General features: G+C 36.8%; 2 protein-coding genes and 2 long non-coding RNA genes across 4 annotated transcripts; 1 reads left to right on the forward strand and 3 right to left on the reverse strand.

Annotated features, from left to right (window-relative positions):
• Positions 1-4,796: 4,796 nt before the first annotated feature.
• On the reverse strand, positions 4,797-54,585 carry LOC133519383 (uncharacterized). Its single transcript, XR_009799626.1, has 2 exons — positions 54,248-54,585; positions 4,797-5,632 (listed from the first exon to the last, which is right to left on the reverse strand). It is a non-coding gene; the product is annotated as an uncharacterized LOC133519383 (long non-coding RNA).
• On the reverse strand, positions 16,324-18,160 carry LOC133519381 (uncharacterized). The gene is made up of 2 exons (XR_009799624.1): positions 17,507-18,160; positions 16,324-16,636 (listed from the first exon to the last, which is right to left on the reverse strand). It is a non-coding gene; the product is annotated as an uncharacterized LOC133519381 (long non-coding RNA).
• On the forward strand, positions 23,746-26,604 carry LOC133519360 (uncharacterized). Its single transcript, XM_061853402.1, has one exon. It carries the CDS (start codon positions 23,973-23,975, stop codon positions 26,346-26,348), a length of 2,376 nt encoding a protein of 791 aa, XP_061709386.1. The 5' UTR covers positions 23,746-23,972; the 3' UTR covers positions 26,349-26,604.
• On the reverse strand, positions 47,469-51,916 carry LOC133518572 (uncharacterized). The gene is made up of 3 exons (XM_061852234.1): positions 51,137-51,916; positions 49,275-51,025; positions 47,469-47,803 (listed from the first exon to the last, which is right to left on the reverse strand). The coding sequence occupies exons 1-3, from the start codon at positions 51,307-51,309 to the stop codon at positions 47,469-47,471; spliced, it is 2,259 nt and encodes a 752-aa protein (XP_061708218.1). The 5' UTR covers positions 51,310-51,916.
• Positions 54,586-72,089: the final 17,504 nt, after the last annotated feature.

Genomic DNA, 72,089 nt, shown 5'->3' on the forward strand with positions numbered 1-72,089 from the left:
AGCTTTGGCTTGAGCACAACAGCTTTGGCTACAAATGTTTGGCACGATAGTGAATATTTTGATAAGTTAACTTGAAAAGACTAAAACTAATAAATAAATAAACAAAAGTTATTTGTGCTCTCTTGTTGAGAGGGAAGTTAGTTTTTCTTGCGAGTGTTGATTTATTTCAATAGTTTTAGTTTATTTATCTCCCAATACAATGTTCAAAGTCAATGCAAAAGGATACATAAGCAATTACTTATCGTATAGTGATCGTCGCATACAATGTGAAATTTAATATTATTACAATACAATATAATGTTATAGATGTAGTTATATACAATGGTATATAAATCTATCATATAATATTTGCCATATCAAAATATCAAAAATAATTAATAGGAGTAAAAAACTGAAATTGTACCATGATACTACAGAGTACCTATCAATGAATAAGTTAAATATGATATTCAAACAATGATGTCAAGTATAAAATAAAATAAAGAATGTCAACTGAAAATAAAAAATCTTAAAATAAATAACAATATATACATTAGAAATTACAATCTACAAGTAGTTGGTCAGAGTCAAACTATTTTGAAGGATATTCCTTAACTGAGTAGAGGGACTTCTTTAGTAAAAAAAATCTTAGTTTGCGCCTGAATGTTGCATCACATGTCTCATTTTTTATATGATTAGGCAGGTGCTCGTAGAAAGTCGGACTTATTACTCGCGGGTTTTTCGTATGCAATACTGTGCGACGCGGAACAGTCCGAAGTTTTCCCGTGCTCCGGAGGCATTTGCCCACGACCTCCACTCGCTTAAATTGAGACAGGCGTCTCCATTTTTAGCTCCTTGCACTACCTTTTGACTTTTGTATTAGTTCTACATTTCCTGCTACCTAAAGGTTGTCTGGAAGAGATCGCTTTTTAGCTATAAGACCGCCTGTTGTTACCTGGTTCTATTTTTCTTTAAAATTTATTTCTAGTTTTACAATTTTTACATGTATGTAAAATGTATAATTGTTGGTGCAATAAAGAATATTTACTTACTAAGCCTATCAATTTCCTTTGAGAATACGTCACTTAGTTTTAAGATATGTCTTATCTTCTAGCGACAATAGAAACGCTAAACTAAAACAATGCCTTAGTCCGTTTAATACTAAACTTGCGGTTTCTTTCACTCGATTGTTAAGGGATTAGAGAGTGAGGAAGACAAATTTAGTGGTTCTCACTGGCCAGGGCGATAAGGAGATTGAATATTAATGCTGGTGCTGGACTATTCACTTTGTTGCGAGCTTCGGGCTCAAGAGACAAGTGAAATAATATAGTTACGAAATTGAATACATAGAAAGGCAGACTTTTTTCTGTAGTTTTTACCGTCAGGTGTAAATTTATATTTTATATGAAAAAAATGTTAGAAATTAATGATGGTCGTATTTAAATCGGGTTGTTTATAATTAAACTGCCACAATGGTACAGTAATGTAATGCTTGTTAATTAGTAATAACTACGAAAAACGCATACCTAAGGTACAGTCGACGATATGTTTACACTTTTACACCTTACTCCTTTGCAAAATGGCGAAAAATGTTAACATACCTTTGACTTCGACTGTACGAAATTGTGTATTAAAGTACCCTTAGCACAATTTTTTTCATAATTTTTGCCTGTTCAAATATAAAACAATCTAAGAAAGAAACGTGTGTATACCATAATGCTTGCTAACATAAGTTTTTTTCCAAGGTCTTAAATAGTTTTTTTTTCTAAGGTCAACCTATTACTGGTTATCTCGGCCACGAAGCGTTGTCTGATACCTAGTAATGCAAGTACTCCAAGTTCTCAAACAGAGTGCACTTGGGATGTGTGTGCAGCCTCAGCAGGTGATGTGTGCACATCTATTAGAGGGTCAGAAAGGCCGTGTGAAGTAGATTGTGAGCAACTTTAGCGTGGCATTTTAACATGAATCCCACCAAGAATGAACAGCTGAAACAGACACTTCTCTTGCAAGTAAATAACGAACTGGCGCGGTAAATATTACGCGGCTTGTCTGTTCTCCTTTATTATCAGCTGTACTTAGCACATAAGTTCGCATGAAGTACGCATCCGAGTTTGAGGGCAAGTTTAATGAACGTCGTAATCTGCCCGACAATTGAATATCATTCCTAGAGCCCAGGGACGGGAAATCCCCATTTATTTATTTAATCTTTATTACACATAAGAAAACAGACTGTACAATAGGCGAAATTAATTCCATAAAGCATGCTCTACCAGTCTACCTATTAAGGCTGCCTATGCGATAATTTATTCTGTGCTAGAAATACGCGTCCAAAAAGCCATGAGACAGGTTGTTGTTAGCACTTAAGCTCACACAAATCAAGTTTGCGACCCAGTTTGAGACCATGAACATCCGATCCTACATGACTACCAAATATTCTTAGAGCTCATGGTTTGTCCCTATCATTCCTGTTAATGCTAAAGGATTACTTAATGTTTTCTGTGGTAGTAATTCTGTCATACACACCATTAACACTTCATAACAGCTGTTCTTACCACAAACACATAACTGAAGTGCGCATCGGAGTTTGCAACCAAGTCTAATAAACTTGCAGCGGCAGACGCTCTTCAACAGAAACTCGAACTGCATATTAATTTAGTTTTGACAGCCAAACCTTAGTTGTGTGACATATCATTAAGTGTATTTATCATAGCGTAAAATGAGAAATATAAAGTAAACGTGTAGGTAAGTGCTCGACATGTTAATGCCTAATGGATCCGTGGAGGATTTAAGAACTGGAGACTTAATTGTCTTATGTGTAATTTTCTCTACAAAACAGTCTGCCGATTATTCATACACCGTGTTTTTATTGAATTTCGTTAACTTCGGGGTATGGGTCAGTACGTTTAAGGAAACTAAATGGAATAGTTCATTTAAAAAAAAAAAATGTTTTTTTTACTTTTTTATTTTTATAAAAAGTAACTAAATGTTGCATATAGCGTTGTTGTAACACGGGCATTACATTTAACTCAACCAAACAATTGAAAACTGTGACATATCAATGTCCTTTCGAACGTCGATCGTCCGAGATAGTACTTACGTCTAGTAGCAAATGTATGAACTCGCACTAAACACTAATCAATAAGTAAACAGGCTCTAAGGCAAGTGTACACGCTCGTAAGGGCCTTATAAGATAAAAATTAATGATTGATTATCTCCGAAATGGAGTTAATTAGAATATCGGTGTCTTTTAGAAAGTTACTTAATTTAAGCTCAGGAATTGGCTGAGGTTTTCAACAGGGGGGTAAGCTTTTAAAGGCGACACCGGTTGTTAAATCCTCTAAGAAAAGATCACATCCTGCCGTCACCTCTATTACCAGTGACGTATCTTTAAAGATGATGATATGTATTGGGCCAATGATAATTATTATTCTTAGATCTGTACCCCTAGTGTAAATATTTTCGACAGCGAAACGTGACGTACGCGTTTGCGTTAAGTGTCATTTTGTATGAGATTTTTGACTTTCCAAAACGTCCCGCTTGGCGCGCTGTTCAAAAACCCATACAAAATGAGACTTAACGCAAACGCGTACGTCACGTTTCGCTATCGACTAAATTTACACTAGGGGTACTGACCGAAGGATTGTCCCTAATGTCCCTGTCAAACGCTTTGCACTTACTTAAACTGTAGTAGTCATTCTGTCATACATATCACCAACACTTCATAACAGGGTGCTTAGCGAACGCTCCGTAGCGAACGAAACGCTGTAGAGCGTTAACGATTGGCGCGCTGGCTAGGCACCCAGATGTTCTTAGCACATGAAGTGAGATTCCGAGTTTGGACCAAGTGTAATGAACTTGCAGCGGACGAGACAACTCTTGAACACCAACTCGACATGCATATTAATTTAGTTTTGACTCTTTTGCCTTCGTTCTATGTCATATCATTGTCTTTTACATTAGTATAATAATAAGTTTTTGGCAAAAATTTCATTTTTGTTACAGGCTTTTATCGCTGACTGTACTTTTCTTTTCACAAGTAACTAATACCCATCGAGACAATTCTAAAAACCCCAAACACAATTAGGTTTCGTTATTTTATCACAGAGTTCCTATGGCCACCTCCTGTCTCAATCATCAGATCATCTCGATGGTACCATAATATTGCATTGTCACCCGACTTACATATGTATGCAAATTTTCAGCTTCATCGGAAACCGGGAAGTGGGTCAAATTTAACTTGCAAGATTTGATTACAAACCGACAACGGTCAGGTGAAAGTAAATAAAAGCTTGTAAAATAGCTAATTCGCAAGTGTATTATGATTACATTTTTAAACAATTTTATAATTACATAGATCAAAAGTAAGTGAGAACGTAAATAAAACTTCGTATCTGTGATTGATAACATTAAAACGTGTATGGCCGTATTTTAGGTAAAATAATCCTATCCACAAAACTCTGCCATTAAAATTAGTAGAAGTAGGTAGTAAAACACTTTATTGTACAAAAAGAAACATAAAACCGGAAAGAACACATAATATCATTGAATGAAAATCATTATTAATATTTTTTACAACACAAGCCTTCTTGAGCTTACTGCGGGGCTTGGTCAATTTGAGTAAGAATGTCCAATATTTATTTTTTAATATTTATTTATATATTCTAATACATTTTTATTTGTTTCATTACAGGTAAAACATTGAAACTCTGCAGTGATAGCAGGTATAAAATTGGTAAGATCTCTTCATTGAATTAGTTTTTGAACGCTCCATTCCATAACATTGGATTGAGTTGTAATTTTAAAAAAACTCTCATCCGATTGTATCGTGGTGGACAGACCGTCAGCTGGTCGCATTAACATGTAAAACTACGTGCCTGACCATTTTATGTCCGCAAAGTATGTGTATTCCGTAAAGTGTTTATTGAAACACCTTACAAAATGCTACGTGCAAAGTTTCATGATTTTGATATTACTATTATAAAAAGTTATGGCGCAAATTGTTACCAGTAATAATAATCAATCGCATTGACCATCCTCGGTAAATATTTCAACGTGCTTTTTATAATAGGTAAGCTTTTTATAGATAAATATTTTTTAAGATCTTATTTGCTAAAATACACGGCAAAGATCGTAAAATAACTTTTCGTGCTTTCACTCAATTTAAATTAGCAAAATATCACGTACAGGCGGTGGATTCATCGATTTTGTGCAGTCATAATTCTGTACTAAATAAATCTTGTTGAAGTTTTATAATGTGTAGCTGATATGATTCGTTACTTGGTAAATAAAAAACTTAGCATGGCCTACACTTTGAAATTAGCTAATGTTATGTTCGACGACCTGCCTCGCCTAGTGGGTAGTGATCCTGCCTACATGAAGCCGATAGGCGCGGGTTCAAATCCTTTATTTGTGTGATGTGCACGCATATTTGTTTCTGAGAGTCATGGCTGTTTTGGGTCATGTAAGTATTTTTATATTATATATATTGACTAAAAAGCGGTAGTGGCCGAGCGAATATGACGTCCGACTTTCAATCGGGAGGTCACGGGTTCAAATCCTGGCTCGTACCAATGAGTTTTTCGGAACTTATGTACGAAATATCATTTGATATTTACCACTAGCTTTTCGGTGAAGGAAAACATCGTGAGGAAACCTGCATACATCTGCAAAGAAATTCAAAGGTGTATGTGAAGTCCCCAATCCGCATTGGGTTAGCGTGGGGACTATAGCCCGAGCCCTCTCGCACATGAGAGGAGGTCTGTGCCCAGCAGTGGGACGTATATAGGCTGAATTATTATATTATATATTGACTAAGTACCCACAACACAAGCCTTATTGAGCTTAGTGTGGGACTTAGTAAATTTGTGTAATAATGTCCTATTATATTTATTTATTTAAACTTCAGAGGCTAAACTAACTTTAAGATGACCCTAATATTTAATTTGGCAGCACATCATTTAAAGTGAAGCCAACTCCAATAACGATGGAACCTGAAAGATAGTTGCGAACAGACATTAATCTTGCTCTAAAGTGCTTCGCGTTATTACGATGCTTGTGAAATTGTATGAATATTTTCAACAAAATCCTGAACAGAAGAAGTAGATAAATGGGGTAAAATAACCCTTATTGTAATGTATTTTGGGTATTTATAACAAAAACAAAAGTCAACAGACAAGGTGAAATGAATTTTAACTAAAACACTTTGGATAGTCGAGAACAAACATTAATCGTGCACAAAAGTATTTTGGAGCGTTTTGATAATATGAATAAGTTAAAATAGTATTTAATAGATTATTCATAAAATATGAAAATATTGTCGCAGGTAGTTTAGTATTTTGGCATATTTTTCACAATGCAGACAAGGGAAAACGGTTTTTTAACTAAAACAGTGTTATAAGTAACACTAAAGCTAAGGCGTTTAGAAATAACGGCATGTAATTGGTACTCGAAGATTTATTTAAGGTGTCCTTCTAATTTTACTTTAGACAGTGATAATATCGTTTTACGGCCCGATTCGAACTTTAAGATACTTCAAATATTAGGTTTAGATACGATATGGATATGTCAGTGTCAAAAGTGACGTTTCTTTAAACAAAAACTATATATATATATATATCGTATCTAGACCTAATATTTGACATATCTTAAAGTTCGAATCGGACGGGCCTTCATAAACTTTGTTCACAGGTAGAGTAACATCCGAATGGCATCTGTGGCTGCAAAAAACAAAAATCTATTTTTACCGGTCTGAATATACTTACCAGAGTAATAGAGGCCAAGTCGAAATGTTAAACAAAAAAAAGGTTGTATTTTGTTTAACATCCGGCCATGTTTATAGATTTATGAAAAAATCATTATTTTCCAACTTTTGCACTAGACCAAATTTCATCAAACCTTTTTCTCATTTTCAATTTGCCATACTGGCATATACGTAATTCGAAAACACGAAGTCCATTTCTTTTTGAAAATCAGCTCATCAAACGCATCATTCCTGGCAAAAACTTTTTGAAATTCGTGCAAACCCCAAAAATTAATTTAGTACGGTAATTACGTGCCAGTCCAAAAATTAACTTAACTTTTGGCAACCAAAGTCAATACACACAAATGTATGTCTACATTTAGAAACTTCGTTCAAAGACTCAACGGGAAATTCAATTCTGAAGTTAGATTACGAGGTCAATATTTCGTAAAAAGTTATTTAAACGATTAACGGCTCCCTTTGCGGGGTCCTTGTTTGACACAGAAACAAGTTAATGTCATTTGAAATTGTTTTCAATTTAGTTTTTGAAAGACTGAGGTGGTTTAGAATTCAATTAATTATTATATTAAATATAATATTGACATTTCCGAATTTTTTTAACAACATTTCAAAGAGTGCGCCTCGATATTTATTTTATTTTCTTTTAACTTAACTAAATAGCGACTCTTAAAATACACCTTCGTTATTAATATCATTAAAATGTGTACATATCTGTTATAGGTTCTGAGTAATATGGCTGTGACATACGGACAGCCGGATGGACGGCCATGACGAAACTTTTGGCTACGGAACCCTAAACATACACAGTAGTATTGTCACCTTATTTTTTTCAAAGCTTTTTCCTATTTTATTTGGATGAAATGGAATGAATCACTTGCGATGTAGTAATTATAGTATGAAACTGATACTACTTTTATCGATAATTTTTAGCTTGCTGTCAGACAGGGTATTTAAAGATGGTTCTAATTATATCTCATTAGCGGTCCTCATTGCTAAAATTGTCTTACGTTACTTTATCTTCTTTTTTTAGTTGATTTCCAATACTAGTTAATTAAAACATACCATTTATTTATTTATTTAAACTTTATTGCACAATATAACAAATAAAGTACAAATGGCGAACTTAATGCCTAAAGGCATTCTCTACCAGTCAACCATCAGGCTAAACAGAAACAGTAGTACGTGCAGGCATTAAACAAAAAAAAAACAGAATCAGTATTAAATATACATACATATATATTAATTTATGTACCCAGCAGTGCAAAAAATACTATGACTACGAAGGACAATTAACCAGAGAGCTTGTCGAAAAAGTGCTTGCGTAACATACGCTTAAACGAGAGCTTGGTTTGAGCCTGTCTGATGTTGAGTGGGAGATTCCAAAGCCGGATCGCCTGAACGGTAAAGGAGTTAGAGACAAAACCAGAACTATGACAAAGAACTGTAAGCTTGAGACTACGGGACTCGCGAAGGGTGCAACCTGTTCGGGCAGTTATAAAATGAAATTTGGATCTGAGATAGTCGTGTGCTGTTGGATCGAATAAAACAGTATAAAATAAATAAATAAATAAATAAAATAAAATATTTTTATTTCAGAACTACTAGAATTCCATAAAAAAATTGTTAGTACCATCGTTATAGCTAGGGGTTAGTAAGTACATTAAAATCAAATCATATCCAAACATAACGAACAGGGAGCCAGTTAAAATTAAGCCGACGGCGATATGCAGATATGTGGTCATATTTACGGAGTCCGAAAATAAATCTGATGCTACTATTAAGAAGCCGATCCTTTTCTGCCTCCATAACTTTTAGTTTTTCGTTTTTAAAACTTAAACAGAATTTTAGATCTGAGGCTGGTGCCGCCATTTATATATGTTTTAATTAGCCTAATTTAGTGTCCCACTGTTGAGCAAAGTCCTCCCCTCGCTTCTTCCACTCAACCCTATCACTTGTACATTCCCGCTAACCCGGATAAAATGCGTATTTATAATTCATGAACGTAAAAATGCGATAGCTAATATAATATAAAATTGCTATCAGAAATTATGAACTCGCTATGGCCGTTACGTCTTGGCTTAGGCCAAAGAGAAAAGACATTCGCCTGTGAATCAGTCACTCAAAGCTCGTCCTTTCATAAATAAGAATAAAAGTAAGTAACATTAATGATGATGATGATGATACTCCTGACCGATTTTGGCCACAGTGACTGTGTGCTCTGGAGTAGCCATTTTTAATTACTGTTAATAGAGTGTAGCTGTTCCACTCTAACTTATGTATATCTACCTACTTATCTATCTATATCTATCTTCTTCTTGATCTTCTTGGTCCTCGCCTTATCCCGTTACACGGGGTCGGCTTTCTTGATTTTGAGGCGCCATCTATTCCGCTGTTTTGCATCGTCGACAGACAGGCCACATTCTTTCATGTCCTTCTGGACGTTAGTCATCCACGTGGTCTGTGGCTTGCCCTTCCCTCTCTTTTGTGTAGTCATGGAAAGGCACTTTTTAACAATATGGTCATCGTGTCTACGCTGCACATGCCCAAACCATCTCAGTCTAGTCTCAGTTATTTTCTCTATATCTATGAATGACATAAATTGACAACAGACTTTTAGCTTTTTTTAAAATCATAGACAATTGGTGATACAACATGGAAATATCTGTCAACAATATTTGGCTAGCCAGACTCTAGCTACAAGTAAATATGTAAAATATATAAAAGCATTGAACTCATCATCGCTATATGACGAGCTATTTAATAAAATTTAAATATATACTTAAATCGATCGGCATATGGACCGTGATAACCTTTTTTATTGTTTTCGAGCTCCCAACCTACACAACTTCGACAAATCGACACCCACCCGGCTATCTCCAGTTACCTGTTAACAAGATGCATGTAACTTCGTCGAAATATCGGTACCTCGAAAACAATACAAAAGGTAATCAAATCTCGGTCCATATCCCGGTCGATTTAAGTCTAGTGAAACTAACCGTGAATCATTCAAAATTGTTACATTTAAATATATGTTTGTATTTTAGATTTTTGCGTATTACTACTCATTTTATAGTTTCAACTTAACAAATCGAGTTTAGGTAATTAAATAAACTTATAAGCAATTTAAATATACCCTATAAGCCATTCACGCATCTGAGACGAATCTAACTTCTCAGCACCTCATACATCTTAATCCATCTGACGGTGCAGGTCGTGAAAGATCAATCATAATACATTACTTAGATACATTCATACATGCCTTCTAAAAACAATCCTCCTTCAGTCCTACCGACTGCGCCATTTCAGGGTGTATAGAAAAGACCATTACTGATCATAGACTGCTTTATTAATCAATCGCTTAGCCTACCCACATTATTGTTATTATCAAGCTACGAGGACCTACAGCAGTGGTGTAAAAGCGTAAAATTGTACTTGATAGACCACTACTGTTTCAAAACTACAACATACACATAACATACAACAACAACTACAACAACATACATAATAATAAAAGAGGCTTTTAACAATGAAATTAAAGTACAAAATCCTCTGAGAGGTAACCTCACTATAATTCATTTTTTTACATTTAAAAGAAGGTAAGCAATCCTGACGTGTCTTTATATTAAATTCATTTGCTTTCATAAGTAATATAATTTTTTAAAAGCGTTTCTCGATAATTTTCAATAAAAAGACACATCAAGATTGTTTGCTTTTTTTCTAATGCAAAAAAAGGCACTATAGCTGGCCTTTTTGAAAATAAAGCGAATCCATTCAAAACTGGTAAAACGGATGAAAACCGACTTTACTGTAATTTTATTATCAGTATCTTTAAAGCATCTCTTTTTCCACTCAATTTACATTATTGTTACATGTATAATGGTACACAAAACAAGTTCAATATCCTTACACTTCGCATAATCCAAAAGACATCCAAAAGCTATTTGCGGATAACGACCCAAAAACTCCTCTAACTTACAGATATACGCTTGTCTTGGCAATTCTTTCCGTACTTACAAAAAATGAGAGTTTTATTAACAACTTTTACCTCGGAATGTATTCTTAGTGGAGTGTGTATAAAGTAGTCTTGGTAGGAACTCAAGTTTTTTGAGTCTAAATTGAAGAACTCGACTTGTTTTTACGAGTCTTTTAAGTCCCGAGTCGAGTCCTTTATTGAGTCTTTTTAAGCGCGACTCAAAAGGACTCGAGTCTCCGAATAAAGACTCAGTCAACAATTTTATAGGTTTTACTTAAACAATAGTAAAGGAAATAGGCGTTATTGTATGATTTATGTTATGTTATCCATGAATTTTACATAAAGACAACGCATTTCGAAGTTATTTGTATTAAAATTACAAGTTCCCCGAAAAGGACTCAAGTCTCTACTAAAAACTCGGGTCTCTAATAAGTTGAAAAGAACTCGAGTTTCGTCTTAACTATAAGAGTCTGAAAATCTGAGTCGAGTCTTAAAGCAGAGGACTCAAATGACTCGAGTCTTAACCAACACTAGTATAAAGAAGAAATGGCAAAACATGCTACAATTTCCCCTACACTCAAAGTACCAAATTAGATCGGCTCTTTTAGGGTAAAAAAGAAAGGCATTGCGTAAAGGCCTAATTAAATTCGTTCGGAAATAAATACAGTGAGTCGGAATTTTAACATTCGGCTTAATTCATTATTAGAATTATATAATCCAAGCCAAGCATGGAGTCCAACAGGGAAAGCCGCTTAGTAAAAGTTGTTCAGTATGACCTACCTATTCTATTATTTTGTTGGTAAATAAATGATTTTATTTATTTATTCACAAGGCTCGGAACCGGATTTTATTTACCGGATTATAACGGTTTATTTCCGAAATTTTATAAGAACGCGAACGTTTTAAGAATTTTATTGTAACCTAAAAAAGCGGTTTATCCGACGAACGTCTCAACAGCCGGTCGGCCTGGTTGTGTGCCACGTAAACATCAACACTGACATAGGAAAAAACCGGTTTTATTGTTCTAAACCGGTTACTTTAACAAGAACTGTTCTTATAAAAATCGGTTTAAAATAATAGTTTTTCGAGCGAAACCCAAATTAAAAAGGAAATTTAACCGGTTCCCGAGGCAAGGGCCTATTCAACCCTCAGAGTATGGTCAGATAATAAAACTACTCTGTATAAGTAATCACAATGTGGTCCAGCTGTCAAGAGTTCATAAACTAGGGTCCAGTAAAACACGGACACGGGCAGGTGCCAGCCGCACTCGGGAACTAGTTACCGATACTACTGACCCAAATCTGTTTTTGTGTGGCCGCCATATTGCTTTAATGCTATTGGTTTTTGCGCAAAGTTTGCCGGATATATTGTTTTAGGACTTTTTCATTAATTATATATGTTAACGGCACCAATCATGGAACATTAAAGAGAAAATTTGGAGTGTTTTTGATATTTCACCGACACCTGTAAAATTTCTACCGTTTTACTCTTTAAAAGTTGAAGTCCAATTCGTCCTTTACGTTATCTATGTATTTAATTAAATCTACTGCAATTGGTTTCAATATTATTAACCAATTAAAACTGTGGTTTTTTGCTCCAGTTATGGAATGTATCAAAATAACAAATATCAATGAAAAATTAAACTTAAGCAGCTCTTTGGCTCTTGTTTATGGTAAAATGTTGCCTGCGATTAAAAACTGATGGTAAATACTTGTTTTACAGGATTTGTCTATACCATTCCTTTACTGGTGCCTGTTCCATTATAGGGGTGTTTACTATAATAGGACAACCCAATATGGACCCGTTGCTCAACATGGTCGACCCTAAGTAGCATAACTTATCGACTATCTCTAAGGGTACACCTTCCAGCAAGATGGACGGGGAAAAAGTGTAACCTTGCGCTAGAATTACTGTCTTCTTCGTATTTATGGACATAGAAGATAGGGTACAGGCGTAGGCAAGTTTTTCCAACAGAACTTGGAGCTCATTGGAAATTTCGGCTACGAAGGCTGCGTCGTCGGCAAAGAGCATGCTGTCAAGAAATAAATCCTCGCGGTTGCGTCGAAATTTCAGATGCTTGACATTAAACAGCTCTGCGTGTTACCAATTATAAGTCGAGTTCATAAATATGTATACATTTTTTCACTTTATTGCAATAAATTATGTTTACATATTTATGCCCTCCACTGTACCTATATTATTATATCGTTGTCTAGCACGCACAACACGAGCCTTTACTGTGGGGCTAGGTTGGTTTGTGTAAGATTATCCTACATATTATTTTATGTAGGTAGTCATTTATTCATTTTACGAATAAAAAACATCTACAAACGATAAAAACGTATATAGATATTTTTGAAAGCAAATAATTAATTGTAAAGTAATCCCTCAACGCGGTGGAAATGAATTAACGATTTCTTCCATTTCACCGGGACATTTGTACCCGTGTCCATTTAATCCCGGGACAGAAATAAACCATTGCGGGAATTTCAATCGGTAGATAAATGGACATTTAGTTTTTTTTTATCGTTGTAAACTTAAAGGTTAAAAAAAATATAGTCCCAGAAGAATACAATGCCATATTGGACTTAATTTGACTGATTCGATATAAAATTTAACTTGATTTATAGACCGCGAGCTAGGAACAGATTTCCATGACTAGTCACCTCCCGGGCGAAAACTCGTATAGTGGTTAATAGCCGTATGATGAACCCTCATGGGCGTCAGCTGCCGCTCCATATTTTGCATATTTTGCGGTCAAAAAGTAAAGTAAAGTAAAGAAAGTTTATTGCCAAAACTAGAAATCATCATTATTTTCCTTACAAGTGGGCGAGTATTCTTTACACGTTTATGTGACCAGCTGGCGGTCTTTCCACCGCGATTCAACCGGGTGACGGTTTTTTTAATTTAAAATAGCATCTAAACTATCATCTGACACAATATCAATCGGGAGGCGAGGACTGAAAAATATATTTTTTTACATGTTCATATCATCAACTGATAGTCTTTCCACCGCCATAGATCCGGCTGACTATTTTTTTAATTCATGATAGCATCTAAACTTCAGGAATTCCCCGATTTGATCAGAGAAAGTCCGCCGAGGTCTACCCCTTAGTCACTTTTGCTTGTAATGTACAAGATACTTAATAATATCCCCGTTTGGTCTGTTCTGACAGAATGGTATATACGAAACCCTACACTGAGCATGGCCCGACATGCTCTTGGCCGGTTTTATTAATTTTACGTAGGGGAATACAGTTTATGTACCTCATTGTATGTATAATATTTTATGCGTACCTAAGCCAGATTGAATTAAGCCGCCTTTAATCCAGACCCTAATATGCAAATTGATTTAAACCTGTAACGTATATTGGATACGTGATTGCTTTTAAAATTACTCTTAAATTGTACCTTCCTTCTTACTACCTTCTAAGGTCATACAACTTAGCAAACCTCTGTTCAAGTTTGTCTCGTTCTAATAAACACAAATTTCAAAATGACAGACGAGGATAAATTATTTCAATTATCAAAGAGTTATTGTGAGAGCTTCGTGGTAGAACGGTGTGGATTTATTGGGTGGCCATGCGATGGTTATAGCTCCTCTATACGAAGGCCCAGCGCTGGACAAGCCAGATGGCCATGCGATGGTTATGGCTCCTCTATACGAAGGCCCAGCGAGATGGTCATGCGATGGTTCAGAGCACGCACGGACTGGAATGGGCCACGTGTAGATGCGTACACACTATCGCTAGCCGCCGTCTATTGCCATCCCGCCGCCCTATAAGCCATCCGACACCACTACCCTCTCTACACACTGGCCCTTCTTAGTGGGCCAGTATGATGGGCCATCGTGCAGAGGAGCCTTAAGCTCTTCCCTCTTTGTTCCCAGTGGAAAGAGTCAGGAGTTGAGAATCCCACGTGCTAAATAGGGGAAAATGAGTAACTGCATTCCCAAACCACCAAAATAAAGATCTTGGAGTCTGAAACAAAGTTCTGAAGAATATTATATATATATGCATTATTTTAGTACAGGGTGACGCACGAATGTTGCTAAACAAAAACAGTTTTGAATTATTCACAGTTAGTTTCACTGATTACCGTGATTAACTTTTATATTGTTTTTGAGCTCCCGATATTTCGACGCAGTTAGGTACTTGCATCTTCATTAAAGGTAATCACCAGAGCCCGTACTTTTCATACCGTTGACGCAAAAATGACGTAATTTAACATACAGAGAGTTACTACAAAAGATAACTTTTATTGATGGGTATCATAATAAATACTTGTTACGTGAATAAAAGCTTGTTACGCTGTTAATAACCAAAAATATGTATTATTTCATAAATGAATAATCTACTATTTATTTGTGCGACAGTAAAATGAAAGTCAGTTAGACGTTTCTATACTGATTGTCAAGTATATGTATTAGTTACCTAAAGAGGTTGACAAATGATAATTTATTACGAAAATACTAATTGGAATCACTCTATGTAGCGTGACGTCATTTTTCTGTCAACGGCATGAAATTTACGGGCTCTGGTAATCACGGTTGATATCCCGGTCGGTTTAAGTCTAGTTGACAAAAGAAAGTTGAAGTGTTGGTAAAAACGGAGTTAATAAGTCAGTTTGCAAAACGGATTTATTAAAGTTTGTGTAGCAACATTCCTGCCTCACTCTGTATTTTTGAACTCCAGTAAGATTTTTTTTTTAAATCGCCTCTAACGTGGTCAAATATTGACAATATAGCCTAGTTAGCTAGCATTAAAAAGTTAATATTTTGACTTCCCTTTTTAACAGGTTTGAAACAACCTCTTAGGTTTCCACATTTTATTTTTCTACGGTAACCTTAAAGACGGGTATTCTCTGAGCCACGTTCATCACCGTTTTCTTAATGTAAGCGCATTACAGAAATCGTCGGCAATATTCGAGCAATTCTCGAGCCATTCGAGTAATAGCCTGAGCTCGAGCTCAAGACTAGGGACACGGTTTATTTTCATTTGCAGAGTGCTTATTAATTTTAATTAATACACTTTGGTGAGGTACTTTGAAAGGTTAAATACACCTTCCTTGTACCTTAAAAAAATCTTGTTAAGATACACCTTCTTTGTGGAATACCTGACATTATTTAAAATGCCCTTGAAAATAGACGCTAAATGGGACCTTGTTTGATATCAATCGGAATTTGTGATCGATCGGAAAGATTATTAGTTCACAAAAACAAATTTTGCATTCTCTAGTTTTTGAATCTCTGTGTACTAGGCTATTTTATTTAAAAATGTACACTTTTTTCAACATTTTTAAGTTATTTCTGATCGGAAACACAAGCTTTTTCAATCTTTACAGGAGAAGAAATGTCCTTATTTTTTCCATTCCGTTATCATTTTTTATACACTTTGTGTGACGGTAAATGGAATGGTAGGAATGAAAAAAATTACAGAATGTTTCTGACTCTTTTTTTCTCCTGTATTAAATAGAAACAGCTTGTGATTCTGAAGTAAGAATAACAAAGAAACTCCCATTGTATATAGTTTTAAATAAAATTGCCTTTATACACTTATGTAACTTAAAATGAAATGCCAGATTTTTGACTAACAATAAAAAACTTTTCCAGTGAAGTCATAAAGGTTGTATTTAGATTAACAGAAAATCACAATGGTAGAAGAATAAATTAATTTTAGTATTTAACAAAAATAATCAAAAGTCTCCCTCAAAGCTCATATTATTATAATATATTTCCCTCGTTTCCATTATGACGTGTTTGGTTGACACACTCCGTTCTCGTCCAAATGCTTTCCAGGACCGCACTGGAACTTGTCTTGCAGAACCTTTTCTGGGAGCAATCTGGAGAGTTCGTTGAACGTTGGCCAGTACTGCCCGGCCACCACCGCCAGCACTGTGGCGAGGACCAGCGCAACAAGGAATAACTGTAACATAAATAAATATTATAGGACATTATTACACAAATTGACCAAGTCCCACAGTAAGCTCAAAGGCATGTGTTGAGGTTACTTAGACAACGATATATATAATATTAATATATTAATAAGTCGAAAAGAACTAAAGTTTCTTCTTAATTATGAGAGTCTGAAAAACTGAGTCGAGTCTTAAAGCAGAGGACTCAAAGGACTCGAGTCTTAACCAACAATAAAACGGATGTACGGATGTTATCAGAGCGAAATGAAAATGCGAATGACAGCTAACTGATAATCATATTAGAACGAACGTAATAACTCGAACGTACTTATACCTAAATCAAACCGATATTTGACGATTCAATAGGGTTGTTTCCATTTACAAATCTTAGGGCAGAATTGTATCACAATAAATTCTTTTGGATTATAAGAACATGTTAAACTACTTTTAGGAGACCTGTAATTACCATATTTTTGTAAATATTGAATTTAAAATATCTTTTGGCACACGTCACGTGACCAAACTCGAAACGTCTTTGAAGATTCTGATGACGTCACAACTCTCGGATTGACACTGTTGATAGTTAGGCGATAAACAACAAATCACAAATGTCAGTTGACAGTTCTTATCTTCTACGTGTGTATGTAGTTATGTGTCAAACCGTAAACTGTGACGTCACTCAATTTTCAAAGAGCGTTTTAGGTGCGAAAGCATCTGTCAAAATATATTTTGTTAATTTAACATAATTATTTAAAGCCGTTTTTAGTATAAAAGTTGAATTTTTGTTACTCACAACTTTTAATTAATATAGAACGTAATATAAGCGTTTCAAAAAATTGGAAACAACTCTATTGGCCTGTTAGTACCCAACTCTGACTTACTTTGAAAACCATTGTTGGACGAAGAATCCAAAACAAATAAAACGCACATCAAATGTTTTGTTTATATATGAACTGGAGTCCAGCGAAGAGAATTGGCACTTGTACGATTTATTGGCTTTAATATGAAACAGTCATGGTTCAGAAAATATCGGGTTAATCTAGAGAGACCGATTTAGGTACAGTAGCGGCAAATTTCTCATATAGCTATTTTTATTCAGGCATGGAAATCGTTACTTCCAAAATTTGTGAAATTAGACTTTATATCATATAAACGATGATTGTATCATCATCACGACCGTGTACAGTCAACCAATTTGAATCCTAGGCCACTATAGAACCTTGTCGCTTTAACTACTCTATACATGACATGCATCACTCAATAAGCACTGTCGTAGAAGTCATTATGACATGGTTCTATCCTCTTAAGGCCCTGCCATAGAAATGAAAAATCCAAAATTTGCCACTGGAATTTGAATCTATAGTGCACGGAATACAGTTGATTTTATTTTGTTTGAAAATTGCACGAATCAAAACAAATGCAACTCTGTCCTAATTGAATATGATTTAAATTTAATCGAACTAATAAGTCCTATAGGTAGGACCTTGGGCCTTACGAGGCTATAGTGGCCTAGGAATCAAATTGGTTGACCGTACATATTATATATAGTCCTCCTTGCCGTATCCGACGACGGCGACTCCTTCAACTGTTTTTATTCGGAAACATGGAAAGCTCTAATATGGCTTGCAAAGCCAAATTTGGTTTTGAAAATGCGATCGCATGGTGCGCAATGAAGCTGACCAGCTGGGTTGTAGGTATAGGTATACGAGGGCCTCGGTCGCGTCTTACGGAGATGGCGCTTGGCATCCAGGTCTTCCAAGCGCCGCTGCTCGTATTGCTCTACCTTTTTATGCACAGTTTCGCGCCATTCCGTTCTACGCATCGCCAGTTTCTCCCAGGAATCACTCGGTATACCGCAAGTGGTCAGGTGACGCTTGAGGACGTCTTTATGGCGCAAGTACTGACCCCCCTGTTTCCTCTTTCCGCTGGAGAGTTCTGAATAGAATACTGCTTTGGATAATCTGTTATTACCCATACGCACAACGTGGCCACCGTACATATTACGGCCCACTGCACGTGGCAACAGGTAGCTACGTTAGCACAATGCGGATTGAGGACTTCACACACACCCATTAATTTATGTTGTAAATATTTAATGTATTATTTGATAACACTCAAAAGCGAATCTTACCAACAATAAAACCTAGATGGATTGAAGTTTCGCCCTCGTTAGTCTCTGGTGTGAAAATGAGATCGAATCATTACTTTACAATTTAATACCCACCACGAAAACTCGGGCAAACTAATTATTTTTAAATGTACCCTAGATGAATTCTCGTTTTCATACGTCCCTATATTGTAAATTTCATGGAAATCGCTAAAGCCGTTTTTGAGAAATGACCAAAAATAATATGAAAATGTATCTGAAAAAATCGGGCAAACTAATTATTTTAAAAATGTACCCTAGTTTGATCGAATTGTCGTTTTCATACGTCCCTATATTGTACATTTCATTATTATTTTCCGTTACTGTAGATTTACCAATTTGTTATAGTTTTGATACGACCTTGACGATCACCTTAGTGATTGACGATCCTCTTGGTGATTGACGATCATCTTGGTGATTGACGATCATCTTAGTGATTGAAGATCATCTTGGTGTGCATATATGTATATGTGTAGTATAGCAAGAGTCGATTTCGATGATTTGCCTGGGGTTCTGTTCGATGGGGTACTGATTCCTTTCTCTAACCAGGTCAAAAATCTGGGTGTAATCATTGATCGTACTCTTTCTTGGATTCCGCAGATCAGTGAGGTGAGCAGAAAGATCTTTGCTACGATTGGTTCCCTACGTCGACTTCGTAACTTCCTGCCTCTCGCCACTAAAATTGCGCTTGCTCAGTCTCTCCTTCTGCCTATTTTGGACTATGCTGATATCTGCTATTTAGACCTTACTGAAGAGCAATTGAACAAACTCGAACGACTTCAAAACGTGTGCATTAGGTTCATTTTCGGGTTGCGCAAATTCGATCATATTTCAAGCTTTCGTTCGCAGCTCAAATGGTTACCCATCCGATTCCGTCGCAACACGCATATTCTTTCCCTCTTGTATGCCACTCTGTTCCACCCCAATACTCCGTGTTATCTTAAAGCCCGGTTTAAATTTCTTTCATCTCTTAGATGCTCTCAAAATCTGCTACTTGTTCCCCCTCCTTCCTCTTCAAAATTCTACAACAACTCTTTCAGTTTCCGTGCTGTCCGGCTGTGGAATAATCTACCCATTGATATTAGACGTGCTAAATCACTTCCCATTTTTAAAAACCTATTAAAAGAACATTATTTGTCTATTTCATGAAGGTCCTATACTCGTATTCTTTTAAACTCGTTGTCGTTGTTATGGCTTCCTTTGTCATTTATATATGTATATGTATATATATATATATATTGTTCACGCGAAACGGAACGGTTAACATGATTACCGGACGAGTAGAGCTACGTCACGGACCAAGTGTCAAAATAACTCCACATCATCGTATATCTGTCAATACCTACTCATATCTCTACAACGGAACTTTGCGTGTCATACACATTTTGTATTTTTTTATAATTTTAATTAAATATCTACAAGTTTTAAACTACGACTTCTTATTGTTTGTCCTATCGTGGACAAATCTGGCGACCGTTTACAAGACAAGAACCACAAAATTCACTGCATCGGACAACGGCGAGCAGCAGGTCAAAGGGCACTCGCAAATGAATTACCAACCAAGTCTACAAAGGCCCAGTCTACCACCCTGCTCACCCTGCATACACGAAGACCGATCGAGCTACGAGGCAAACATCGAGTTTTTTCAATTTCGGAGGACTACAAGGACAACTTGGACTCACCAGGACCAGCCGGCCAGCAACGGATTACCAGCACCGCAGCATTGGTTCACCTAAATAAAAAGTGAGACCGTTCCACTTCTTTCCTTCCCTGTAACTGTTACTTCGATCTGACTAGAATCGAGAACATAGTTCTTTGCACTAGCTTTGGGCTGCCAAATTTACTTTCAAGCAATCAGCCACTTCATTTACGTTTTCTAGCATTTTATCTATCCATTTTACCCACTACCACTTATATAAATTCAATATTTAACGAATATTATTAAACACGCAAAGTCAATATATACCGTTATAGATCATAATAAACACTACGCGCCTATATAGCCAAGCAATACGCGTACAAACTATAATTAAGAGATAACTTGCTACAAACAATTGCACTGCTACACTTCATACCTTAATTATTTGCTTTTCGCTGTATTTATAGTGCATTTAAAGTGTAATTTCACATAGTCACTCACTAAACCTGCCTTTCGCACATACTAGGCACATAACGCCACCTAGATACTTATATATTTTCAACAATCTATTCCAGCATTACTGCACTGCTATTTCCCTATCATCGAGCGCTCGCGCAGCGTGCATCTCTCGTCACCGACCGCCTGCTACTAAGGGCCAGTTTCGCTTACCACAGCCAGACTGCAGCATCAGCAGATCGGGGATCGAGCGTATGCCTATTATTCATTTCAAGTAAACAACTTTTTTTTGCAAGTACTACTTTGCTAATAACTTGTTACTATGAGCGAGTTAAAAGAATTATTGATAAAACGTAGTTCAATTAAAGGACGTTTAACTAAATTTAAGAATTACCTAACTACATTACCGCCTGACAATACTATTTCACCAGTGGAAATTGGCAAATTAGCTTGCAAATTAAATAATTTTGAAGCGTTATTTAAGGACTTTGAGGCATTGCAAGATGATGTCGAATTATTAAATGAAGCCACATTAAACACGGAGTTGACTGAACGGGATTTAATCGAACAAGATTTCTACCATTGTATTGCCACGGCCCGGGATGTTTTAGACAAACATAAGCGTAATAACCCCGATCGTGATAATGAGTACAACTCAACCGTGACCAACCCTCATAACGCTGACCAGGATCTTATGGGTTTTCGTCTCCCTGTTATAAAAATTCCCACTTTTGACGGAACTTATTACCGCTGGTTAGAATTCCGGGAAAGTTTCCACTCCTTAATACACAATAACGAAAAAATTAAAAATATACATAAATTCTATTATTTAAATTCGTATTTAGAGGGCGAGGCGGCTCGAGTGATTTGTAATTTAGAGGTTTCTGACGAAAATTATCCCGAAGCGTGGAAATTGTTGCGCGAACGATATGACAACAAACGTCAATTAGTCAACAATCATTTAAAATCATTATTTAATTTGGAACCTATCACGCGTGAGTCTGATAAGAGTCTTAGGTATATTGTTGACCACGTTTGTAAGAACTTGCGTGCTCTCAAGACTTTAGGTCAGCCCGTAGATCAATGGGACACCTTGATCATTTTTATGATGACGTCAAAATTGGACAGCACCACGTCTGTAAAATGGGAAGAGCACAAAAATTCTCTCGCGGACATGCCTACGCTAGATAATTTTCATTCCTTTCTAAAAGGTCGTGCAGACGTCCTTGAAACCGTTCAGCGGAACAAGCAGGACAAGTCATTTAAGCGCCAATCAGACGCACCTGTTTTACCGCAGCGGTCTAAGCCCAGTCAGCCTAGTGTCAAAGCCTTCGTTGCTCACACCAGTGAACCTTCCAGTTCCAAACAACTTCACTGCGTGATTTGTGATGGAGAACATCGTATTTTTGACTGTGCGTCTTTCAAGGCCAAATCACCTGAGGACAGGCTAGCTCAGGCAACTACTTTAAAATTATGTCACAACTGTCTAAGAGTAGGGCATGAAGTGCGACGTTGTAGGTTGCCAGGAACCTGTCGTTTATGTAAACAACGTCACAACACTCTCTTGCACAAAGAAACCGAGGCTAGTGATGATGCTATTCAAGCTAACCTTTCTAAGCTGAATGTGCCAACCCAGTCTAAGGGTCTACTAGCAACGGCTTTGGTCAATTTGGTAAACCCGACTTCAAAAAAGGTAGTCACCGCGCGCTGCCTACTTGATAACGGCAGCGAGTCGTCGTTTATCACTCAGGACATTAAGCAAAGGTTAGGCTTGACTTCTCTCACACCTAGCAATCTCACCCAGAAGCTAGAAGGTGTATGTGACATTGAAGTTAGTATCAAGGTCGATCGTTGCATTGTCGAAATTCAATCTCAGCGAAATTCGTTCAGTGCTATATTAACATGCACAGTCTTGCCACAGATAACTAAACCTATACCCAAGGTCAACTTTGACATCAGCCATCTCAACCTAGCTCCCTTTGAACTTGCGGATCCTAGCTTTAACAAATCGTCCCAAATCGACATGCTCATAGGTTCTGACCTCTTTTGGGATATACTAGGATCTCAGCAACAATCTTTAGGTCAAGGCAACCCTATTTTGCGGAGCACTAAATTAGGATGGATAGTCGTAGGTCCCAAGCAGCAGTTTAATACTCAATCTAATTCCACGATTCGTTGCAACTTTGCTCGCACAAGCGACCTTCATGACGAACTCGCTAAATTCTGGGAATTAGAGAGTCTACCTCAGAAAAAACAACCTTTGACCGAGCAGGAACGTTTGTGCGAACAAAGCTTTGTCGCAACCACCGAACGTTCAGACGACGGGCGCTTTATTGTCAAACTTCCCCTAAAAGACGAGCCCGACTGCTTGGGCGATTCTTACAATGCAGCTAAGAAAAGGTTTTTTCATCTAGAACGACGTTTTAGGAAGCAGCCAGAAGTCAAGGAACGTTATTCCAAGTTCATTCACGAATATGAAGAACTTGGCCATCTTTCTCCTTCGACCATTCCAAAGCCTACTAATGCGTTTTTTCTCCCCCACCATCCTATTATCAAGGAAAAAAGCGAGTCTACAAAGCTGCGCGTTGTCTTTGACGGTTCGGCGCGCACTTCCTCTGGACTCTCTATAAATGACCTACAAATGGTGGGGCCTACGATACAAGACTCACTCTTCAACATTCTCATTCGTTTTCGGCAATATCGCTTTGTGCTTTCCGGGGACATTGAAAAAATGTACCGCCAGGTCTTGGTGCACGAGTCCCAACGCAATCTGCAGCTCATACTATGGCGTGATGACGAATCGCAACCATTGCGAACTCTAAGACTTAATACAGTTACATATGGGTTCGCTAGCGCTAGTTTCCTTAGTACTCGGTGCATCTGGCAGCTTGGTGAGGAGTGTCAAGATCCTTTAGTAAAGACCATCATCCAAAAGGATTTCTACGTCGATGATCTCCTGACCGGGCATGATGATGAAGAGCAACTTCGCTTTATTCAAAAGTGTGTCTCTCAAAGCTTAGCCGCAGGAGGGTTTCCTTTAAGAAAATATAGGTCCAATTTACCTTCTATACTCACTGCGGAAGCCAACAACACCGAGGGCAACCTGATGCTCAGTGCTGCCACTGACACCCTTGGTCTTGACTGGGATCCATCAGAGGACGTTCTACGATTCACCATTGAAATGGACCCAGTTGAAGCTCTAACTAAGCGGAGTATACTTTCCTCGACCTTTAAAATATTTGACCCGCTTGGTCTCCTCTCACCTTGCACAATCATACCTAAGCTCATCATTCAAGGTCTGTGGTCTTTGGGGCTAAATTGGGACGATCCTGCTCCTCAAGACATACAGTCAACTTGGCAGAAGTTTGCTGATAACATTAATAGCATTTCTGATTTGTCAATCCCTAGGCGAGTCTTGATTGACAACTACATATCCGTGGAAATGCACGTCTTTTGTGACGCCTCTCAAAAGGCGTACGGTGCGGCTGTCTACCTCCGATCTATAGATGCTGAGGGTAGAATTTTAGTGCGCCTTCTGTGCGCTAAAAGCCGAGTCGCTCCCTTAAAACCTGTCACTATCCCGCGTATGGAATTATGCGGCGCCCTTCTTGCAGCCCAATTGAGCGTCACAGTGACTGACGCCCTCCGCTGCCAAATATCGCGTCACGTCTATTGGACTGACTCAAGCGTCGTATTATCGTGGCTAAACACAAGCTCAAACAAATTAAAAACGTTTGTTGCTAACAGGGTTAGCGAGATAGGAGAACTAACTGACGTGTCTGCTTGGCGCCACGTTCCCACTTTAGAAAACCCAGCAGATCTTCTATCTCGTGGCTTTGATCCGAATCGCATCGGCGGCTGCTCCGCTTGGTGGCAAGGACCTACCTTTCTACAAGGCCCTGAAGTATCCTGGCCATCGCTGAACTCCACCCCCAAGCAGGACCCGCACGAGCTGCCAGAATTGAAGGTTCATACACTCACAATCACAGATCCTTTAATTCAATTCTCAAATTATTCAAAACTCTGCCGATTACAACGAGCTCTGGCTTTTGTCTACAGGTTCATCCACAATTGCAGAGAGCCTAATTACAAACTATCTGGTCCCCTCCAAGTTGATGAACTAAATAAGTCATTTGACTCTTTAGTCAAGTCTTCTCAAAATGAATCCTTTGGTAATGAGATAAGGCTATTAGAGAACAAAAAGACTCTTAATCGCAAATCCAATGTTATCTCTCTTGATCCCTTTCTCGATACTCAGGGAATCCTTAGAGTTGGTGGTCGCTTGGCAGGTGCTTCAGTATATACCTTCGATAAAAAGCACCCTATAATTTTACACGCGAACCACCCCTTTACTAAGCTGCTCTTTCAACAAGAGCATCAGCTATTATTTCACGCTGCACCACAATTATTGTTAGGTGCCATAAAGGATCGCATATGGCCTATAGGCGGAAGAAATTTAGCGAGGCGTACTTATCACCTTTGTTTTGTCTGCAGGCGTTTCAGAGGCAAAACTCTAACAAATAAAATGGGCAATTTGCCCGCTGAGAGAGTTACTCCCGACTACCCATTTTACACGACTGGAACTGACTTTGCTGGGCCATTCTTAATTACCGATCGTAAAGGCCGAGGATGCAGGATAACGAAAGCATATCTTTGCATTTTCATTTGCTTCCGATACAAATGCATTCATCTTGAAGCAGTCAGTCAGCTGTCTAAAGACGCTTTTACCTTGTGCCTCCAAAGGTTTGTATCCCGTCGCGGCAAACCTAAACAAATCTTTTGCGACAATGGTAGGAATTTTGTTGCTACTGCAAGGGAAATTAACGATTTCTTAAAACTTAATACGGATGACATCATCGATTTTGCAGCCAATAAAGGCATTGAATTTCGCTTCTCTCCAGCATACGCTCCTAACTTCGGTGGGCTGTGGGAAGCCGGTGTTAAAGCCGCCAAGTATCACTTGAATAGGGTCCTAGGCAATGCCCATTTAACGTTCGAGGAACTATCATCCCTATTCAGTCAGATCGAGGCCATCCTAAACAGCCGTCCCCTTTGTCCTTTGAGCTCATCACCCCAAGATTTCGCTCCTCTCACCCCGGGACACTTTTTGATAGGTAGGCCACTCACTGCATTACCGTCGCCGTGCTTACTAGACTCCAACACAAATCGGCTCGACAGATTCCAGCGACTTGAACAGATTCGACAACATTTTTGGAAGCGCTGGAGCTCAGAATACGTCCCCGAATTGCAGCAGCGTACAAAGTGGAAGCTCAGATGCAAGGACCTTAAACCAAATGACCTTGTTCTGCTGAAGGAGGATCTCACACCGCCACTCAACTGGCGCCTCGGCAGGGTCGAACGAATCTTCCCAGGCACTGATGGCATCCCTCGAGTCGCTGATATTTCCACAGTTCGAGGCACCGTTCGTCGGGCCATCAACCGCATCTGTCTACTCCCGTCCCCAGATGACGCAGAGTCTTGAAAGCTTCAGGAGCTTTCAAGGGCGGGGAGAATGTTCACGCGAAACGGAACGGTTAACATGATTACCGGACGAGTAGAGCTACGTCACGGACCAAGTGTCAAAATAACTCCACATCATCGTATATCTGTCAATACCTACTCATATCTCTACAACGGAACTTTGCGTGTCATACACATTTTGTATTTTTTTATAATTTTAATTAAATATCTACAAGTTTTAAACTACGACTTCTTATTGTTTGTCCTATCGTGGACATATATATATATATATATATATATATATATATATATATATATATATAATATATATATATATATATATATGTATATATTTTTTGTGTATAGTAATAATGTAGTCTATCTTAACTTTATATGTGTAGTATATGTATTATATTGTATTTTTACTACTTTTTTTCTTTATTTTTATTTTTTTGCACCACCCGTTAACTTCGTTCGCCATCTCACTATCTGAAGGTTGTCTGGAAGAGATCGCTGTTTAGCGATAAGTCCGCCTGTTGTTACCTACCAATGTGTATATGTAATCAATTTCTGTATCTGTTTTTTATGTAGTGTGCAATAAAGAATTTTATTATTATTATTATATCTCCGTTACCAACTCTCGGGTTTTTAAGCCCGGTCATTTATTATTATTATTATTATATATTTTTAAACTTGAAAATTCGTTCCGTGACTATCGTACCAACTGATTCTAGTTTACTCAAAGGAAAATTGTATTTTACGTATCATATTTTTATGATTAAACGTATTATTGGTTTAAAACCATAAAATAGTACCACTATTAATAAAAAAAAAAATATATAAGAAATATTATTTTAGACTGTAAAAATGTACATATTATAATAGATATATTTACGCCGAAGGCGCACTTTAAACACTGAACGAAGCGAAGGTTTCTATAAGTGAATCCGACGGTAGCGAGGGATTCTAAAATAAAATCCTGAGCGAAATGAGAGACGGAAGTGTTAACGCCCATAGTGGAAATAATTTTGCTACCATCGAAACATCTGGGGGCACGGCAGTGCCCCCACCAAGTCGAGCAAAAAAGCATCACGGCCGTACCATCCTTTTCTCGAAGCAATTTAGACCATTTTCGACCCCCTGTAACTTCGTTGTGGATAAGACTAGAAGACTGAATTTTCAGTAACCATGCAGGCATTGTAAAGACACGGTATATTTCAAATTTCATTCAATTTGAACCAGTATTTTAAGAATTTTAACGGGTCAAATTTCTTAATTTTGTCACTCACTGACTTACCGATCATCAAAATTCTAAGGCACTTCTAGCAGACCTAGAAGCTTCAAATTTGGAATATAAGTAGTGTTTGGTGTATGAATCAAGGAAAAACTAAAAAATCTAGAAAAGACCGCAAAGAAAATTAAGCCCATACAGCCAAGTCTTCAGTTATTAAATTTTTCAATATTGGCTTTATTCGTAACGATGTTTTATTTATTTCGTTGCTGGTAGATATACATATATACAATAAGTAGAAGGTACCGAAAAGGAAAAAAGTAGAACTGTCTACAAAATACAAAAAGAAATGAGATCCCATCAAAAACAATACTTGTCAAAAAACCAAGTCTCGCAACTCAGTTGTTCTGCGGTAAAAAGTTGTGAGATCCATGTAATACCAAGTCGGTTATTAATTTATTCAGTCTCTACTTAAGCGACTTTCTGTCTTAATACGTCCAGTCTCTAAGACCACGATCGTGGTCCATAACAATTGAAAATCAATTGTGTCTGGAATCTCCGTACTCGAAGCATTAAGTTGTTACGTAATAATTAACAGCATCTTATAGTGACGCATATCAATATTAAAATTCTTTAATGTTTTATGTAAATATATTGAGACTTGGCCATCGCCTGAAAACACGTGTAAATTCAATCGCCTGAAAACACATGTAAATTCAATTATTTAGTGCGATGGCCAAGTCTCAATATATTTATATAAAACATTAAAGATTTTTAATATTGATATGCGTCACTATAAGATGCTGTTAATTATTACGTAACAACTTAATGCTTCGAGTACGGAGATTCCAGACACAATTGATTTTCAATTGTTATGGACCACGATCGTGGTCTTAGAGACTGGACGTATTAAGACAGAAAGTCGCTTAAGTAGAGACTGAATAAATTAATAACCGACTTGGTATTACATGGATCTCACAACATTTTACCGCACAACAACTGAGTTGCGAAACTTGGTTTTTTTGACAAGTATTGTTTTTGATGGGATACTGCTATTCCCATCATCTGTGAGGAAATATTCACCCGTTTCAAAATATTATTAATAATAATTGAGCCTTTATACGTCCCACTGCTGGGCACAGGCCTCCTCTCATACGCGAGAGGGTTCGGGCTATAGTCCCCACGTTCAAAATATTATTTAAACTAAAAAAAATGTATGCCAAAAAAAACATGTCCTAAAACAGAAAACTGCCACTTTCTGTCCTCTTAGCAGAGAAGAAATTTAAATAAGAATTTCGGAATAGTTGATGTGAAAAGATAAATTCAGTAAGCATTTTAATATAAACATTATTTAAATAAAGCCAACACAATGAAAACTCTGAACAAAACACGCTGTCATTCTAGTCACTGAGTTTATTAAAATCTACATCGGAATGTGTCTGTCTCGGTATTTTATTACTGTATTGTCATTCCATTTAAACGCTGGAAAGAAGCTATTCAAAGTCAATTCAAGCTCATTTAACTGGTATTATAAATAAATGGCTACGTATAATGTGAACTTTTAGGGAGGCAACAGGGGAATCTCGCGCAGGCAGCTTTCTCGCGCAGAGGATTGCTATCGCAATACAGCGCGGGAACGCTGCCTGCGTGATGGGCACCTTGCCGAGGGATTTTTTAATTTTTTTAGTTAGGTTTAGTTTTAGTTGTTTTATTTTATAAGTATCTTACTAATTGTACGTAGTTGTTTTATACATAATGTAAAAAATCCATATGTTATACAAATATAACACTATAAAAGAATAATTTAGAGAGAGTTAATTCAAAATTGTTACATGTTTTACAAAAGCAAATGCAATAATAGTCATTTGATTACAAGGCGGAAAAAATGTTGTTTAACCGTTCGGGCTAATATTGATACCCGAGCAAGCGAAAGTTTCAAAAATTGAGCTACAAGCCTAGCGAGCTTGAAAAGTGATTCTTGAGCGTTGCGAGGGATTGAAGGCATGAGGGTTAAACAATTTGCTACCGATTGAAACACAAACATTTTCACCACGCCAGTGCGACGAAAATACTAACTGTAATATATCAAACAAAATCAAACCGTTTATAAATCATTTATCATTCAAAATAATCATTTAAAAGTCAATTCTACCAGCCAGCATAAGGAATCAACTCAAAATGTGCATCAGATTACTTTGCCACACGTGGATAAAATGCAACTTTCTCATTAGTATTCGAACAGTAGAGCGATTTTACCAGCGGTTGTGGTGGTAAAAAAATAAGAAAGAAACTGGATTATATTTGCAAGGGCAGCCTCGTAGTAAACTTTTTCTAGGTTAATATTGGCTGGATAAAAAAAGTGGCACAATTTTAAAGTTCGAAGTGGTGGGTTGCGCTTTGATTAATCTTAAGCAAAAAAATCACCGATTTAACAAAAAATATCTAACATGCTCCTATTTTGTGGTCTTCATAAGCAATTTACCGAATGGTGCTTTCCGAGGGTATGCAAAAGTAAATATTAAAAATACCTGTAAGTATGCCTGTAATGTTTTAAAAGTCGACTTCTCCATGTTTCATTTAGGATAAATCTGATGTTGTCTGATGGCAGACATATGTTTTTTCTCAGGGCAAATAGTAATAGGGCCGGATTACGTCTCTGATTTCTTTGTTAAAAAAAGATTTCTCTAGGATCACAACTTCATCAATGAAACCAACGAGAAACCCTATCAAACGAAAAAAAAAAACAAAAATCATCTATTTAGAAATTTTATAATTACCATTATAAAAAATCTATTAGCATGAGTATTTTAAATGAATACATATTTGGTATTTTTTTGGTTAACATACAAAAAAATCTAATTGTGAATTGCGAACCACTGTTTTTTTGTAGTCGGTTTAAATAGCCTAAATTGACTCTGTAAAATGTTTGGAAAGTTACGTAACATTAATCAGAACTCCGACTTATTTCACAAACCCTTACACTGACGATGGTCACGTACTCCCATGTGTAGGAATAAAAATGGCGTCGATTTCTCATGGGTAGGGTTATCATATGAAAAAAAAACGCAATATCTTGACAAAAATTTAGACCCTAAAAATGCTCATATATCATGGACAGCCATTTTTCCAAATGTTTTGAACGTTTAAAACAACACGTCAAAAACAATAACTAATAACAAAAATAATAATAGTTATTCGTTTTACAGAGGATAAAAGTTGTTTTTAACCGCTCGTGCTAATATTGATACCCGAGTAAGCAACAATTTAAAAAAATGTAATCTTGAGCGTTGCGAGGGTTTCGAAGCACGAGGGTTATATAAATTTTGCGAGTAAAATAATAACTGTAAAACATCAAACTAAATTAAACCAAATCAAATCCAAATTAACTTTATTCATCATTTAAAGTTATAATTTAAAGTATATTCAACAACACAAAATTTTGCAACAGTCATTTTATCCACAAGAGTAGCAAATGGCGTTGTGAAAAAAAACCTTGATTAATTTTACTCCCGTATTCCGAATCATTTCGTAGGCCACTAACCCCATATATATATTATAAGTACCTCACGTAACCTTGGCTTTTCTATAACCAACTCCAATTAGCTAGCTGCTAGTTAGCGGAGGTTTCTGAAAACTAACCACCAAGTCCCCGTACAAACGACCAAAAATCCTGACGTCAGGGGAAACCCTGACTTATACCAACCCTGCGAGGACCACGATTGGCGATAAACAGACGGATTGTACTGTTGAATGATTTATACGGCCCGGGCGCCGCCGGCATATTGATGAATCGCTAGAAGTTTAGCCGACCGATAAATAAGGTACCTATAAATCGACGTTAATATTGCTCTTGTTTCGAACACGTACGGTTATTTTATTATTTATTTTATACCTATCCTGAGCGATGTATTCTAGGAGAAACGCACTTCATATCTAGTATATCAATATAATAAATAAATAAATATTATAGGACATTATTACACAAATTGACTAAGTCCCACAGTAAGCTCAATAAGGCTTGTGTTGAGGGTACTTAGACAACGATAGAATAGAATAGAATAAAATAGATTTTATTTGTATTAATTGTACATCGTCATATTACCTAAAACTACTGTTTATACGTAACAGTGAGCAAAACAATAATAAATTGATATAATAAATTATAAATATAAAGTATACTGAAAACAAATTAAATTAAACATCTTTTCATTAAATTGAATTATAGAAATTTCAATGTCATATAATCGATTACAAATTATAGTTAGCTTAGCCTATATATAATAATTTAATGTTTCGACATATTCATTCATCCAGGAATTCTTTTACCGAGTAATATGCTTTTGTTGAGCAAAACGTTTTGAGCTCACGTGTGAAACGTCGTTCAGTACTCAATTCTTTTATTATTTCAGGTAATTTATTGTAAATGTTTGCACCTATTACCCTTAAGGACTTCCCTGACTTCTGAAGTCTATGCGCGGGAACTGACAGCGCAGGTTTTCTTCTCGCTGAGTAGGTCTTGCTTATAGGGAACTCGTCGGGGTTCTTTCTCACATATTTACCTATCTCAAATATGAAGAGCGAAGGTACAGTCATCACCTTAAGGTTAATAAATAGCTGCCGTGCGGGTTCGTCCTCGGGGACTCTAGATATATATAATACAATATATAAATATTTATAAATACTTAAATACATAGAAAACACCCATGACTCAGGAACAAATATCCATGCTCATCACACGAATAAATGCCCTTACCAGGATTTGAACCCGGGACCATCAGCTTCGTAGGCAGGGTCACTACCCACTAGGCCAAACCGGTCGTCAATATAGTAGCGAAACGTGGACGATGCTTCAACGAGACAGAAAACGCCTTGAAGCTTTTGAAATGTGGTGCTGGCGGCGTATGGAGAAAATAAGCTGGACAGAAAAAGTAACCAACGAGGAGGTCTTAAATAGAGTTCGAGAAAAGCGGTGCCTATTGAGAAACATCGAAAGTAGAAAAGGAAACATGTTGGGACACCTGTTACGACACGACGAATTCATCAAGACCATCATAGAAGGGAAAGTAGAAGGAAGGAGAAATAGAGAAAAGCCAAGAAGGGCATACATGGATCAAGTGAAGGAGAAAGTGAACGTCGTGTCGTATCACGCCGTCAATGAAGAGGCCAATGAAAGGCATGCCTGGAGATTGCTTCACCGACAAGAGTGCAGCTCTTAAATTTATGATGATGATATCGATATTTAATTTTGCAATTATTCCTTTGCAAGGGGAATTATTAGCACGAGGAGTAAAAAAAAAAACAAATAACTATTTCCTAGTGACGTCTAAGTACATACACAGCTTAAACATTAATCCAAAATTTTAGCCTTCTTTACACTATTGTCCTCCAACTACCATGAAATAATAATAACCAATGCACTTAGGTAATGTACTGCAATTTATATTGAAACGCAGTTCATAGTTCCAATATACTTGGAACTACAGTAACGAGTTCCGTCGAAAAGCGTTTCGCTGGAACAATGCCTTTTATTACTTACAGTTCAACGTTGCAATAAATTGCATGCGTTTTAGATCATTGCTGGGTAAGCAGTTGTAAAGAATTCAATCGGTCATTCAAATGCCGCAGTGTATCGCAAACGCATGCGATTATTGGTGACGTTTCTAGAGGCCATAAGAATAAGTTACTTAAGAAATGAACCGTAGTTTTATCTGCCTACTGTAGATGAAGAATCAACATCAAACCCCGTTATCAGTGTTGCAGTTCATTGGAATAAAGAGTTGGCAAAAATACGTTACCCTTAATTCGCCTTTAGTACACAGCCTTAACTAGCAAATAATTTCGCCAGAAATTATGTTATGGTATGGGACTCACTGGCGTATCCAATATTTAGGATTTGAAACATATTTTAGTATAATTATTCTGATTTTAAAAATATTAAATAGGCTAAGTTGGTACGGGTGGTAAAGTTAGGGTATTCTAGTTTTATTTATAACTTTCAAACTATTTATAGGCAGCTCTATTTATTATTCCTTGGAAAATAGGCGCAAATTACACACTAACATTAGGGGTTAGATCATAATAATTTCGATTGCGAAAAGCGATGTCCACTAAACAAGCTGTTTCAATTCTCTAAACAAACATATTGAACACAGTTTAATCCCAGTTTGATTACAACAGATGTCACATCAACAGCTTAGTAAACAACTGCTAACAAGCAAACAAGTGTAGTGTTTGATGCACCGTACTGTGTCCTGTTATCATTGATTTTAGTCTATAATAGAGCATTTGCTTCTGACAGACCAGTGTAAATGACAATATAAAACGAGGTAGGTAGTTTACTAACAGGTCAGTGACATTTTTTTGTGACACCTTTTTATTCCTAATCGGTGCAAATTATATTTCCTTAACTATTTATTCGAATCGCATGTTAAATACATTATTAAAGACCGGGTATATCGCGAATTTATTTTATTACCGACGTGAAACTATGCCGCACTCTGGTGGGGATATATTTTAACTGAATTAAAACGAATCAAACGATGTTCAACAGTTCACTGTTATATTTCTAATCAAGTATTCTTTACAATCGACCGTTAGGATTCCAAACCGTAATCTGACTGAACTCGCTTCAAGTCGGATGCCCTGTCTCCTCTGCCATCCAACCTCTATATCGAATTATGAAATGTCCACTTCTTAAGGCCGTCTACCTACCACTAAAATGTTAGCAGGTGGTTACCTTAATCAGGGAATAACGTTACAGACGTTTCAACAGGAAATATGCTAGTCGCGGTCACGGATAAGGCATACGGCCCGATTCGAATAATAATTAAGACACGTTTAAGCTCTTTAAAAGATTGATAACTAAACGACATGTCAAAATTGACGTTTATTGCGAGTCCGCTGTGATCCCAAAAAATATTTCTGACTACAAAGTGACATTAGTTGCCCGAATCGAGCTGCTTCTGTCAATTATACGACATACAATCGATATCTAAATGAGAACTTATTTAAACCAGAACTTATCGTTATCGTATCTCATTCTTCGAATCGGACCGTAAGCGTATAAGCATACGCTTGCTTAGCCTAACCGATTTCCCAGTATAATTTTAAAATAGACATTTTGATACTACCTGACGAAAAGTCTATGAAAAATATAGAGAAAACATGCGTAACCCAGGAAAAATATCTGTGTTCATCACACAAATACATGCCCTTAATGGGATTTGAACCCAGGACCATCAGCATCATAGGCAGTTTCACTACCCACTAGGCCAGACCGGTTGTCAAAGTTTAAATTCAATTATGAATTAACATAATATTATTGCGGAATGAAATATACAAAAGTTGCTCCCTTCGCAATAGGAATCCCTTGTTGAATAGGTTTTTAACCAGATTTTCCTCTTAAAACCCGCGGGACGCGCTGTCTCAATATTTTCTGCAGGCTGGGCTGAATTCTTGAAAAATAAGTCTGTTTACTTCAACCAAAGAGTAATTGATTGTTTTTTTAATAATATAAGAGGCAAACGAGCTATTACTAGCCCATGGACGCAACAGCAGAGTGATTATAAGTACATTGCCGGCATTTAAAATGGGGTGACACTCTTTTCTTGAAGGTTTGTCGGTCGTAAGAAAAGGCGTTAAATCTAAGAAAAAATCATACCCTCTAGTTTAACATCCGAACTAGATGGCACCATATGTTTTGTACTTTGTCGGTGGCAAACAAGCATACGGCCTGCCTGATAGTAAGCAGTCTACTTAGCCTATGAACGCCTGCAACTCTAGAAGAGTTACATGCGCGTTGCCGACCCTAACACTCGTTGAGCTCTGGCAACCTTACTCACCGGTAGGAACACAACACTATGAGTAGGGTCTAGTGTTATTTGGCTGCGGTTTTCTGTAAGGTGGAGTTACATCCCGAGTGGGGCTCTGCTTTAGATCTGGAATGATATCGCTAGTCGATATACAAAACGCCTTTTTGATGGCAATGATGCCCTTATGAGGCGTCGTCTAAATATCCTTATTGATAGGATATTAAAAAGATACGAGTAACCTTTGCAAAAACTTTAAAAAAAATCGTTATATTTCATTTTCAGTGCCAGTTTTACCATAACATTTAAAAAAAAAAACTTTTTTTGACGAAATTTACATAAATTCATACCAGTTTCCTTCTCTTGGCCTCAGGAGCGCCTGGTTATAGTACATTGTGCAACGAGGGGGGTAAGTGAAATTTTGGTTACGAGGGTGGTAATTAAAGACCCGAGTTTGCAATATTCTTACCCCCGGAGTTACACACAATGTTTTTCATCACACTTGCGAAGAAAAAACTAAATTTTAAACGAAATAATTCTTAAATACGGTGACATATCAAACATTCTTCCGCCATTTTGTAATTTCTTGACAGGTTAGCATCGAGGGCACAAACCTATTTGGCATTCAGCCACGATTGAAAATTATATAAAAATATTTTAAACGGCTGTTAAATTAATCAAATTATTTAATTTTAAACATAAACAAAAACATTAAATTATAAACGTCAGTATTTTAAACGTAAAACTCATTTATGATAGTTGATTAGTATGAATAAGTGACATAATTTAAAAAAAACTCCCTAGGGAAAAGCTTTTTTTCACAATCCATAACTCCCGCGGGAACAAAATAGGCCTTTGTCTTTCAGTACACCTGAATAAAATAAAAACTTTTTCGAGCAAGTGTGATGAAAAAATATTTCGGGTACCTCGTGTTACACCGTGTACAACTCCGCGAGCGAAAGATATGAATCAATCTTCTCAACTCAGTGAATCGTTTTGCGCATCTCTAGCAGACGAAGTTTTGAACAGAAGCTACTCTAATAATAAAGATGAGTTACTGATTTCTATATTACTGGGTCTATAGATATAAATAAATGAAGACGTATCGTATTAGGTTTTACGGCCATTTTAATTGGTTCACACGTGGCGTTGATAGCACACTGTTTTATCGCCGCAATGAATCTTGAGAGGTTACCTTTTAGCTAGTAAGATAAATGTACGAGTAGGTACAATATCAAACAGGTTTCTGAGAATGTACTTTCTAGTAATGTGATGTCGTAAAGTCTGTTAGAGCTTAGATACGACGTCGTGTATATGTGTGTTGGCCCCGCCATACAACGCCGTAAAGTTGCACGACGCCGCAATGTGAGACAACGTCGTGTCGTGGGTATGTGTGGTGGCCCCGCCATACAACGCCGTAACGTTGCACGACGCCGCAATGTGAGTCAACGTCGTATCGTGGGTATGTGTGTTGGTCCCGCCATACAACGTCGTAGCGTTGCACGACGCCGCAACGTGAGAGGACGTCGTATCGTGGGTGTGTGTGGTGGCCCCGCCATGCAGCGCCGTAACGTTGCACGACGCCGCAACGTGAGACGACGTCGTATCGTGGGTATGTGTGTTGGCCCCGCCATACGACACCGTAACGTTACACGACGCCGCAATGTGAGACTACGTCGTATCGTGGGTATGTGTGGTGGCCCCGCCATCCAACGCCGTAACGTTGCACGACGCCGCAACGTGAGACGACGTCGTATCGTGGGTATGGGACTCGGATTCAAAACCCCGGACCCAAAACTGACAAAACTGTTATTGTTCATACTGTTAACTTACAGTTTGTAAATATAAGATTCATTACTGGGTGCGTAGCCAACTTGCCAATCGTTTGATCTCTGTAGCGAACGAAACGGAACTGTCACTATCGTAGGGGAGATATGCCATGAAACGGACGTTTAAATTTGAAGTAAGATTACATAGTGTAGTTATAAACTTAGGAACTCGTTAACTATCCTTTTTTTTTAATCTTTATTAGAGAGCTTTATCGCTTAGCGATTATGTCGCTCCATATAATCAACATACAATTACACTCATTAAGAGGCTGTCAACACCCAATGTCCTTGAAATTGATGTTACTTAAACAGTTTTTTAAGAAAGACCACTTTTAAGAAGACTTTTAGTCAAGTAAGAAAAATATATGTTCATATTAATTATATTTCAAAGACAGTGGTTGTACTCGATACATGATTGAACGAAATCGGCTCGATAGAAAATAATTGCAAAGATTTGTCTTAAAATCACAATTTCAAAACATTTACTTATATCTAAACCGTGGTTGAGTAAAATATTACACTAATAATCCACTTTTTTTTATTTAAATATTTTTCTTATCCTTGCCCAGGCCCAGTAACATGCGACAGTGTTATCTCATTTACTCCGATACAAATAGACAGTGTGCGCGCTTTAGGTATTGACAGCCTCGTAACGCTTACTAAGACCTATATTTACTAGTCTGAACAGTGCTCTGGCCTCGTCAGACTTCTATCCTTAAGGAATTAGGCTATACTATTGTATAATTATTAATACACCATATTAGATGAAAATTCAATTTATTGTAAGAATTTTTTTTTTAAATCTCATTTTTGTCCGTTTCATAAAACAGGTAGCATTGAATAGGACAATGGGTGTCTTGAAACGGACTAGGAACCAATGCCATACTTTGAGCCACATAAATACTCAATGTTACACAAATAAACTAAATAAAATTAATAAAATAAAATTAAATTAAATTAGTTAATTTATAAATAACTTTTATAAATTAACTTTTATTTATATAAGTCAAACATTTTGGTACATCATAAACTGAGATCATAAAATAAACAATTACAAAAAAACAACATAAAATAAATGTCCTTACCGGGATACCAACCCAGGACCATCAGCTATGGGGTCACTACCCACTAAGGCAGACCAGTGACCGGGGATCTCGGAAACGGCTCTAACGATTTCGATGAGGGTTTTCGGGGGTGAAAAATCGATCTAGCTAAATCTTATCTCTGGGAAAACGCGCATTTATGAGTTTTTATGTTTTTCGAGCAAAGCTCGGTGTTCCAGATATTGAATCTTAGGGCCGGTACAGACGGACTGCAACTCGACTGCAACTTGTATGGGAACTGCATGCCGACTGCACTCCAACTGCAACGTCGACGTGCAGTTCCCATACAAGTTGCAGTCGAGTTGCAGTCCGTCTGTACCGGCCCTTAACGGGAAGTCTACAGCTCACAGAGTGACTATTAATATTATTAATAGAAAATGGATTTCAAGGTCTCTGGTACCCTGAATATTCTAAACTTACGCCTCGCCTGTCATAAAATATTGTATTAAGTTAAGAAAATGGGGTTATTCGAAATAGGGCGGGTCCTAAACAAATACTGTTGGTTCATTTTGGACCCTTTTCGAAAGTAAGGGACGCGTTAAAGGGTAGGATTAGTAGCCCGATCAATGAGTGTTATTTTGTGATGATTTGAGAACATTATTTTTCTAATTCGCGTGAGGATTTTTTGCCAATCGATTATGATAAAAGATATCTAAGAAACACAACTAGAAAACCTGCTTTCAAATATAAAAAAAATCGCCCAAGGGTTTTTTTGCTTCAACCCTACAGTGTGGGATATCGTTGGAAAGGTCTTTCAAAACTAATAGGGGTATTCAAACATTTTTGATAGAGTGAATATATTCGGAGATAATCGCTCCGAAAGAAAAAAAAAGTGTCCCCCCCCCCCTCTAACTTTTGAACCGTAGGTCCAAAAAATATGGAAAAAATCGTGGAAGAGAGCTTAAGAAAGACATTAAATGAAAACTAAAGCGGACACGATCAGTTTAGCTGTTTTTGAGTTATCGCAAAATGTTTCCCCTTCATAGTAAAAAGACGTACAGTCAACCAATTTGAATCCTAGGCCACTATAGAACCTTGTCGCTTTAACTACTCTATACATGACATGTATCACTCAATAAGCACTGTCGTAGAAGTCATTATGACATGGTTCTATTGTGGCCTAGGAATCTAATTGGTTGACCGTACATCCACAGTTCATCCCTTGGTTAACAATCTACTATACTTTAAGCTTCAGTTTAGCTTATTGTGACGGAAGAGTGACTACGGAACCCTACACTGAGCATGGCCCTACATGTTCTTGGCCGGTTTATTCTAATTAAGATACGATACTGAATATGCCCTTAAAAGGATCCCTACTAATTTTGTTACATTCATTCATCATTCATTTTTCAGTTTTGTTACATCTTGTATACTGCATCTTGTATAGAGCAGTCAAACTTATAACACACCTCTTTTTACCTTGGGGGTCAAAAATACAAGAGCACTCAGAGAACATAATTGAATTTTGTTATTACATACACAGAAGTGTATGAATAAAACCGGCCAAGTGCGAGTCGGACTCGCACACCGAGGGTAGGTATATATTATTATATGATTTAACCAAAAAATTACGGTTTTCGCAATTTTTCCTTTATCTATGCTATAACACGTTACTTCGTACTAAATTTCAAGATTCTGAGTTCACGGGAAGTACTTACCCTGTACGTTTTGATTCACTTGCGAGTGTCGAAAATTTGCTGAAATTTGCGGCATAAACAGCTGTATCTTTTGATTGCGTTGGCTTAGAAGTTTGATTTTTTCACAGCTCGAAGGGACACTAGACCTGAATACTTGATATAAATTCCAGCCTGATACCTCCACGCGTTCCTAAGAAAAAGGGTCTCGACAGACAGACGTGATGACAGAGAGAGTGATCCTATAAGGGTTCCGTTTTTCCTTTCGAGGTACGGAACCCTAAAAGTGGTAAATTTCAGGACACAACCATTTTAAACGTTTCTAAACACGCCTCTACTCTACTTTTATTAACCTTTTTGAGTGAACTAAAGCGCGAATCACTCTAAAAATGTAATAGCAATATAGCAATCTTGAGCCCGAAGTAATCCTGAACAGTGTAGCTTTTATAGCCACTAAGTAGCCACTTACATGACCGTGCCAGTAATCATGGCGCCGGTTTCAGGGTTCCGTATCTTTGTAGATTAATAAAATAATTGACATAAAGTGCGGTGGGGCAAGATAAAAAGTCGCCCGTAATGCATCTTTTGTCTTTTAATAGGTAGGTAGCAATATAGCAACCTTGTACCCTAAGTAATCCGCAACTCTGAAACTTTTATAGTCACTAAGTAGCCACTTACATGACCGCGCCAGTAATCAAGGCGCCGGTTTCAGAGTTCCGTATCTTTGTAGATTAATAAAATAAATTGACATAAAGTGCGTTGGGGTAAGTTAAACAGTCGCCCGTAATGCATACGGACCATTTTTTGTCTTTTAATAGGTAGGTAGCAATATAGCAATCTTGTACCCCAAGTAATCCGCAACTGTGAAACTTTTATAGTCACTAAGTAGCCACTGACATGACCGCGCCAGTAATCAAGGCGCCGGTTTCAGAGTTCCGTATCTTTGTAGATTAATAAAATAAATTGACATAAAGTGCGTTGGGGTAAGTTAAACAGTCGCCCGTAATGCATACGGACCATTTTTTGTCTTTTAATAGGTAGGTAGCAATATAGCAATCTTGTACCCCATGTAATCCGCACCTGTGAAACTTTTATAGTCACTACGTAGCCACTTACATGACCGTGCCAGTAATCAAGGCGCCGGTTTCAGAGTTCCGTGTCTTTGTAGATTAATAAAATTATATACATATTTTATTTAACCCTTTAAAGCGCAAGAATAGCCAAGGTAGTGAGTTCAAGCCTCTTTGGTGCTCAGTTGTACTCTTGATTCTGGTTTGAAAACCGAGGGCACCGAGGCACAAAGTAAATAGCGCCGGCGCGCGCCGGAGCAGAGAGTCCGCTCAGTACAAACTAGTACAAAGTGCCATTTTCGCCGCACGCAGACAGACGTGACATTTACAGGCGTTCTCGGGCACTCTCGGGCAGAGCTTAGTCGGGTTGTGCGCGCGTTGCTCACTTGACGTCCCCGCCGCTATGTAGGTACCTACTGTCATGTACGTCAAAATGCAGTCTCTAAGGAATAATATAAACATGATAAGATGCATGTATAAACGAATCGATGTATGTATGTCTGTAAACTGATATTACCTACTCCTTTTTAAAATTCGAAATTAATACAGAAGCAACCCTAGTGAGTCGGGCAAGTTTAGGTCTGTACATTCAAGAACGGCGGAACGGACCTTCTATTTATTTTTTATTTTGTGACCGAGGGTTCCGGACAACCTTTAAATTATATCGTGTGGCTATAAAGGCGAAAGACTTTTGATCAGAAGTATCTATACTAAGTATATTTGAGTACAGCGCCATATATCAGAAAATTGTGTAACTAATGTGCGCGATGTAATGCACATATGTTGGTTTTACGAGCATAATTCTTTATCATGTGAACAGATTTCAGAAATTTATCTTTTATATGGAAAAAAAAGGGTTTTTAATGTAATCTCATAGAAATTTCAAGTGTAACGGAACACACGTTAAGTTGGTTAAATTTCAAACTGAATTCAGTTTTTTTTTGTTAATGAAAAAAAAGTTAACAAGATGCTGATTATATTTTTCCTGTAAAATTTATAGTTATGTTAATATTATGTAAAAATTTCATATTTTTTTAACATATCCTAGTATATGAATACAGTGTCATTACGACACAAAGTGTTTGATAAAATATTATCATTTTGAGTGATGTTATAATTTAAATAGGTCTCTAAGATTAATTGATCCCAAGAACCAAGATCAATAAAAAAAAACGATCGATCGGTAAAAAAAATGTCAATCTTTCTTGGATAAATTTGTATTGAATTTTTTTTACGTTTGACGTTTTTGACACATACTCTAATAATTTATTAAAAGTGTGAATACCAATGTCTGTTAATAAGAAAGTAGAGGAAAGTTTCCTAAGACCACTTTCACTTAGCATTCCAGCATAACATGATCTAGCAACACCAATCCATTTAAAAAATCCACCCCGTATGGTTATGTTTATCTTATGCCGCTGACTGGACGCAAGCGGCGCAGGGCGGCGAGTGGAAAATTAAGGCCATTCATACATTGCCATCGACCAGGAACGGCCTTGATTCGCCGCTCGCCGCTTGCGTCCAGTCTGTGGCCTTAGCAGTGAAGAGCAATGCCGCAAATACACTTATTTGCTCTGACCTCAATTACTCCGACCACTAATTTGGACGCCAAATTGCTCGACACTTGGATTGTCCTTCGATCAATACTTGAGGTATGTTTGAGCATCTCGATGGTGCTGTCTTGATTGTCTGTTTGTGTTGAAAATGTAGTTAAAATTCCTCGATATTGATTGAGAGTTAGATGAACATATCCGCCGCCATATGATCGAAGTTACGCTCTCATTTTAAAACGTCATGCTAAATAACATGAAACTTGGTATTTGAACAGTATGACTAAAGTGGGATTTTATTGTTAGAAATTATAAGACATAGAAAATAGATGTTAAGAGAGCTTATTTGGAACGACCGACTGGTCGCCGTCCAGTGGGTCGGCCCAGATACCGCTGGAGCGACAGTGTACAGGCGGATCTGTGCCAACTCAAAGCCGATAACTGGCAGGAAGTGGCACAGGATCGGGACAGGTGGCGTTCTCTCGTTTTTGAGGCCACGGAAAGACCACGGGGACAACGCCGTCTTCGAAACGTCGGTGGTAAATTTACGACTTAATACGCTATTAAGTCCCGTTTGTGTTAGTTACCCCATACGTAGTTTTTAAATTTCAAGGCAACACAGAAGTGCGTCCCAAAAAATTAATTGTTAGATTTCGTTTGCCGTTTAGGCCGTCAAAATAATTTTACCCGCCCTCTCGCCGGGCTTGTTGCCCCGGGAGAATTTTTAGAAAATTCAATTTTGGATCTCATTCTGAAACATATCAATTAGATAAAATAATATTTTAAACGTATTGGTTACTACTGATAGAGAATATTTCACAAATAAATTAATTTAAATCGTATCTAATGCAAGTTTATAAATAACAATACAAACAAAATAACGACGGCCGATACTTTATATACTCGTATGTGGGTTATTTCGTAAAAAAATTGCGACCATTTTAAAACTTTATTTTTTGCATTAGAAATAAACCATATTTTACATAAAAATATTAATAATAATACTTAGGACATAATAATTGTTCCGTGATGGGAAATACATACTTAGGATAATGAAAGCACCATTGTTCTGTGCAATAGCGGGTATTACATGTTCTACCATCACTGCACTCTGTCGCCACTGGCTAATATTGTAAACCAGTGATTAACTTATAAATACTATGCCTTAAGAGGCTGTCAATACCTAAAGCGCGCACACTGTCTGTTTGTATCGGAGTAAATGAGATAGCACTGTCGCATGTTACTGGGCCTGGGTAAGGGAATAATAAGAAAAATATTTAAATAAAAAAAGTGGATTATTAGTTTAATATTTTACTCAACCACGGTTTAGATATAAATGTTTTGAAATTGTGATTTTAATTGCAGACCCATAAGTCAAAACAATAAAGACATAAAACCGTTTAATTGTGATTTTAAGACCAATCTTTGCAATTATTTTCTATCGAGCCGATTTCGTTCAATCATGTATCGAGTACAACCACGGTCTTTGAAATATAATTAATATGAACATATATTTTTCTTACTTGACTAAAACAAATAGTCTTTCTTAAAAAACTGTTTAAGTATCATCAATTTCAAGGACATTGGGTGTTGACAGCCTCTTAAACGGTTGTTTGACAAATTTTCACTAAGACTTTGATGCATCAAAGAGGTTTATTTACAGTCTACCACGAACACAAAACATGAAATTTCGTTATTTGCATCTCTATCACTGGAATATGCAAGAGTAATAGATCATGTGATAATTGCGGGCATTGATATTTTTGACCCCCACATTGCTAGGTTTAAGAAATGCTTGGCTGACATCAGTAGTAGGGATGTGTGCGTTCTGGCTCAGCTTTGGAGGGTCAAACAGTCCTGGTTTTGGTTGATGACCTTTTTTTTAGCAGCCACACTGAGAACCTCAGGTGTTACTTGGTGTCAACAAGTGGGCGGGGTGTTGGTTCAAGATGTCGCTCTCCTATTGGTCGTTGCGGTCATTAGTGGTTCTAATTAGCTAATGACATTCCATTAATTAGGCCACACCTCGGGGCGGGGGTCTTGGTTCTGGATGGCGCTCTCCTATTGGTCGTTGCTGTCATTTATGATGCTCATTCCTTATTACATCGTAATTACATAATTCTCGATGGGACTCTGCTATTGGGTAGGTAATTAATGATTCCCTAACTGCATCCATTAATTAGGCGACATTGCTCATTTACGAGTAAACTGTTATGAGCCTTTCATATATTCTTAGACCAACCAACAGACGTTTCTCAGGGGTCACGGTTCTAACCTAACCTAACCTATCAACAGCGCATCACGGTTTAAACCTAACCTAACCTACCAACAGACGTTTCTGTCTGCTCAGGGGTCACGGTTCTAACCTAACCTAACCTAACCTAACCTAACCTAACCAACCTGTCTCTAATGCCATCGAAGTTCAAATCAAACCTAACCTAATTTTATTATTTTTAGAATACTTCAAATATCTAGTTTTATAAATATTCTCGTTCATTACAAAGTTGAATGTTGAAATCTCTATTTCACACAATGGAATTTTAATGTGACTTTAATGTATGTATGTAATGTATGTATAATCTACTTAGTAATTGAGCTTATCATAATTGTTAGCCAAATTCCAATAACACGTATTTAGAAGCAAAACAAGTTATCAATTATCAAACAAGACTTTGTATTGAAACAAGATTTTTAATGATCAAGAGTTGTATATATAAAGACCTACGACGATTTCTTTTTTATACTACTATCGATTGACCCACGCTGTACTCCTACACCAGAAGGCATCAATATGTCAGTAAGTCTTCAATTATTAACTACAAATATTGTACATGTTTTTCTAATGTTAAGATTTTAAGAACTGTGGTAATCACGAAATTATGTAAATTTACAATTGTGTAATACATGTTTTGTTTTTAAATACAGAACTCCCCATCAAATGTCTTCGACGGCCAAGACTATACATTTAAGCAGTACTATTATCCAGTGTCAGATGCAGAGGACAGCCTAACTTGTGTACCAGACGAGCCGATGAAGCGAAAATTAAACACACACTCAAATATCGATGCATTCTTTGACCAGCCAAAGATAAAGAGGAAGAAAAACGTGTCTTCCACTGTAGGAAAAGGCTGTAAAGGGGGTGGTATATCATATATATCTACAAACAAAGACGATGGTACGAATTCGACACATCTAATCAAAATAGAAATATTTGATATGAAAAAACTATCCAAAGTTTCTGATACAACTAAACACTGGATGTTTGCGGATGTGCGTGCAAAATATTTCGTGATGGAAAATGAAACAAATAAGCACTTACAGCAAGCTAAAGATCTCATTTACGGAATCACGAAGGAGATTTCCGAATCCGACGAGTGTAAAAAGTACCATTTTAATTCAAAAGTCTAATCACTGTTGTCTAATTGTGAATAAAAATATATAGTTTATACATGTTGATGTTTTATTTCTTTATTATATTGTGTGTAGTTATAAATAAAACCAAATCACATTTTTTATCATATTATATTTATTCAAATAATATTCTAAACATATGACATATAGTAACATCATTACTTATTCTGTTTACAGCGGAAAAAACATTAATAAAATCATGCATTTTAACATTTTTTGTTTTTAAATAAAGATAAACTAAACAATATTTTCCACAAACCGATGTTAAATAACTTTGCAGTTCTTGGTGATTATAGAACCACTTCTTAGCATTTCTTTTCAAGAACATTTTATGATAACCTTCTGGTTTTCGACCGAATGAATCAAAATATTCACCAACACCATTGACATCAATGTAAATGGCTATCCAATGTGAGCCAGGTTTAAAATCTGGATCTAAGTTGCTTATTATGAAAACAGGTAGTTGAACAAACATTGGCATTCTGTTGGCTGCAAATACATTCGATTCCAAGGCTATATTCATTTTATTCATATAGTGTTGAATCTTATTTGAGTTTTGTCTCTCGGATTCTTAAAGTAAATAATGTAGTTAGCATTCAATGATATATCACGTTGCCCTTTTCCCTGATGAAATAGGTTCTGTGTTATGTAAAAAACACTTATATTTCGATGATGACTCCCTTTAGTAAAAATATCAACTATCCGTCCATCGGATTCTCTCATTAAATCATCTATAATAAGCAGTTGTGGTTGTTTACCATCAAACATACCCAAGTCTGGAATACCTTGATTATAATTCACATTCTTTAAATTGTACAATGGCTGCATTTCATCATAACACCACACAATTTTTTGGAATGATTGATTACAAACTGCTTTGATACTATTTAAAAAACTTGTTACAAAATGTGATTTCCCACAACTACTGGGGCCAGCAACAATGGCTGTAAATGGATGCAAAAAATGAATCATTATTTTTTTATTTTCCCGAGGAGGGTAAAAAACACGTCTTATAATGAAGAAGGTAAGGGAAGAAATAAATATGTATCATTTTTTTTTATAAAAAATAAATAAACTGGTATATTCTATAGTATTTGTTTATTATATTATAAATCGATATTCTAATTACAAAAATACAATTAAAACTATAACTATGTTATATTATAACTAAGAGATCACTACAACGATTATTATTACTAATACTATTATATATATATTTTTTTTTAAATTAAATTAAAGTAACACATTTAAACACTTGCATCAAATTAATTACTACAATAAAGTGTACATAAACATTTTATTTTATTTTATTTACAGTTGCTTCATTATAATTACAAATGCTAATAACTAAACAATTTACAATACATAATATTATTATTAAACACTATTTTCTTAAGCTATAATGACCCCATGCTAAAGTGTTAGTAGAATTCGGTATAATGTAGCGTTTACTATCATCATAAGATAGACTAATTTTATTGATATTTTGTGTGAAAATTACGTGTTTTATGGATCTAAATCTATACATTTTTGAATATTTTTTGTTTCGTCAAAAAGACAAGTTTTGTAGTCATCCATTTTCATCTTTTTTGTTACAGCTTTGTTAACACCCTTAGCTTTTGCTTTAAATTTATCCGTATCTTTTACAGCATCAACACTTATAGCATACATTTTTGATCTTAATCCTACGAACTCCTTTAATATTTTTCCTTTGATTTCATCTTTGAAAAATCCTAGTTTCTTTTTGTTTAATTGTGGGAAACCAAAAATGTTGTTTTCTTCATACTCCGACGTATCAAAAAACTGAGGTATGTCTGGTTTTATGGCTAAATAAAAGTCATCTATAAAGTATTGATAGATAAAACTATCTGTGTCCGTATACAGTAATTTAACATTATTTTCAAATTTTATTTTCATATAATTATAGTGAAAATCATACATCAATGTTTTTGATATGTCTAAAATACAAAAACCTAAATAAATTGGTTTATTGTAATACAACTTAGTCTTATTCAACTGAATAGCAATTAGATTTTCTGAAAATATACACACGCTGTGTAGTTCAGGTCTTGCTACTAACGACTGAGCACCTTGCACTTTACCTTTATTTTCCCAATGTGTAATTAATTTAACATTTACCCTTTTTTCGATATTTTCCATTGTCTTTCCGAACACAGCATTATTCATAAGTTTATAAAAGTCCTTTTCGAAATCCGATTTTGCTTGGGTACGATGGTGAGTATTCAGATCAATGTATTTTTTTAACCACGGACTTTGTTTAAATTTTAGCACTCTATGAATTTTTGTTAGTTTTAATCCTAAATTTATACACTGTTTGAGATTTCTGTAATGAATAATGTACTTTGTTTTTTTGTTTAAATTTGGAACTAATTTCCTTTCTTTACAATGACCAATAACAACATTTTCTGGACAAAGTGGAAAATCAGAGTGCAAATTATGCAGGATATCCGGGTAATCAAGGTCAACTTGAAGGATGTAACCGTAATCACATGAATCTGATATGTTAAAATCCACATTTTCATTGACCCACTCAAACTCTCCAATAGGCAAATATTGTGACATAGCCCATCCGTATAAATTATTCGCATCAAAATAAGCTAGATAAGATTTTGGTTCATTAGGTTTAAATTCATCTTTTAAGTACTCGTTGTTGGCTTTGGCATATCGATTGCTGCACTGAGATATTCCCCCTCTAATACCTGATTTGACAAAAGAGACTTTTTCAAAGTCAGTTAGTAATTCTAGTTCAACGTTAGTATGCTTAAGCATTGCATCCCAACTCAGACCAGGTGCTGTATAGTAATGTGAGGGGTCCAAGTCATATGTTTCCAAACAAAGTTTTCGAAAATTTTCAAATACGTCTGCCAGTAACATTACATCGGTTTTCAAATATAAGTTAGAATAATCTAACATTGTTTTGCATTTAAAATGATCCCAGACATCTTGAGCATGAGCGTAGTCTATATCGGAAATGGGGCTATCACTTAAACAATTGTAAAATTCAGGTTTGGTTGGGAGTGATGTAGCATTTAATGAGTCATAAGATTTAATCATTTCATACGGGAAAACACCCTTCCTTATTAGTCTTTTAAAGTCATCTTGGAGCGGGAATTGCTTTCGTAACTCTATAAATTGGTTTATTTCTAGATTATGAGCGAGTTTGTCCAAGCTTTCGGACATAAACTTGAAAGAATCTAAAAACCGTAAACTAATTTCTTGTCCATTTATACGTATTTTTTTTTGAAAAGGAAATGTATTTTTCTTTGTTTTGAGGAATAATTGAAATCTCACCTTCATCAAAATTTAATGCATGTACAATAAAATGAGCATCATAATTACTTAAATTATGTAAAAATATGGGTACAAAGCGGGGTGTCTTATACTTGGAACTGCAAAATGAATGTGCTAGTCCTTCGAAGTGACCAGTACTCCATTCATAATGTTCAACGCAGTCTAATAGTAACTCATTATTACAAATAAAACAATGTTTTGTTCTGTTAATAGTTTCTTCATCCGCTGAAGTTAGGGGAACTGGAGCTTTTTGAAAACAAATCTTACGTTGGATTTGAGCAACATCTTTGCTTACGCTTAGCATGAAATTCTTAGCACAATCAGGTCCAGTATAAGTGCAATATTTTGAAAGGTTATCGTCATATGAACATTTTATGTAATAGCCGTAGCTGTAAACTTCGTGCTGTTGAACATTATTTGTAAACGGTTTTGATGAATCTAAATTTGCGTTAGAGTTCGATATAGGTTTCAGAAACGATTCGAAGTCCGCATAAATTACAAATGGTAACTTGTGTTTTCGTATAAATGCATCAAACAACATTTTATTACTAGGCTTCATTTCCTCAAACCAATTTTTTTTGTTCGTCTTTTCAATGTCAGGTAGCTCTGTTACAACATGAGCACAATCATTTTTCTGGTGATTTTTCAACTTTTGTTCGGTAAAAAAATATAAGAGACAACCATCACAAATATGAATTGCATCATGACGACCAGTTATTTGCCTATTAACTAATCGCGATAAATTCTTAATAAAGCAGTAATGGCCCGTATTACCATTGCTTAAATACAAAAGATTAATGTGTCTTTCTTTCCTTGATTTGGTAAAATGCAAGGGCCCAACTATGTTGTTTCTTTTCGAAATGCTATCATATTCAAGCCCAAATACATTAATGCTTATGTCATTTAACTTTTCAACTTTTTTTATATCACTTAATTTTACGGGAAAACGTATGCCGTCAAACTTTAACTTATTTTGATGCTGCATGTATGAGGTAGTTCTGTTAGCGTTTTTTACAACAGGAAAGATACCAGACAACAAAGCCCATTTAAGACATTGGTGATCATTATTTTGTACATTTATCACTGCCTTTTTACTTTTGATATCCTTTGGTAAATCCAAATAAGATGATCCTCTCAAAGGATTAAATTTGTTGACATTCATGTCTACAAACAAAATCTTCTTTAAGGACCATCCACTGTCTTTTTTCTCAAATTCACTCATGTGTGTACATAACGTGTCCTTTACTTTTTTAATGAGCGGGTCATAATCGTCTCCAATACAAAAGTTATAATTAAAACTTTGAAAATCAAAAACGTTTTTTAGATCTTTGGTTTCCTGCACAAACTCCGCATGCACTATAAAATTAATATTAATTATCGTAAGCTCATCTAAACATTCCTTTATTAAGGCCTGAATTTTATTTTTTATGGATTCAAAAAATATTTCAGGAGTTTCGAATTCAGTCTCTTGATTATCTGATCCTATTCTGTAAGTGCGGATTCGACATCCAAACGCAGAATTGATTAAACTAACATTACTTAATTCATGGGTGTTGTGTTCTATAACTTTGTTCTTGTGAATATTACTTTTCAAATGATTTGAAAAATATCGTTGTCTTACCCATATATTACAAGCTTCGCATAATTTCTTTTCTTCATAATTTTCCGAAATTTCAACTGCACTAGATGGTCCTGCATCTGCAATATCCACAGCTTTCCTTTTGATCCCTCCTCCGGATTGGCGAATAACGCTAAAATAAAAAATAAACATAATTTAATAAACATGACGAAAAAAAAAAAAAAACGACTAAAACATTTAAAAATAACTTTTTTCAAGAAAAGTAAAAATTATCTGAGCTTACCTATTTTCGTTTTTGGAGTCGTTTCCTCCAAAGGTACATAATTCCCAGAATCGTTGTGAAGTATCTGCTATAAATTCGACGTCTTCTATTTCAAGACACTTGTTAACCATATGGCAATCCATACTGTCTTCACACTCAAAGAAATTACTTTTTGCGTCTTCGATTTCATCCATGATAGAAAATGAATTGTATAACCAACACACTGCGAAGTCTCAAGGGTTAGTGATGTACATTAATTTGTAGGAAGCCCTATTTATACGAACTATTTGTGGTTGTGAACATATTTAGCTAATATGATATCAATCATTAACTAACTAGCTTCAAATATAGTTCTAAAGTATTTTATTAATAGTTTTCTCATACATCTAATTAAGTTATTACACTTCAGTTATTACAACAGTGATTAGACTTTTGAATTAAAATGGTACTTTTTACACTCGTCGGATTCGGAAATCTCCTTCGTGATTCCGTAAATGAGATCTTTAGCTTGCTGTAAGTGCTTATTTGTTTCATTTTCCATCACGAAATATTTTGCACGCACATCCGCAAACATCCAGTGTTTAGTTGTATCAGAAACTTTGGATAGTTTTTTTCATATCAAATATTTCTATTTTGATTAGATGTGTCGAATTCGTACCATCGTCTTTGTTTGTAGATATATATGATATACCACCCCCTTTACAGCCTTTTCCTACAGTGGAAGACACGTTTTTCTTCCTCTTTATCTTTGGCTGGTCAAAGAATGCATCGATATTTGAGTGTGTGTTTAATTTTCGCTTCATCGGCTCGTCTGGTACACAAGTTAGGCTGTCCTCTGCATCTGACACTGGATAATAGTACTGCTTAAATGTATAGTCTTGGCCGTCGAAGACATTTGATGGGGAGTTCTGTATTTAAAAACAAAACATGTATTACACAATTGTAAATTTACATAATTTCGTGATTACCACAGTTCTTAAAATCTTAACATTAGAAAAACATGTACAATATTTGTAGTTAATAATTGAAGACTTACTGACATATTGATGCCTTCTGGTGTAGGAGTACAGCGTGGGTCAATCGATAGTAGTATAAAAAAGAAATCGTCGTAGGTCTTTATATATACAACTCTTGATCATTAAAAATCTTGTTTCAATACAAAGTCTTGTTTGATAATTGATAACTTGTTTTGCTTCTAAATACGTGTTATTGGAATTTGGCTAACAATTATGATAAGCTCAATTACTAAGTAGATTATACATACATTACATACATACATTAAAGTCACATTAAAATTCCATTGTGTGAAATAGAGATTTCAACATTCAACTTTGTAATGAACGAGAATATTTATAAAACTAGATATTTGAAGTATTCTAAAAATAATAAAATTAGGTTAGGTTTGATTTGAACTTCGATGGCATTAGAGACAGGTTGGTTAGGTTAGGTTAGGTTAGGTTAGGTTAGGTTAGAACCGTGACCCCTGAGCAGACAGAAACGTCTGTTGGTAGGTTAGGTTAGGTTTAAACCGTGATGCGCTGTTGATAGGTTAGGTTAGGTTAGAACCGTGACCCCTGAGAAATGTCTGTTGGTTGGTCTAAGAATATATGAAAGGCTCATAACAGTTTACTCGTAAATGAGCAATGTCGCCTAATTAATGGATGCAGTTAGGGAATCATTAATTACCTACCCAATAGCAGAGTCCCATCGAGAATTGTGTAATTACGATGTAATAAGGAATGAGCATCATAAATGACAGCAACGACCAATAGGAGAGCGCCATCCAGAACCAAGACCCCGCCCACTTGATAACTTCAACTAGGAGGTGTGGCCTAATTAATGGAATGTCATTAGCTAATTAGAACCACTAATGACCGCAACGACCAATAGGAGAGCGACATCTTGAACCAACACCCCGCCCACTTGTTGACACCAAGTAACACCTGAGGTTCTCAGTGTGGCTGCTAAAAAAAAGGTCATCAACCAAAACCAGGACTGTTTGACCCTCCAAAGCTGAGCCAGAACGCACACATCCCTACTACTGACATCCTTTTCTCCTGCACTCTCACTGACGGATGACATCAGCTTTGACTTGGGTTTGTTTCGATGTTAAATCTTAATAATGTAAAGTTATATTGTGATGTTTAGATAGTTATTTGTTGATATGGTGTTAAATTAATTTGTAACATTTGCGCTTACTTGTAAAGCATGCTGTGTACACTTGTTTTGGATCTCGTGCTAGTTTCTAAGCCATGATATGCAATTGTATGTTTCATGATATTGTCTGTTAAGTGTATGTACCCAATAAAGTAAAATAAAAAATAGAAATAGAGACGTAGATAACGACATTTCAATTTCCCTGTGTTTGTGCTAGTAGCGCCCTCTACGCCGTGTTTTGCATAATATTCCCTATTGATTATTGTGATAGTCAAATGTACTTTAGTTATTAGTCGTTTTTGTGTACGCAACATTTTGTATTAGGTCATTACCTATGAAATTGGCGTTTTGTATGGAGAACTTGAACGAAATTCGATTTTTCATACAATGAATTTTGTGGATTATTTTGTGATGGCATTTTCAAACCAAACAAATTTTTGCCAGTAATCTGAGAAATTTTTAAGGCACATTTAATATCTCATATATTTTTTTAAATCTGTCCCGTCAGAAAAATATAAGTCATTTAAATACTCGAGCCGGCAGCACATGAAAAGAGCTGTTTTCAGGGCGGTATTCTGAATACATAAAACAATAAAAGTAGCATATAATTAATTCTATGTAAAATCGTTGCTATGTAGCGCACTAATGATATTAAAAAACACTTCGAAGTTACTATTAAAATAAATAAACTATGACATGACTAATACTTATGAACAAAAACGCCAATTTCATATGTAATGATCCAATATATAACAACTTATTGTATTACTACACTTTGAGAATAAATAAATTGAATTGTAATTCTTTTTTATGTTGTATAATATTAGGAATAAAACATTTTTAGTTGGGTCTTTTTAGTTTTCCTTTTAAGTCATAATGTATTGTTTGTCAGCATTTTGTTAGTCATAATTTGCTTTTAAACTAAACAGCTTTTAAGCTAAACGCGTAACTTTTCAGGATTGCCATAAAACAAACCTTTTTTTTTTTTTTTTTTTTTTTTTTTTTTTTTTTTTTTTTTTTTTCTAGGGGGAAAATGCATTCCGCATACCACCCGGGTGCGGGGGGCGACCCGAGTGGTTATGTGGGACTCCCGTCCAGGCTAATGAGGCCGACGGTATACCCACTAAAAACCCCCCATATGTCACCTCGCCGCCTTATTGGTGGGGTTACGGGAACGCTTGCGCACTCATCCGCGACCCCACCGGCGGCAGCCGCCCGCGAGCGGCTCCCTCGCAAATGCCCGAAGGCCCTTCACGCGAGGCGCGCCAGATGGTTCGACGCGCCTTCCTCCTCGGCCTCCGTCCTGCAGTGTAGCGGACCCCCCCGAGCCCGCCACAAGGAGGCCACGGGCGCCAGAAAACTCCCAGCGCCCGGCGGCAGATGAGGTCCATGGTTCTGCCGCAAACCACAACTCGGCTGCAGAGGACAGGGAGAACGGCACACCGTAATACCGACACTCCTCTTCCTCTGCAGCCCCACCAACGCCGCTACTGCGGAACGGCCCCGCCCAGGTCGCAGGGGATAGGGAGAGTGGCGCATCGTGATACCATCACGCCTCTTCCCCTGCGATCCCACCTCGGCCGTCGAGGATAGGGAGAACGGCTCACCGCAATACCGACACTCCTCTTCCTCGACGGTCCACCTCCAGCGCGTCACAAGCGGGCTCACCAAGCCCACTTGGAGCGTCCTCCTCGGGCCAGCCCGCACCTCAAACAGGCCGGCCCTGGTTGCCTCTTCGCTTCACCGTGGGTGACCAAGCCACGGTTACTAAGCCCCTCCACCACGACAAGGTGGGCAACCCGCGGGGGGCCATAAAACAAACCTAACCTAACCTATTTTTAACTAGGATAACCTTACGAAAATCCTGAGAAGTTCACGGTTTCAGAATTATGACTAATGGTAATCTGACAATCATTACATTATGACTTTCATTAATTATGTCAAACAAAGGGATCCGTTTTTAGTTGTATAACTTAGTCTATTAACTTTGGTTAAAAAGGTGCTTATATTTTTGGCAACGGCTGTATAATATTGCTATATAATTTTTCATATCCGAATGCGGCCTCTGTTGTCCGTCCACATTATCAGGAAATGATGTTCTGAAGTCAAACTTGCCTTCAGAAGTAATCTAATAGTTGGAACGACGGGAAAACGCGGTAAAAGGAATTGGGGCCACTTTTGTTTGTGAAACAATGGATGATTTAATTGAAATACGGACAGTTTGTGAAATGTTAGTTTAGGCACAGAATAAAATAATAGTACTAACGTACAGAAAGGAAACTTCCTACAAAGCCAAAGTTTGACAGCGATTCTGGGCTGAATCATTTTGTCCCTTTCTAATCTATGGAACTATCCCTTTTAGCTATTTAGGGTTGTCAAAAATCATGTAATTATCTTATCTGTCCTTCTTATGTCTTATTGTGTCTTTTGACGACCGGTCTGGCCTAGTGGGTAGTGACCCTGTCTATGAAGCCGATGGTTCAAATCCTGGTTAGGCCATTTATTCTGGAAAATGGGTTGTGTCAGCGACTGACAGCATTCTTAAATGAGACAAATACACTGTCCGACCGCCAATATGCTTACAGGTCCAGCCGTTGCACCACCGACCTAGCGCGTGAAGCCATACGTAAGATTATGGATGCCCTGGAGAGGAGGCAGCAAGTTGTGATGCTATGCTGCGACCTCTCCAAGGCATTTGATGTGGCCGACCACAGTATCATCGCTGCCAAGTTGCTACATTACGGAATAAGTGGTAAAGCTCGTAGCCTCCTCACTGACGCTTTGCGTAGCCGATCCCAAGTTGTGGTGGGGGATGGGGGATTAGCTAAGTCCGATCCGCTAACTACATATATGGGGGTAGCCCAAGGATCGTCGGTTTCAAATATTCTGTTTTCCCGGCTACTGAATGATCTGCCTCAAGCAATGACAACAGCCGACATTTTAATGTATGCAGACGATGTTGCGGGTGTTATAACGGCGCCAAATGTCGATGACTTGGAGACCTGTCTCAACGACGCCGCAAACCAGTTATCTCGGTGGTTTAGTCTAAACGGCCTAGCGCTCAATTAAATTTAACCAAGACTAATTTTATTCATTTTCAAGTTGTCATAATTCATTCTCATACTTCGAATCGGGCTGACTGTATATGTACGAGTATAATAAAATTTATTGTTATTTTTCTATTTTTGTGTGAAAATCTTAATGCGGTTCACAGAATACATCTACTTACTAAGTTTCAACAGTATAGTTCTTATAGTTTCGGAAAAAAGCGGCTGTGACATAAACGGACATACATACGGACATGACGAATCTATAAGGGTTCCGTTTTTTGCCATTTGGCTGCGGAACCCTAAAAATTTGTATTGCAAATTTTGAAAAACAAGGAAACCAAGTTTTTCATTGTCAATAAAATACTAAAAAAATATGGAGAATGGAAAATATTTAGAAGTGGAAAAACGTTTTCTCTTCATATGTGGGCAATAAGACCGTATACATATTTTTGGAACTTTGTTCGTATCGATATTTGTAGACGTGATTGTACACGTTCGAATTGACCTCATTATTCATAGTCCAAGTCAAGTTCTTAACCTGTTAAAATAATCAGAAAAAGCCTCCAGGTATTATTACATAGGTATAATTTGTCAAGCATACCGCGTTAAATAAAATATAAATTACACACTCAATTTCATTTTACAATATATAATAATGTTGTACTGGAACAAATTTATTGTAATTCAAGGGTTGGCTCTGCAAATAAATATTTATATCATGCAATTTCATGATCATTAAGTGCATAATCATTTCAGCGTCTAGCGTATGGGAGGTGATACTAAAAAGAGCGGGAATTCATTAATTTACTTAAAAATAAATGAATAAATATTATAGGCACAGTAAGCCCAATAAGGCTTGTGTTGTGGGTACTAACTAAGACAACGATATTAAAAACGATATTATATAAAATTTCTGTATCTGTTTTTTATGTAGTGTGCAATAAAGAATTTTATTTTTATTTGTATGTCTTTCCCATCACGAAACAATGGTGCTCCGGACCTTTGGGAGGCGTGCGCGGAGCCGAAGCCAACACGTAGAGGCCCTTATTATTATTATTATAATATAAAAAGTTAAATACGTAAAAAACACCCATGACTCAGGAACAAATATCTATGCTCATCACACAAATAAATGCCCTAACCAGGATTTGAACCCGAGACCTTCGGATTCATATGCAGGGTCACTACCCACTAGGCCAGGCAGGTCGTCAAAAAGAACTAATAGTTATTCTTTTCGAATGGTTGTTATAGTGTAAAAGCCTTTGTCTAAAATGATTCTACTTTATATTTCTTCTTCTTATTCTTCTTTTTCTTCTTCTTCCTAGCATAATTCCATTTACTTGGGGTCGGCTCTCTTTATACGGCGTCGAAGGAGCTCGGTCCTGGGTCGTCTCTGGTAGTATTCTTACTTCTTCAAAGTTCTTTTTTACAAGTCCTATCCATGTTTCTACTGTATACTTATTTGACAAATTAAATGATATGCACAAAATAAGAAGCAGTTTTGATAGAAAACAACTTGTAAATCTGAGTAAATATCGCCCACAAAAAAAGAACCTACACAATTTTCTAAAAGCTACTAATTTCCGTCCGTCAGAATTTTGAATATTTTGGTACGCAGGAAAGCCAAGGTAGCTTAGCTCATATAGCTTAAAGAGTTGCTAGAAACGATAATGATGATGTTGAGAGAGAGATGTGATTAGTGCGCATTTTTCCATACAGACAATATTACCAGTATCTACATATATGCCTGATTCTTGGTTTTATAAAAACCAGGTTACTTCCAAATAAATGCCGTAAACAGACCCCTAGCATACAAAATCGGCAACAATAAACCCAAAAATCAAAACGGTCAGACAGAGATAATTTCTTTCTCATTCCGTTCCCAGAATTTTGTTACGATTGGTTAAGTTTTGGAGGAGGAAAATGTCGAGAACGAAACCTCGATTTTTGAGATATTCCGCTTGAGCTGCGGTTGTCCTTATCGCACTTATTTTAGGAGCCGTTCCCTACAGCGCGATGGAGATATTAACCTAAAATTCTCGAATATGAGAAGGGACTCAGCTGATATATCCTCTTAAGGTCAATGTGGAGGAGACCGGCATGTACAATTCTTGGTTCTGAAAGAGAGTAGCAGGGCAATAACTCTCGTATTTAATATACGCACGTCGCTTAGGTGAAGTCAGAAAGGACACCTTTGCTCCCTCTGCTCCACCGATCTTCTGTAAGTGGAGTATGTACAAGCGCAAGAGTTAGAAGAAACAAAAGAGCTTGTAGACGGTCTTACCTAATAGACTCTCTCCCCTCATTTACCTTATTTGATTTTTATAAGTATTTGTATTATGTCGGCGAAGGCGGGATAACTTAGACTCGTTTTTGACAGACTGACCAGTTGTAGCACAAAACCGAGACGAGTGGAAGAAGCGGGGGAGGTCTTTGCCCAGCAGTGGGACACAATAGACTCGTGATAAATATATGTTAACAATTCTTACATTACTCGGGGGACGATTTTTTAAATTCCTGGTGCAGTAAGTGCCAACCTTAAAAATTCTATAGATTTTGTGAACCATTTCCACGTTAATGGAATTTTTTTCAATTCTCCTCACCGGTCTCGTTTCCGTATATAAACCGCCGGTTTCAACAAGTTAATCATACTGCCAACATGGCTCTCAAGGTAAGAATTGAATTATAAATATTATAGTAACAGTCAATAGGCTTATATAAAAGGAACTCCTATAAGGTTTTCCTAAACACAATATTTACAGCCTGGCGGTTCTTTGCTGGGGCCCTAAATACCAGTAACATGGGCGCCGCCCCACTTTCTCTTAAATTTAATAAGTATTTGTGTCTTCTAATCGACAAAACCTGCATACATTCGAAATCCTAAGTTGTAGATGAATTTCCCATCGCGCTTTAAGTTTGATCATGTTTTGGGCGCAACTTCTAAAGAAAGTCGCCACATATCGAATATTTTCCCAAGCAATTGTTATCGTATCATCGTATCAAAATCCTTGTAGTAATTTTAAGCTGCTGAAGGATCCTTTTTTCTGACCTACCATCAAGAAATTATATTTCGTACTTTATATTGGTACCTTGTGAAAGTAACAATCTCCAATATGAAAGTGGCTTCAGATTTCATATCGTTGTTACTGTGACATGGAACAAATTGTCACAGAAATAAACTATCTTCGCCGTACTTATTAGCAAATGGTCTATTCTATGAGGATGAACTTTAAAGCACTCCTTGGAACCCAACCCAAGCAGATTTAACCTATTTAAGGTTGTCCCCTAATATTTTCTTTTTTCTTGTTTAAGCTGCTCATCTCCGTACTGGCCTGTGTGGTTGTGGTAGCGGCGCAATATGATGACTATCTAAGGCAGGAAGTTGTTTTTGACGGCAACGCCTGCCCTACTGGGTACAAGAGAACCGCCGATGGAAGATGTAAGAAGCCAGAACCCCAAAACCGATCAGGTCATGGCGGCTACCTAGATCTACTAAGGCAGGAAGTTGTTTTTGACGGCAACGCCTGCCCTACTGGGTACAAGAGAACCGCCGATGGAAGATGTAAGAAGCCAGAACCCCAAAACCGATCAGGTCATGGCACCTACCTAGATCTACTAAGGCAGGAAGTTGTTTTTGACGGCAACGCCTGCCCTACTGGGTACAAGAGAACTGCCGATGGAAGATGTAAAAAGCCAGAACCCCAAAACCGATCAGCTTATGACGCCTACCTAGATCTACTAAGGCAGGAAGTTGTTTTTGACGGCAACGCCTGCCCTACTGGGTACAAGAGAACTGCAGATGGAAGATGTAAGAAGCCAGAACCTCAAAACCGGTCTGGACACCCGTACTTAGACGATTACTTAAGACAAGGTGGGACCTTTGATGGCAGTGCCTGCCCTACAGGTATGGTCAGGGTAAACGGAAAATGCGTGTGGCCGGATAGGCGTTAAACAACTTTGTTGTTCCGTCAACTAATTTGAACTATAGAAGTTCAGGAAGATATAAAAAATAACTATTTGTTTTCGAAAAACTATATGTACCTTCCTTTTCAAATTCATGTGTTGAAATAAAAATGGCATTGGGTATATATTTTTTTATTCCTTTGACAGATTTCATTGATTTTAATAGCAACGTAGTTAATAGTACTTGCAGATGTTACAAGACCAGACAAAATAAGATAAGACAAGACAGGTACCACACCCAGCCAAGACAGTAAGGCTAGGATCACACGGGAACGTTCTGCAGGTTTTTTCGCGAATTTGATTTTAAACGTACAGCCAGTCACACCTGTTCACACGGTAGATTTGCATTCGTTTTCACGCCGAATAGCCACAGTTTTCACGGTGGGCAAATGTCTGCGATGGATCCATTCTTCATCATAGTTATAAAGAGTTATAGCTTAGAACTGAGAACAATCAGACTCAAGTTCACCTAGCCAGCATAATAAAATCTATAGTTTAATTATCACAAAGCACACTAGGTTATTTCAGAACGTATGTAAAACAAAATACTGTCAACTAAATTGGTCAGATTGGCCCGCTCAGTTCAGATAAAGGCAAGCGTTAGAGATGTTACTGGATTTTTTTTGGAGAAAATGATGATAAAGGCTATACTTTTGTTTAGTTATACAGTAATTTTCTTAGGTGTAGATGCTTACCGTTCCTCAATCCACCGACGGAGCGTCAGCTGACGAGGCTTCATCATACATGTAACTTTACCAGTTACAGTTATTAGTAAGGGAGAAGTTAGTCATAAAAATTATGTTGCTGGCTCACGCTCCATTTGTAGGACACGAGCCTTAATCGATATTCAATTTTATGGACCAATTAGTTTCGCCGACTGGCTTCATATTCGTACTCGATTGGCGAATTTACATTCGTAATACCTACTGAAAATGTAATTACCGTGCATAAAGGTGTAGGTACTTAATTGTACATGACCAGGCCCCTGTACCACGCCGAGAATTGTCCCCTGACATGTACGATTCACCGTACATTGCTGGTGTTACAAGTAAATATTGACGCTAGGTACCGTCGTTATTTCACTTCACTGAAAAAAATTAAAACAAGAATATTACTGTGCTAATCCGCAAGAAAATAACGTGCTAGTCAATCAGTGCTAACCCGTTATACTTACTTGCGTATTTTTGGGTGAATCAACTTTTTTTGTTTTGTTATCCTGTCCCGTTGTCCAAGGGACAACAGTGGCACAGTTTGTTTGAAGAGACGTTGTATGCCGTTCTATTAACATGCTTAGTAGGGGGCCCATTATGGACATTGGTTATAACGACCACAAAAACGCAAGTTTATTTCATTTAAGTACCATAAAATCAGTATATCAATGAACTTTTGTCCCCTGGACAACTAATCGTAACCATGGCAACGAGTGACGCTAAAAAGTTGATTCTCCCTTTTACATGCAATTAATGTTCCCACCCTCCCTCCCACCGCAAAAATAAATACGCAAATAAATATAAAAACCCACCACCAACAGTACAAAACTCGACACGTGTTTCGCCTCTCTACGAGGCATCCTCAGGAGATGCTGGCGATGTTGACGGTCTGACACCCGACAACTGAATGTGAATGTGTGTGTGTGTGAGTTTTGTACTTTTGGTGGTGGGTTGTTATATTTGGTTTTAACAATCTGCCGGAGCTAAAGAAGGATAATATTGATAAAACAGGACTCATTAATGTAAGAAAGTTGACATTTAGGTATTGTGACACCACGTCATTTTGAAGTTTAGGCATTCTGCGATTCAGGCAGTTTGAGACTATTCCTTTTGGAAATCTAGGAATTTTGGTAAATGCGTAAATTAAAATTAAGATTAAATGAAACCAAAGCACAAGGACTGGCGTGGCGGAACGCTAAATTAATAGGGCCATTCTGGGAGACTTGCCCAGGTACCAAAATGCCAATCTCTGGTAATTAATAATGCGAAAAATAATTATTAATGCGAAAATAACTCTGTCTGTCTGTTACCTCTTCACGCCTAACGATATACACCAAATTTGGAATTGCGCCATTCATTTATTACGTAAGATGATTTTTGCCAGTTTCTGACCCCCTCCCGCCCGATTCGGCCTGCCTCGGCCTAATTCTTATTTTTTCTAGTATTATTTAAAACGTCATAATTTCATAAAAAAATCTAAAAAATTCGCATCTTTCTGATTTTACGTAAGAACTATGAAAACCCTCCCCTTGTAAGAAAAAATAACACATGTTCGACCCCCCCCCCCCCTACACCCCCACCCAATCGTTAGTTAGTTAAATATTTTCAGACCCGGGAAATGACATAGGATAATTGTTATCAATTTTCATCATCATTTGCGGGCAGAAAATAGCATCCATGTAAAAATAACAAGTTTCAGGGTTCTTTATGATCCTATAACAGAAAATTAACTTAATAAAAGAAAATACTTATAAACTTTTGATATTAGATCAGGAAGTACACCGAATAATACATATATGCTGCTGTTATACGTACTAGTAGTGTAACCAGATAACTTTTTTCCATTACTAAGTTCGCGATAGAGACTGAAGTTTCGGAATAACACCTTAGTATAACTTTTTTATACCACAATGTACACCGTAGTACCATACAGTGTACAGTGTATTAAACCCTGTCGTGTAGTCCAACTTCGAACAAAAAAAAATTGTGTTTCACTCGGAGGCAAAGTTTGATAAACCCTCGTGCATTAAAACCCTTGCAACGCCCAAGATTCCATTTCTCGAACCAATTAACTTTGGAATATTTCGCTTGCTAGGGTATTAATATTAGCACGAGCGGTTAAACAACAACTTTGCCCCCTTGTAAAAAAATAACTATTTTCTATTGGCTAAAGTAAGTAAGAATAGGGAGGAGAAGAGTTTGTGCGAGAGCAATTTTGGCAGGAATGGGAAGGAAGTTCCGTAATCTCCCGAGTGAGCTAACTTCCACGAACATCTTCCTGCTGACTTCGGCCACCTGAGGTCCCCACGATAAGGTACTGTCCATAATGATGCCAAGGTTTTTTACTTGCTGCGATTAGGGAATCAAAACACCATTAAAGTAAGGTGAGAGGTTGTTAAAGTCGATTATGGGAAGCAGTTTTGGGCTACCTATTATAATAGTCTGTGTCTTTGACGGATTAACTTTTAGGCCAAAACTGCGACTCCATTAAGAGATTTCCTCTAAGTCGCTATTCACCCTACAGATAATGGACGCGAGATCGCCAGTAACGCCCTGCGAGTGAATCTGAAGATCATCGGCATAAAGGTGATAATGTGAAGTAAGGTTAGAAGTAATTGAATTAATGAATATGGAGAACAACAAAGGAGACAACACGCTGCCTTGCGGAACGCCGCAGCGTACTGAAATGTAATGAGCTATATTATAGCCGCGGGGGTAGTAGTTTATTTTATTTATTTAATTTTGCCCCCATATTGGGTTGGGCATAATGTTTTTTTCAAGTAGGTATTTCAATTGTCACCCTCGTTTGCAGTATCTCACTTACCTACCCCACTCGTTGCACGATGTACTTTTCTCGCAAACCCCACTTTTATAATTGATTACGATCTACGTAATCGAATTAACGATCGTTCGCAAAATTTATTTTGTAAACTCGAACCATAAAAAATTAATAAACATTCATTTCTATTTGATTCGCTATAATAATGTATTACTTACAAACATCTTACAAACCTAAAATTCCTGACAGTGAATTTAATTTAGTCGAGACAAACGAAAAATAATGTATTTAGCACCTACTCCAGTAAATTTTCCGCGTGGCAGGGGAGCTCAAAGTTCAGTCGGCTCCGAAGCGGCCCACAATTTATAGCCACAAGGTTTTTTCTTCGACGCAGTTTTGTTATGAGATAATTTTATAATAAAGTATGTTCAGTCTGGTCTGGATATTTTTGATAACGTTTTTAATAATGGCTACCTACCATTGACATATATCTAAGGACACTCACTCACGAATTCGAGCCAATCGAGCAGTCTAAGGTCTAAGGCAACTGATTGCGACCTATCGCGCGCGTGTTGCGAACTCATCACCTAACCGCGCTGTGGCGTTAGACTGTACGATTGGCTCGAATTCGTGTGCGTGACACCGCTGTACTGGCCCCATTCTTTTTGGCCGTAAGGCCCGTCCTTAGATCTATGCCAATGCTATATACACATTGCTATCTGTATTATATTTCAGTCGCATTATATCTTAATACTTTACTATTTCATTATAATAAATTAATTAAATTTAATATAGTTTCTATCCGCGATTTTATCTGCTTAGAATAATGATGTCTGTGATAAAAACTGCCTTATGTCCTTCCCCGGGAACCAAACTACATAATTATCTCCATTAATTTCAAGTTTCATCTAAATCGTGAATCCGACTGGTTTTATACTTTCACATTTATAATCGCATTAAATGATTATTTATTTATTTGTTCTTTTGACGTGTCAAAGCTTCTAACCTATAAATTGAAGGATGTCCATTCGATGTACAACATTCGATTACTATGTACCTACTAGGCGTGCAGCATGATTTATGAGCTACAATGAAAAGTAAATTCAATTATATAACGTATTGTCATTCAGTAAGGCTTATCGTTGAATGAGTTTGCCTACCTATAATGATGCGATAAGGCGAATGAGACAACAATTATTATACGAAAGAGACGACGCTACGAGACTCATGCACTGATTTATAACACGTGTACATGAATCATCTATGATAAGAGAGAACACTTGGTACGTTATGCGATCCTGGTAGTTCGCCAAGCGTTGCTGCTAGAATTTCTTACTTATTTGTCCGAAAAAAAAAAATGTAAAAAATATATAAATAAACCCATCAATTATTTCAGTTGTAAACTATTTTCTGAAATATCTATTAATTAACATACCTACTTTTACAACCACTTTAGGTGGGTTTTCGCTCAACAAATAATAAGCGAAGGCTTCTGCATGAAACTCGTCTATATCTTCGCAGCTGTATTCACTAAAGGCTGCGTCTGGATTAATGGCTACGTCATTTATGTACTCTTCCCATATCGGCACTAGTTTTCGCCAGTAGGCTTTTGAGACTTTTTCACCTATACTCCTGTGGTACGACGTTATTACGTGTGCGAACTCATGTGTGACTATATAAATGTTTGCATTTATTGAATTAATGCAGTAGAAACCTTTATTTTCATATGCTTCTCGCGATCGATCACCAAAGTAAATAGATTTAAACGTTTGTCCACGGTAATCGCCGCGGTCGGTCAAACCATAGTTTTTGAAAGTATATTCTTTACCATTATCCTCTGTTTCTGACGCAAACAGTACGCGCTCGGTTCTAATATTTCTCAAATTGTATGCACTGAGACGCATTAGCTGGTAAAACACGTCAATATATTGCTGTTCATTGCTATTTGCCACGAATAGCTCTGAGAATGTTATATTTGCCTCATGACAGTTGAATATTCGAGCAACGAGTTGCCTCTTATATTACTGTACTACCTAGAAACATCGGTTTTATTTACTATGTTATATTACAATTATGACTACAATTATTGTAACTCCTAAGGCGCATCGAGAAGCCCTATGTACTAACTAGAAACATTCGTCTTAGTATAATACATTGCAATTATTCAAACTCCCGCGCCGCCGAGAAACCGTTCGCGTCTACTTTTTGCATGTTTTCCGCGGCGGGATTCGAACCACGGATCATAGCGCCGAGCTCGAACACCGAGCGAGTGAAGCCGTCGGGCCATCGAGCCATGAACTTAATGTGTTGAAATTATACAACGCTATCGTCGCAAGCGCATACATCGTACCACGTGGTATTAATAGAGCTGACGTAATCGCGCGGTTGGCGAGGCTACAATGCCCTTTGATTGCACATAGTTTTTATAAACCTGGAGGTCATTTTACACTAGTTTGCTAGAAGGAACATCCGCAGGCAGAAATACGTACTTATACTTAATTAATTAATAATAGGGATTTTAATTTAGTACGCGAATGCTAAGGGATAGGAATAGGGAAGGTAAGATAGTATTTTTATAAAATTTAATAAAGTTAAGAATAGGCTTAGTCTAAGGTATCCAAATTAATTAAATAATATGTACCTTACAGTTTTACGAACGTTCGTCTTACGTTTTGCAGCATGGAGTCATAGTAGGTATTTACTTACCTTGCGAAGTACGAGCGTTGATACAGTACGAGCGTTGATTACTGGGATCACAGCGGAATCGAAATAAACGTCAATTTTGACATGTCGTTTGGTTATCGATCTTTTAAAGATCTTAAACGTGTCTTAATCATTCTTCGAATCGGGCCGTATGTTTTCGTAGTTGCAAATTATAATATGTGGAAAAGTTTTGTTTATAGTACGTTTACTCGCTCTATTTACCTACTATTTCAGTTTTCCGTTTTAAAATAAGAACGTAACATTGATTGTATGGTAGCTTTTAGGCGGAGGGTTCCCGAGACTCTTAATATCTAGCAAAAATTTTGTAAATTAGGTTAGTAAAATACATATTATTCCGTTTATTTTTGAATAAAATAAAGGCTGACCAGTAATATATACAATACAATACAATACAAATATACTTTATTGCACACCTCAATACAGAAACAGTACAAATAATACAACACATAAAGAAGAGGTAAACAACAGGCGGTCTTATCGCTAAAAAGCGATCTCTTCCAGACAACCTTTAGGTAGCGGAATAATATGATTACTAAACTAAATTTTTCATATTAAACTGAACTGTTACCAAATACATGAGAAAAAACCGGCTAAGTGCGAGTCGGACTCGCGCACGAAGGGTTCCGTACCATTATTTATAAAAACAGCAAAAAAAATATGTTTGTTGTATTGGAGCCCCCCTTAAATATTTATTTTATTCTGTTTTTAGTATTTGTTGTTATAGCAGCAACAGAAATACATCATCTGTGAAAATTTCAACTGTCTAGCTATCACGGTTCATGAGATATAGCGTGGTGACAGATGGACGGACGGACAGCGAAGTCTCAGTGATAGGGTCCCGTTTGACCTTTAGGGTACGGAACCCTCTTGACAATGATCATATATTTTTGGTCGGGGTTTACAAAAATTCGAATGGTAAAGTTCATCTTAAAATATTTTGTTTTTGTATGATAAAACTTGTATATGCAGCTAACTTGTAATATTTTTTAATGTTCAAGCATACCTTACTCGATAACTCACTAACAAAGATATATGAGTACGTATAAAAAGACACATCTCCCATCTGCGATTATCGAGAAAAACCATCACATGTGGTAAATGTATGCGGGCATCCACACCCTTACTTTATGCTCAAATAGTTTTTCTAGAAGAGATTGATGGCTTCCCCTTCTGGGATGTGCAGCGAGATGGACGTACGGCCACGCGTTGGGTGGACTTTAACGGAAGAGACATAATCTACATTACATCCAGCGTAGCTAATGTAGTAGTTTAGAATAAAACATTGTCTGAGAGTCTACGAAGGTGGTATGACATAGACATAGACATAGAATTTTTTTATTTAACATCACAAATATCGCATTGGTACATTTGAACATAAAATCTTAAAACTACTAAAACAATTTAATATTAAGATGCGTTAGCTGACATATAAACAGCGTGATGTTAAAAAGGGGCTCGACTCAGCATAAAGTTGCAGTAAATGTACTGCAACGCTGGTTTTCAGTCGGACCCTAGTAGGGTCCCTAGTAATAAAAACAAAACATAAGAAAACAAGTTTCAAAACAAGAACATTAGGAAAAGGAAGAGAAGAAAAAGTTAGATGGGTGTGTATGTGTATATGTGACGAAACGGAGTGCAATTTATAAAATTATTTGTGTACCTACTGTGTAGTTTTTGTATGTGCTTTAGTTTGTGTACAATATCATATTAGAGTATTTTAATAAAATAATAATAAAGCATTTTTTTTGTATAAGTATATAAGTTAGGATAGGATATATAGTTGAGTGTAAATTTGTACTTATTAAGAATATAGTTAATGAATTATGTTTGGCTGGGCTATTATATAAAGATCACTTATATCAAAACAGTTACATATTTTAGTAAAGGAGCGAGATGTAAGTGTAGCTGGCAATAGCGAAAGTGAGCCGGGCTAAATGTCATAGCTGTCAGTGACTATCTTAAGGCGGCGTCACACTCTATGTATTTAAGGCGTCTTTACACTCTGCTACAGCTAACATTCCAATTGTTAATAGTGTTGGTTTAAACTCGACTCCTTTGGGTCCTCTGCTTTGAAACTCGACCTAGTTTTTCGGATACACATAATTAAGTCTAAACTTGAGTTCTTTTCAAGTCGTTAGAGATCCGAGTCTTTTGAAGAGACTGGAGTCCTTTTCAGAGAATTTGCTTGCAAAATTTCGAAATGCATTGTTGTTGAGTCTTTATTCGGAGGAGTCCTTTTGAGTTGCGTTTAAAAAATACTCAATAAAGGACTCACCTCGGGACTGTAAAGACACAGAAGTTTATAACCGCCGAGTCTCTTAAAAAAAAGATACAGTTGCCACTTTTTTTCTACAGAAATATAGTATTTTTGTCAAAAGTATTAAAAAAAAATACTGGGACTATTGAAAAAAATAGGCCACCGATTTGAGGCGAAACGCGGCGTTTAATAATCCAAGTCGCATATGATTTGATATCAATGACAATTCGGTGCGAAACTATTCTTTTTTATTAACATATATTTAAATAATATTAAATAAATATTATACGACATTATTACACAAATTGACTAAGTCCCATAGTAAGCTCAATAAGGCTTGTGTTGAGGGTAGGTAGACAACGATAGATATAATATATAAATATTTTTAAATACTTAAATACATAGAAAACACCCATGACTCAGGTACAAATATCCATGCTCATCACACGAATAAATGCCCTTACCAGGATTTGTACCCGGAACCATCGGCTTCGTAGGCAAGGTCACTATCCACTAGGCCAAACTGGTCGTCAAAATAAATTCTTATTTCGCAATGAGTAAATGAAACACAATAAAATATTAGTCTCACAAAGAAATACCAATAGCAGTAAACGTGACTCCGCCGTGTTGTACGGAACTTTATCTTCGACACTACTCGTATAACTCCGTCCCTGCAGTATGACAGTTTGCTTAACTTTCCTTAGGGTACCGTGGGGCCGTGGCCAAGAAAACATTTACACGAAATATTATTATTATTGTTTAGTTTATCTCTTAATTATATTTTACATTGACCAATCCCGAAATCATGAAAAATATTGGCTTTTTCATATATTTTGCCTGGTCTAGTCAACGTTAGACCAGCCATTTTCAAAGGGAGGGTCAATAATTTTTTCGCGATTTCGACATTGCAGGTGACTAAATTTACAGTATAAATTATATTTATATATCCCACAAAATTGATTGAGTAAGCAAACTGCGCAGAACGGAACCCTAGCTCGACGCGTTAATAACTTAACAATTTTTCCGCCTTTCCTCTGCGTCTGAATGGGTGCGAATTCTTCAGCGCTTGATTTATGACCGTCACCCAATGTTTTGTTCCAGGTAAATAAATGAACCAGCTGCCGGGGTCAGCGAGGAAACGGTGAACTTGAGAACAATCGGTAAAGGCTGGGAAATGGGAGAGGCGGAACAAAGGTAAGTTGAAAAGATAAATCGTAAAAACTGATGGTTATCAATATACCCTCGTTTCACTTTCGTGACAACTGTTGTGAGACGTTGAGAATTTACACGTTTCACACTTTAACACCTTATGTACCGTGTACGGAAGGTGGAGATAAGGAACGAAATCTCCATGTACCAAAGTGTCATCAAAAAACTTTAAATAGGTTGCGCTACCTAGAGTACTTGAACAAAAAAATCAAATCATTGACAGCGCAATTCACTCCGTCAATAACGCCTAGGTTCTTAGCTACTCTAGCGCTACTCTGGAGAGATTTGGAACTATTATTTACAGCTGACAGCTGGACACTTTTGCAACAGTTCTACCATAAGAGATGCCACACCTCTTAATTCCACATTCCATAGTACCGTGGCTACTCCTATTTCTTTTAAAATATGGCCTCCATCAATCAATCAATCGTTTATTGATAACAAGTGTTACACGTCATTTAACATTTTCTGTTAACAATTACTTATATCATTATTCATTCAAGAATCAACTTACATTATCCAATTAAATTATTGAGCATCATTAAATTCAAATCTATGATGATTTTGCCAATGTCAAGTATCGTTGTTCAGTAGTAACTTTTAAGTGTGCTCGTAGAGCACGACGTTGTTCGGTAGTAGCTTTTAGTAAAGAGATAGCTGGACTTTGCTAAAAGCCACGATGGATTGCCGGGTGTTGATTAAAACATAGTTAAACGCGTTTCAAGATTAGTTTTTCATTAGCTGCACTTCCACGATAATTGACTGCATAATAAATAAATAAGCTATCAATATGACACTTTAAACATCATTAATGAGTACAACACAAAAAAAATATTCTCAAGACGTCTTCGCCATCTTGAATCTCGAGGTTTCTTGAAGCTACTTAAAGACCCCGAAATGGATAAGAAATTGTCAATGTCACGTCACGTAATATAAGTAGACTATAAACATAAGTACTGTACCCCTAGTGTAAATAAATTCGATTTCCAAACGTGACGTACGCGTTTGCGTTTAGTCTCATTTTGTATTGGATTTCGAAAGAGCGCGCCAAGCGGGACGTTTTGGAAACTCAAAATCCTATACAAAATGAGACTTAACGCAAACGCGTTCGTCACGTTATGATGTCGATCAAAGTTACACTAGGGGTACAGATAGTAAAAAGTTAGGAAATGTAGTAAAACACTTTTCTGTCCACAAGCTTAAGGTTTTTAGGACGAGACTTGTTTGTATGTTTATACGGATAATCTGTCAAGGCGTTGTTATGGCAAGCGACACAGTGGGACGTTTTGACGGCCGCGGACATATATAAAGATAATAAAGTGCTCATTTTTGTCTCACAATACTGATTCCGGCAAAGGGTAAAGATGGTAAAAATCAAAGAATACGACAATGATATTTTCTCACACTGTATAAGACAAGTGATAAAGTTTGGTGTTGTATGTTAGCAAGATGGATGGTCTCGCCGTGACGGAAATGGACCGAGGGATGTTGCTCGGGTTATGACGTTTTAATATAATTCCTTTACTATTAGGCGAAAGTAACTTGTGTCATACAAATTAAGTACGGTCACGGACTTTAATTGTTGAGCCATTTAGGTTTTACTTGTATGGGTATATACGTTTAAGGAAACTAAATGGCATAGTTAATTTAAATATGGTGATCAATCCAAAACGGTCAGTATGGAGAAGTCGGAAACTATGAGAGATATCCACATCTGTTCTTAGGAAACATGGCTTCGATTTTAAATTTAATAATAGTGACATTCAATCTTTTATTATCAATTATATAAAGTAATCAAATGTTGCATATAGCCTTGTTGTAAAACGGGCATTTCATTTAATTCAACCAAATAATTGAAAACTATGACATAACATCAATCGTCTGAGATAGTATTTACGTTAAGTAGCAAATGTACACACTCGTACTAAACACTAATCAATATGTAAACAGGCCCTAAGGCAAATGTATACGCTCGTGGGGGTCTTATAAGATAAAAATAAAGAATTGATTATCTCCGAAATGGAGTTAATTAGAATACCGGTGTCTTTCAGAGAGTTACTTAATTTAAGCTCAAGAATGCACCCTTGAAATTAACGAAAACAAACACGGTGTACATTTTAGGTGT

This window comes from Cydia pomonella, chromosome 6 (assembly GCF_033807575.1).
Source record: "Cydia pomonella isolate Wapato2018A chromosome 6, ilCydPomo1, whole genome shotgun sequence".
NCBI classification, from domain to species: domain Eukaryota; kingdom Metazoa; phylum Arthropoda; class Insecta; order Lepidoptera; family Tortricidae; genus Cydia; species Cydia pomonella.

Coding starts and splice junctions, on each gene's coding strand:
- LOC133518572 (XM_061852234.1), bottom strand. CDS start 51,309: ATGGATGAAATCGAAGACGCAAAAAGTAATTTCTTTGAGTGTGAAGAC. Junction 51,026..51,136: donor GACTCCAAAAACGAAAATAG/GTAAGCTCAGAT, acceptor TTTTTATTTTAG/CGTTATTCGCCAATCCGGAG. Junction 47,804..49,274: donor TGCATTAAATTTTGATGAAG/GTGAGATTTCAA, acceptor AATACTTTATAG/ATGACTTTTATTTAGCCATA.
- LOC133519360 (XM_061853402.1), top strand. CDS start 23,973: ATGCTCAGTGCTGCCACTGACACCCTTGGTCTTGACTGGGATCCATCA.